At 46.2% G+C, this 67,839-nt stretch overlaps 1 long non-coding RNA gene across 1 annotated transcript; it reads right to left on the reverse strand.

Moving 5' to 3' along the window:
* Positions 1-989: 989 nt before the first annotated feature.
* 4930565D16Rik (RIKEN cDNA 4930565D16 gene) lies at positions 990-31,535 on the reverse strand. The gene is made up of 4 exons (NR_040752.1): positions 31,342-31,535; positions 30,393-30,420; positions 29,757-29,914; positions 990-1,721 (listed from the first exon to the last, which is right to left on the reverse strand). It is a non-coding gene; the product is annotated as an RIKEN cDNA 4930565D16 gene (long non-coding RNA).
* Between the last annotated feature and the right edge of the window lie 36,304 nt (positions 31,536-67,839).

A 67,839-nucleotide genomic window follows, 5' to 3' on the forward strand; every position in this document is an offset into this window, starting at 1 on the left:
AGGGAAGCTCCCCGTAATTAAAGCAAGCAGGGTCACCCACATACCCTAGTTGCAAAGCCGGAGGACAGGCACATCAGTGTTTCAGAAGGTGGAAGTCACCTAGACTCCAGTTAGCAGGGCAACTATTTTAACTAAACTAGGCAGGAAACATTCAAAGGAGAGTCACACTCACGGACACATGAAGTCTTACACCCATACTGTGGTTTGGACCTAGAACGTTCCCCCAGTTCCATGTGTTAGAGAATCTTGGTCCCAGCCTAAGGAGCTATCTATCAGAAGACAGTGGAACTCCTGGGAAATGGGACCTATTAGAAGAGAGGTAGGTCACCAAAAACATGCACTTGAGGGGAGATATTAGGGCCCTGGAGCCACTTCCTGTCTCTCCCTCTGCTTCCTGTCCACAGTATGAGCAGCCTCATGGACCATCTGCAGTTCACCAAGATACTCTGCCTTGCCACAGGCCAAAACCACAGTGCTGTAGATTGGACTGTAGGTTGGAGTCACAAGCCAAATAAATCTTCCTCCTGTAAGTTGCTGATTTGGGGGTCTTGTCACCGTAACGAAAAGCTGCTAATGCAAGCATTCTTGTGGGAGACAGTTGTCATAGCCACCGACTACTCAGAGTTGGTCTGAGGAGACCTGACAGAGGAGGAACCTCTCCATCCTGGAATGAGCTCCATCACCTTGAGGAACTCAGAACTCCGACCCCCTCAACAGCATCATGATCTTGAGAGAGAGAGGAAACCCAGGCCTTCCTCTGATGTAATGACACCTCCAAGCTCTTCCCATGAGCTGTAGATGGCAGAGTCTGTCAGATGTACTCAGCCAATGAAAAGGCTGGAAGGAAAAATGATGATGTGTTAGTACCAGAGCACTGCCTTGAGAGCAGAAACTCACCGCATGGGAGGCTGGGAAACTAGAGCATCATGGGTAGAGCTGTGCTGTAACCACACCGCCTTGATCCAGATTGGCGACCACTATGCCTCCGTACCGCGGAAAGTGAGTTTATTTGGACATCTGATCAAAGTGAGATCATCGAGACTATGCCCTAATCAGATATGATTGATATGGCAAAGGGGAAAGTTAAGACACAGAGGCATACATCAGAGAATGCCGCACGAAATGTCCATCCCTGAGCCCATAAGAGACAGCTGGGACAAATCGGGGGCTCCCAAAATATTCCTCCGAAGCACTGGTTTCTGGAGCAGCTAAGCCCAGAGGGGGAGTGAGAGCTGCCACCTGAGTCTGAAGCATTGTTTGATGCAGGGCATGGTTGCGCTTTCAAACACATCTTGAGAATAAGTTGGTACACGGATTTAAGAGATTCTACCTTCGCTTCTAACCCTTGATCTTCCTCCTGAACTGCTCAGCTTCAAGTTCAGGCTGTGTTTTTCTTTCGTGTTGTTATTGGATCGTAGCGATGAAGAAGCCCACGCCTCTGAACCCACCTTGCTAACCACAGTCTCTCTTCCTGCCTCTTTCCCACAGTTTCTGCCATCAATTTTGTTGGGTTTGCATGGGAAGGTACGTGTGGCGGGTGAACTCTGAGCGTGTTTGCCTTGCAGGTGGAGGCTTGTTGGAGGAGGAGGCGTAGGAGGGGTGTGCCCAGGGTGGAGATCATGGTTGGCTTCATGTGAGCAAGCTGGGGAGGGTCTATGGACTCTTGAAGGAACCTTGACATACGAATGCTGTGTTTTCTCCTTTTGCAGTCCCTGTGTGTTCTGAAAGAAACAGCACATTTGGAAAATAGATTCGAACTTTATAGGTCAGTTGAAAACTTTGGGCCACTGGACACCAGTGTTGGCCTGACCATCCCAAGAAAGGGCCTCATGCTCTAACAGGGTCTCAATCCTGACTGCCCACACCTGTGGAAGGAACCCAGAAAGCAGGTCTTGGAGACAGCGAAAGCACACTGGAAGTTGACCTAGTGTGACATTATACTCCTAATGGGTGTGTAAGGGGAAGGGGGAGGTAGTCTCCTTTGAGGTCCCATCTGTGCTGAGTGGCTAAAGAGAAGGTGATGTAATTAGGAATCTGCAGACTTCCAACTGCTGTAACACTGTGTGAATAATCCTGATAATGGCCCTCTACTCAGCAAGGGTGGCATTCAGATAAGCAGATTGCCACAGCGCTCCTGTCAGCTTAAGTTAACAGCACCTTCGATTGCCATCTGACATGACGTAACGCACCACCGTGACAGACATGTCCCTGTTGGACCTGCTAGGCCTAGGGAGAGATGATGAAACAGGGGCCCGTCTTGATGGAAAGCCTCCTTAGGAGAGGCTTGGCCTATTTTCATCCTCTGTGCTCCTGGGCAGCACTGTCATCAGTGCCTAGGCCAGCAGCAAGGACAGATGGACAGAGGCCTCAGTGTCCAAGGGAATGTCAGGGCTTCTTTCTTGTAAGGGGGCTTATGCAGAGGGACAAAGGGCTGTCCTGCAAAATGGCTACACCTTGGTTCATCAGCCAGTCTCACAGTCACCAAGCTCCGTGTTTCACACACAATGAACGAGACTTCCTGTCAGTTTTCCAGATTTTCCCTTCTCGTTTTTGGTAGTCAACTCCAGAGATCTTGGGTAACCCAGCCATCTCTGCACTCCCAACCTGTATGTTTTGACAGGCTTCACCCACACTCCCTGTTCTAAGGAGAGTTTCATAGGCCAGGCCTGGCTGTGAGAATCCATCCAGGCACAAGGATAGGCTCTGATCGGGGCCAGGCAGAGACATTTGCAGGAATTTTTGTCCCAGCCATGACAAAGAGGTTGTTAAAATAGCGTGGCTAATCTAGAATGGCCCAGGAAGCACTCCTGCCCCGTGGGAGATGAGGCTGACCGACAGGAGAAGAAAGCCAAGCAGATCTGGGGAGAGTCCTGGAGAGGGCTCACAAAGAATGAAAATATACAGTTGAATACATACACATACAACACACACACACACACACACACACACACACACACACATACACACACACACAGTTGAAAAATATGGAACCACTTCCATACTTTTTACACAACCAAGTTGTATCTAGATGCTTGAGTAGATGCTAAAAGTTGAAGGCCATTTTCTTCTCCACTCCCTACCCACTCCTGGGTTGTCCCTCCATCATTTGTTACTGTCAAGAATGGCCCCAGAGCACAGGTACCACCATAGTGTTCTCATATGCAGCTCTCTGGTCCTTACATCCTGAGAGACTGACAGGCCGATTCTCACAGAGGGCTCCTAGTCTGCCCCTATGCCCCCAGTCTCCTCAGCAGCCCCTCCTGCTCTCTTTCTACCGTCTCCATGGCTCTCTCTTTTCTTCCTTTCTTTGGCTAAGCATTTTGTTTTGTCATCAAGTGAGCCAGGGCTGCAGGTCAGGGAACAGAGGATGGGCTCCTTCTAGCCAGTCCCGGAACAACCCAAGCACCACACTGGAGAGAGGAGAAGTGAACTACAGTCCATTTTAAAACGTCTGAAATTGTGGTGGTGGCCGTGGCTGCTCAGGACTCAGGGCAAGTTGCTCAGGGCAGCGTGGTCTTCAGAGGCTCTGAGGTCTCTTGCCTGGACTTTGGTAGGCAGTCTGTGCAGCACACTTCTGCTGTGACAGAGGTGACGTTTAATAAGAAAATTAATCCTGAAGAGAAACTCTTCATGGACAGGAAGGGAGAATACAAATCAAGGCCACAGACATCTGGAGGGCCTGCCGCTATGGCCCCGGAGTAGCAGTCCCAAGGGCTGAGCAGAGCTTTTGAGGCTCAAATGTTTGCCAACGCAGACAAAGAATTTGCTTCCTACCTTCGAATTTGAAAACCCAAAGTTTGAGGTCATTGAAAAATTCAAGAAATAATACAAATCCTGTCTAAATTCCAATGAACATTTGCTTCACAATTTAGAAGAGAAATGTCTGAGTCCATACCAAAAAGGTAGGTGAATTAACATTGCAGCCAACAGAGGAGAAGAAAGGGTTTTACTGACAGGGATACTGGCTAGTAAATGTGTGGGAACTGTTGCTAAAAAAAACCTGGGGCCAGAAAGATGTCTTAATGGGTAAAAGCTGTGAATCCCCAGAACCTACATATAAAGGCTGGATTCGGTAGCACACATCTGTAAGGCCAGTGCTCCTGTGGTGAGACAGGGGAAGCACGCTGCCTGGAAGCTCTCTGGCCAGCTAGCCTGAAACAGACCACAAGCAAGAGATTCTGCCTCCGATAACAGTGAAGATGAGAATTGACTCCTGAAAGTTGTCCTCTGACCTTTACAGGAGCTGACACAAGCAGGGGACCCCACACATGGGCACATGAACACATATATGCCCAAAATGGTTTTAATGGAATTAAAGTTGAAAACAATGAAGGCTAGAGCCTGGAGAGTCAGCTCAGAGGTTAAAAACGTTTAACCTCAGAGCTGACTCTCAGAGGACCCAGATGTAGTTCCCAGCATCAACAGCAGGTGGCACACAACTGTCTGGAACTCCAGCTCCAGGGGACCTGAAGTCTCTGGCCTCTGAGGGTACCTGCACTCATGTTTACAGACACACACTCCCCCAACACACACACACACCTACACACAATAACACTGAGTTTTTAGATCACTTTGTGTAGTATGGAAATTTGAATAATATTACTGCCTTCCGGGGTATAAAAGTTCAACAGGAAATACCTTCCTACTATATCTTCTTTAATTTCTCTTAGCAATATGATTATAAATTGGGGGCCATCTAAATATACAGAATATCTGATGGCTTGGGATGGGGATCAGGAGAGGGAGGGAAGAGGGAGATGAACGGAGAACCTATGAGACCGGTAGGGAACGGAGTCTGCGCTGGTTGTAGCTAACGTGGCTTAGACTCTGTTTTCCTCTCCATCACCTCAGTAGGTTTGACCCCAACTTCTTGTGACTGTTTTGAAGGGCCTGTTTTCAGGTGCCAGGCAGTTTTCACGAGTCTGGACACAGTGGTTCCCACCAGCTGTGTATCTTGCAGGCCCCCTGGCCCTGCCAAGCCCCTGCTGGAGCAATAAGTAGTTCAGGAGACTTCTTTCCCCATGCACCAGTGGTTTTGTCAAACGAAATTTAATCCTTCCAAATCAGGGGGATTACTCGGGGTAAGCCATTAAAATTGTTCATTAAAATGCTGATGTCCCATTGCTGTTCTCCCGTGTGTAAGCACTCTCCCAGAGCCTGGTATGTGGTGCCACCTTGCTCTGCTCCAGTCTAACTCAGGTGACATCTAGGACATGGACATGACTTGCATTTCTTCCTGGCCCAGAGGAACCCTCCCTCCATGGTGGGCACAAAGCTTAGGAAAAGATGTGTGTTTTAAAGATACCTTCAAGTTCAGAGGACATTGGATAATTTGGAATAAATATATCAGAATATTTCTAACATGGGCAAAATAGCTTTGGCAAAGTATAAGCTATGGCCCCCCTGTATCATCCAAAATGAAAACCAGGAAACATCACAAAATTCTAGTAGGTGCGTTTTCCATTCTTCCACATGAAGAGTGCTGCCACACAGTGAAGACTGCTAGCGGCGGAACCCGCTGGAAGGACTCACCTGTCTGTACAAGAACAACACCTGGAGATGAGGAAGGGCTGAGGATGGGCCTCTGTCATGGGTAGTGCTATACACACAGCAGTGAGCTGGAGAGCCTCCCAAAGGCCCAGTCCCCACCCACAGCATTACGGGGATGTGGTGGAGAACTGGGGCCTTGTGAAAGAAGGGTTGGCCACTGGAGGTATGCACTGAAAGAGACAGTGGCCCAGGCTCTTCCTTTCCCTCTGTTTGCTTCCTACCATGAAGTACTGGGCTGCTACAGGCCCAAGGCGACAGGACTGTGCAACTGTGGATGGAACCTGGGAAGCTAAGACAAATACACCAATCTCCTTACAAGCTGGATATCGGGAGTGCTGGTGTTGGTTGGTGTCTTAGTCAGGGTTTCTAGTCCTGCACAATCATCATGATCAAGAAGCAAGTTGGGGAGGAAAGGGTTTATTCAGCTCACACTTTTCACATTGCTGTTCATCACCAAAGGAAGTCAGGACTGGAACTCAGGCAGGTCAGGAAGCAGGAGCTGATGCAGAGGCCATGGAGGGATGTTCCTTACTGGCTTGCTTCCCCTGGCTTGCTCAGCCTGCTGTATTATAGAACCAAGACTACCAACCCAGAGATGGTCCCATCCACAAGGGGACCTCCCCCCTTGATCACTAATTGAGAAAATGCCTTACAGCTGGATCTCATGGAGGCATTTCCCCAACTGAAGCTCCTTTCTCTGTGATAACTCCAGCCTGTGTCAAATTGACACAAAACTAGCCAGTACAGCTGGGATTTTTGTTTGTTTGCCGTTTTTGTTTTGTTTTGTTTTGTTCTTGTCGCCATCACAGAAAGCTGATGTGATTGATGTAGGTAAGCAGTGGGGAAACTATGAACCAGAGATGGAGCTGGGATACGCAGGCTTGCTCAAAGTGCAGCATATGGGCCACTTATCAACAACTGATAGTTTGGGAAGAAGTGCAAGTAAGTATCTGAGAAAGATGGTAACACACACTGTGCAATGAACCAGCTATAGGTATTTAGAGCCTTGTGGCAGAGAATTTCAGTGTTTAGAGCTTTCTGATCAATACAAGAAAAGCCCATGCAGCTGACTGGGTCAAGAGAGACCCTTCAGACATTGTGGTGTGTGTGTGTGTGTCTGTGTGTGTGTGTGTCTGTGTGTGTGTGTCTGTGTGTGTCTGTCTCTGTGTGTGTCTGTCTGTGTGTGTGTGTGTGTGTGTGTGTGTGTGTACTTGCTGAAGACTGAACTGGGAGCTGTGGTGTACTAAGTTTGTGTTCTTTCACTGAATTACATCCTAGAGCCCATCACTGAGCATCCACGATGATCCAGGTGCCTTATACATCTACCTGAATCTTTCCCAAAACCCAAGAAGCAGAGTCACCTTCGCTCCAGTTCCCAGGAATGAAAATCTTTTGTCGGAATAGGATAGAGAAGCAGGATGTGGAACTGAGGCCTGTGTGAAGTCAGGGGGCAGCTCTCTCTTCTCCAGGATGCCATCTCTTCTCCCGGATGGTGTAACCACCTGGAGCCACACAATGAACTGTGGAATGGCTACAGACACAGAAAGAAAAGGAAAGTCGTGGGGGGAATGCATAGGGGTACTGACCAGAGCATGAGGGTGAGGAGGTTTCCGGGGTGAAAGATTTCACTGAGTAAGATCTTGTTGGCACTATGATAGCTTTTTAGATGGAGCAAGGAAAAGATCACAATGTTGTCCCCTCGCGGTGATGTGACAATCCAGGGTGAAATGTTATAGACATGCACAAATATGTATAATTAAGGAAAGAACTCAACACATGCTACAAAGCACAGGTTCGAGGAGACAATCTAAGTTGTAGGATCCAGGCATTGCAGCAGAGGAAATGCTGGCTCTGGCCTTGAAGACATGGATACAGCTTTGGGGATAAAGAGGAGAGCTGGGCAGTGGTGGTGCACACCTTTAATTCCAGCACTTGGGAGACAGAGGCAGGCAGATTTCTGAGTTCGAGGCCAGCCTGGTGAGTGAGCTCCAGAACAGCCAGGGCTATACAGAGAAACCGAGAGAGAGAGAGAGAGAGAGAGAGAGAGAGAAGAGGAGAGTGAGCTACACACGCTGATGTTTCCTCTGAATCATTCTTGGCTGTTGGGGGGCCTGGCCTGGATATTCTAGAAGATGTAGCCACAGCCCTGGCTCCTCCCACACAGGGGGTGGAGCTCCCTACTGCGCTTGCCAGAGCGATTGCTAAATGTCCCCTGGAGGGCAGCCTTCACGGAGAAACACTGGCTTGATCTGAGAGGACTGTGTGAGAATCTGAGTGTTTGGGAATAAAGAGGTGCCTGTGTTTGCTCGGTTGAAAATGTGTTTCTTGGAACAGTGGTATCTTGTGAGATAATGGTGGCCCCTTAAATGGGATTTCATGTTCAAACAGTGTTGAGAAATAGCATATAATTTTCCTCTCAATTGAAGGCTCACAGTATCTATATGTGGCAGCATAGTCAAGGCTTTGAGAGGTTGTGCAAGAAAACAGTTCGCCTTTGGTTAAACGCAATCACCACAGAACGTTTTTTAATTAAGGGACAGTATTCCCTTCCTGAAGGTCACTATTGTGTTGCAGGACACAGCTTGGAAAATGGCAGTGTGTGTAACTGAGACACGGGGTATGCAAATGAGTTAGAGCCAGAGAGTACAGATTCTCCAGCCAGATTCAACGTACTTCAATTCAGTTAAGAGCTCTGAATTTCACAGTCAACAATCTCAAAGTAATCAGCGGGTAGTTTTACTAAAACTGGTTTTGTTCTTTATTGCTATATACTAAGCAACATTAGCCTAGTGTCAGTGAGGCGAATGAATGAAAAGATGTTGAAATAGAAACCAAGGGCCAAGAGGATGGGGAAGTGGGTGAGAGTGCCTACCAGCAAGGCTCGAGCTTAGTCCCAGGATGTACGTGGTAAAGGAGAGAACTGACTCCTAGAAGTAGTCTTCTGGTCTCCACACATACTCTATGACATGGATGTGCGTGCATGCGTGTACACACACACACACACACACACACACACGAACCAAGGCATCTCAAGGCAAAAGCAGTAACGTAACGGTGGTGATGGGAGGGAGTTTGGCAAGATGGTGCCATGTTTAAAAGCGTTAGATACTCTTGCATAGGACCCAAGTTCAGTTCCCATCACCCATAGACTCTTATAACTCCAGTTTTGGGGGATCTGGTATCCTCTTATAGCTTCTGTAGATATGCACATACATGTATGCCTGAGCATTCACACACACACACACACACACACACACACACACACACACACATACATACATGCGCATGGATAAATTGAAAAGTATAAATACATCTTTTTTTTTTTTAAGAGTGAGTCATGAGAGGAAGGATCATAGAAAACACGCGCTGGAGACTGACAAAACACGGTATGTGGTTTTATGGGAAAGGGGATGGGGAAAGGAGACGATGAGGGTTCCATGACTTCAGGCTGGAGTTACAGGGAGCTTCATAGGGAGGTAACAGGCAAGGGATGATCAGGGAAGAAGATTTGGGGTGAACTTGTCTGAGGCAGGCTATCTGGAGGCAATGGTCGGACATGCAAGGGAGCAGCAAGACGTCTGCATCAGGAATGGGAACAGAAGTGGAGATTCACCTGGGGTGTGGTTTTCCTTCGGGCGACTGCGTGAGCAGAAATGTGGCAGCCAAAGAGGGTTGGAGAAGGGAACAAAGGAAGGGAACTGCAGAAAATGGCTACCCCAAGAGAGCGGAAGAAGGGAGATCACATAGCGAGGAACCTGGACCTTGATGAACAGGGTGAAGGATGAAAGAAAAGTAATGTGCTCAAATTAGAGAGAACATTAAGAAGCGTTGGCTGCAAAGAGTTGTCTTGCTTATTATTGTCAACCTGACACCACTGGTGATGAAGGCATTGCCCAGATCACACTGGCCTGTGGCCATGTCTGTGAGAGAGTGTCTTGAATAAATCAAGGAAACAAAGAATTGATTCCTTGAAAAGATGGACAAGATCACCAACCACCTTATGTAAGCCAGCAGAAAGAAGAGAGATGAGAACAGCTACTCTTCAACAGATACAGATAAAACCCAGAGCATCATCGAGCAACACTTCAAAACCCTGGAGAAATCGCTAGCCACCTGTGGTCTACCAATACGAAACCAGCAGGATGCTAACAGCTCAAACAGGTCTATTCTGAGTGATGCTATTAGAGCAGTTATAGTCTCCCAACAGAGAGAAACCAGGAGCAGATAGAATCATAGCTAAAATCCAGACTTTCAATGAATTAACACGAATGCTCCTCAGACTACAGTAAGGGAAGGGATACTATTATCCTCACACTAAACTCATAAATACTAAACTCATTCTCAGAAGCCAACCTGATCCTGACACCAAAACCAGAGGACGCAACAGAAAAGAGAGCTCTATAGATCAAGATTTCTAATGGACATAGATGCAAATACTCTTAATTTAATACTTCCAAACCTAATCAAGATTTTAAGAAATTGTAATTATTGTTATTTTATGTAAATAGATTGGGGAAAAACATGTGTGACTGTACCCATGGAGGGCAGAAGATTCCCTGGAACTGAAATTACAGGATACCATGAGCTGCAATGTGAACGTTAGGAACTGAACCCCGGTCCTCTGGAAGAATAGCAAATGTTCTTAATTGTTGAGCCATCTCTTCAGCTCCTGAATCAAGTTTTGGCCTCTTGATTGTAATGTTAATAGAGATGGGATTCTAAAGGGTTCCTGTGTTTGGATGAGAGTGAAGTATGAATTACTCCTACTCAGGATAACAGAAAAGACAATAGAAAAGAAAAATAGAGGAATCTTGAAGTGGAGGTCTCAAGTATAGAGCCTAATAAACCAAGAACTGTAGGTCATCACCAACTGTTTAACAGCACAGCCAACAGGAGTGGAGTTAAACATTAGGGAGTATGGTACATAATTATCAGTTGTAGAGCACGTAGGTGAGGGAAGGGGTGTGGCTCATGCAAAATGCAAGGCTCCAGTTTCTATCTGTAGCACCACAAATAAGACAAAAACAAAAGAAAAAAAAAACATTTACGCAAGCATAAGTTACTATGGGCCTATCACTAACCCACTTATGATAATCTCATGACCTTTGTCAAGAGTGATCAGAAGGAAAGGTAAACAAATGTGGAGAGAGAGAGAGAGAGAGAGAGAGAGAGAGAGAGAGAGAGAGAGAGAGAGAGAAGAAATTAGCAACCAGAAATGGAAGAAGTGTTATTCGACGCGTTCTCACGACCGGCCAGGAAGAACACAACAACCAGAATCTTCTACGGCAAAGCTTTATTGCTTACATCTTATGGGGCCAGAGCGTAAGAAGCAAGAGAGAGCGAAGCAAGAGAGAGAGAAAACGAAACCCCTTTCCTCTTTAAAGAGAACAACAATTGCCTCGGACGCATCACTCCCTGATTGGCTGCAGCCCATGGCCGAGCTGACGTTCACGGGAAAAACAGAGTACAAGTAGTCGTAAATACCCTTGGCTCATGCGCAGACTATTTGTTTACCAACTTAGAACACAGGATGTCAGCGCCATCTTGTGACGGCGAATGTGGGGGCGGCTTCCCACAGTTCCCCCTTTTCTATTAATAAGAGCAAATAGGCCACCCATATTAATGAGAGTGGAGATAGAGGTCAAATCCCCAGTGTGTAGGTAAAGGAGCCATGTACAGGATTAGCTCTTAGGCTCACAGGCTTTTACCCAGAGCAACCCTGACCTGCTCCCGTGTCGTTTTTCCTGGGGGAAGGGAACTAGGACACTGAACCTTCATGAAAGATGACATGTCTCCCTAGAATAGGCTCATATATGCCGCAGAGCCTTTCCATTGCAGTGCTTAGCCTTGCAACTCTCTCGGGCTGCTGAAGCACACTCACTCTATCTCGTGCAATGAGTCTAGCCTCGTGAGATATAAGAGCTGAGTGGCCAGCGACCTATTGCCTAAGCATAGATAACCATATATCAGGGGAAGCTCCATGTTCTAGTCCTGCAAGCGCCTGGGCAATAACCACCTTGTCTCTCCTAGTTTGGGCCTTAAGCTTACAGACCAATCAAAGAAGCAACACTAATCCACAGCAAAGTGTATCTCCAAATAATATTAATCCCACCCAATTTTTTAAAGAAAGAAAATGCTGAGGAGATCCAATTGGGTAATCCTTTGGTCAGGGACAGGTCCAAGCGCGTGGAGTTGACCTGAAGTCTCAATTCTCGAAGGATCTGTTCAAATTCAGCCATCCAATTCTGTAACATATACTGAAAAAGACTTTTTGACAAATTAGCTGCCCTAGTAAATTTAACATACTGAATGGAAATAACACACAATCCCGGAAACTTTTGTTCACATCCCTGCTGAGTTATTTGTCATAATACATCCAGTTGTTTCTGGACAAGATCTATGAGTTGATTAACCAGCATGAGACCTCTCTGTATCTTGACATTAGCTGAGGCCTGTTCATCTATGACTGTAGTCACTGAGGCTGACAAAGTGTTAATGGTGTCAGTCATCTGGACCTGTCCAGACAGAGCCAAGGCTGTCTGAATTAAGGCCAAACCCAGTTCCCAGTTAGTGGTAAAAAAGCAAGAGAATACTTGAGCATTATACATCACCGTCATTGGGAGTGGAAATGTCGACATTATCCCCCAACGCTGCTCTCTCTTTATTATTGACGCCCTGGACATCACCAAGACGAGGGACATTAGTATTCCCTTGGTCAGTCTGGATTTTTCGGGTGAGTCTTTCTGGTACCCAAAATGGGTTGTCTTCATTCTGTGGGAAAACACAGATAGCTCCCCTGGATCTTATCAAGATAGGATCCGGGCCATACCATTTATTATCAAGAACATTTTTCCATTTAACCATCTCATTGGGCCTATCTGGCTCTGAACAATGACGTTCAGCCGCAGTATGGCCATGAGCATCAATATTTAAAAAATTGAGTGTAAAGAGTGCCAAAGACACCGACACTCTTGGTGCTCGGGGTACAGTCTCCTCAAAAGTTCCCCTCTTCTGTTTTATAAGATAGGCTTTGAGGGTGCGATGCGCACGCTCAACAATACCCTGTCCTTGAGGGTTGTATGGAAGTCCAGTCAGGTGGGTTACGTCCATCTGACGGCAGAACTGCTGGAATTTTTGAGACGTATAAGCTGGTCCATTATCAGTCTTAAGGAGTCTGGGTTTCCCCCAAGCACTCCATGCCTCAAGACAATGTTGAATCACATGTGAGGCTTTTTCTCCAGTTAACGGAGAAGCAAACATGATGCCAGAACATGTGTCAATGGACACATGGAGATATTGAAGTTTTCCAAAGGAAGAAACATGTGTAACATCCATTTGCCAGACCTGTAGAGGTCGAATACCGCGTGGGTTAATTCCCACATGAGGAACTGGCAAGAACTCACAGCAGCTTTGACATTGAGTAACAATGTCACGGGCTTCTTTTCTTGTCAAGGAGAAACGACTGCGTAATGTTTCAGCCGTCACATGAAAATTGTTATGAAAATTTCTTGCAGCCTCTACCGGGGATGATAGGGCAGCAGCCACCACTTTAGTGGCCTTATCTGCCAAATCATTTCCCAGAGCCATGGGGCCAGGTAGGCCTGAATGGGCTCTAACATGAGTAATATAAACAGGAGATCTTCTAGATAACAAAACTAATTGTATCTGCTGAAAAATATTGGCAACTCTACTGGAAGGCTTAATCACTCCAGCCACTTCTAAAAGATTTACTGCATTTACCACATAACAGGAATCTGACACAATATTAAGGGGTTCTAAAAAGGTTTTTAAAACTTCTAAGACCACTAAACATTCTACCACTTGAGGTGAATTTTCATTATATTGTTTGGATACCACTTTACCATTAGCCACATAGGCACCTATGCCAGTTTTTGATCCATCAGTATATACCACAATCCCATTTTTAAGTGGGTTTCTTACTGTTATTTGTGGAAACACAACAGATTGATTTTGGGCAAACTGTAAGATTGGATGTTTTGGATAATGGTTATCTATTTTTCCTGAAAAGGAGGTAACTAAAACTGCCCAATCATTAGATGCGGCTGCCAAGGTTTGAACCTGTGCAGCGGTATAAGGTACAATTAAAAGATATGGACTTTGCCCAAAGTGGGTGATTGCTGCTTTTAGGCCTTTAAGGGCAAGCTGTGCAATTGCATCAGGATACCAATCTATTATTTTAGCTGGGGATACGTTTGGATGGATCCACAACAATGGCCCATTCTGCCACAAAACTGCAGTTGGCAATTGTGCTGTCTTAAAGACACACAAACTGAAAGGCTGCGAATCCTCAATACGTTGTAATTGTGCATTCTGTAAGGCCTTTTCCACTTTTTGTAAGGCCTGGTTAGCAGCTAGAGTAAGAGTCCTAGGGGAGGAGATATGAGGATCTCCTTCTAAAATACTAAACAAAGGCCTTAACTCAGCGGAAGGAATCTTTAAAAAAGGTCTGAGCCAATTAATATCTCCCAACAGCTTTTGAAAATCATTTAAGGTATGGAGGTGATCTCTTCTTATCTCTACCTTTTGGGGCACAATCTTATCTGGGGACACCACAGAGCCCAAGAATTGTCCTGTATCAGAAATTTGGACTTTTTCTGTGGCTATCTGTAAACCCCACTGACTTAAAGTTTTAAGTAGAAAAGGATATGCCTTTTGTAGCATGGTAAGGTCTTTATGGCACAGGAGGATGTCATCCATGTAAAGGAGCAAAATTAAAGAGGGGAATTGTTCCCTCACTGGCAAAAGAGCTTCTTGTACATAAAGTTGACACATAGTAGGACTATTGGACATTCCCTGTGGTAAGACCTTCCATTGATACCTCTTATCAGGTTCCATGTGATTAATAGAGGGGATGGTAAAGGCAAATCTGGGCCTATCCCTTGGACACAAAGGTATAGAAAAGAAACAATCTTTAATATCTATAATGATTAAATTCCAGCCACGTGGTAAGGCGGAAAGTACAGGGAGACCCCTCTGTACTGGGCCAAATAAGTTCATTTGCTCATTAATGGCTCTGAGGTCATGGAGCAGTCTCCACTTTCCTGACTTTTTCTTAATTACAAAAATTGGAGTATTCCAAGGTGAGGTAGAGGGTTCAATATGGCCTAGTTTTAATTGTTCCTCTACCAGTTGAATCACAGCTTCTAGTTTTTCAGAGGATAGGTGCCATTGAGGAACCCACACTGGGTCCCCTGTTTTCCATGGTATGGGTCGTGCTGCCCCAATGGCCGCTAAGGAAAACCCAGACCCTGTCTGTCTTGGTTTCCATTAGGTGAGATGGGCTCTATCCTTCCCTGTTCTTGATGTCCTAACCCTTTTCCTTCTTTATAACCCATCTTTGCCATGATATTTTTTGCTTTAGCTGAATACCCTCCTGATGGGGCGTTTTCATTGGACAAAATAAGGCCCAAATGCTGCATAATATCCCTTCCCCAGAGGTTAACCGGGAGTGGGAGCACATAAGGTATGAATTTCCCTTGCTGCCCTTCAGAGGATTCCCACGTCAAGGCAACGGAGCTTATAGTGGGACATGATTGATATCCTAGGCCCTGTAATGAATGAGATGACTCTGTGGTGGGCCATGCTTTGGGCCACCAATGTGTAGAAATTATACTTTTATCTGCTCCGGTATCAAGGATGCCTTCAAACTCTTTTCCATTAATCTTAAGGCGGAGCTTAGGTCTATCATTTAAAGATACAACCAAATAGGCAGAATCATTTCCTGAGGAGCCCATTTTCTTTATCTCAGGTCCTGCAGATTTCTCCCTGGTATTATCAGGGAGGAGCAGCAGCTGAGCTATCCTATCTCCTTTACTAATAGAAAAAACGCCTTTAGGGCTTGAGCACAGGACCTGTATTTCAGGGGAATGTTGACAATCCATAACTCCAGGGTGGACTACTAAGCCCTGCAAGGTGAGTGAACCTCGGCCGAGAATAAGGCCCATGGTTCCCGGGGGCAAGGATGGTATAGGCTCCACCGGCACCGGCTGAATACTCATTTGAGGCATTAGTAGGAAGTCGGAGGCGGCACGCAGGTCCACCCTTGTGGGTCTTCCTGGGTCGTCTCTCTGACTGCTTCCTGGGTCCTGACAAACCGGTTCCCATATCTTTGAGGGCCCTGGGACCGAGGGCCCGATGACCCGTTTTTTGGCACATCAGTTGATTGACTATCAGGTGGGGGAAGAATTCTGCCCCTTATATCCCTCACAGAGCGACACTGGTCAGCTCTATGATAACCCTTGCCACACTTGGAGCAAAGAGTGAGAGTCCCTCCCTGTTTATCTGGAGCTCTGCAATCTTTCTTAAAATGCCCAGGCTTTCCGCAATTAAAACATGTCCTCTGATTATTTCTGCTCATGGAGCGGTTCTGAGATTGAAGGATGGCAGCCGCTAAACCTGCATTGCTGAGAGGTCCCCCAAGCTCTCGACAGACCCTGAGCCAGTCTTGTAAGCCTTTGTTCTTTCTTGGGGCTATGGCCGCTCGGCACTCCTTTGTGGCTTGCTCGTAGATTAGCTGTTCTATGAGAGGCGCAGCTTGCTCTGACTCTCCAAAAATACGCTCTGCTGCCTCTGTCATTCTGGCCACAAAATCTGAGAAAGATTCCTGAGGTCCCTGGATTATTTTTGTTAACTGACCAGTGGTTTCACCTGCTCGAGAGAGCGCCTTCCAGGCCCTAATAGCCGTGGAAGAAATCTGGGCATAAGCTCCCCAATGGTAGTTTGTCTGATCAGCAGAATAAGCTCCCTGACCCGTTAACAAGTCAAAAGTCCAATCTCTCTGCTCTGGAGTCAAAGCAGCTGCGTTTGCTCGGGCCTGCGCCTGTGCAGCTTCGTGCCAAAGCGCTTTCCATTCCATATATTTGCCCATACTAGGGAGAGCGGCTTTTACAACCGTCTGCCAATCAGCAGGCGTTAGTGCCATGCCAGCGAGCCTGTCTAACTGCGCCAAGGTAAAATTAGCATTGGTTCCGTATTTACGAACCGACTCGGCAATTTCCTTAATCTGTACGTATTCTACCGGAGCGTGGACACGCCCACCCTCGGCTCCTTCAAAGACCGGAAATGCCTGTTGTATTTTCTTTTGTTCCTCTCGGAGAATGAATGAGTCTGCGCACTGCCTCTCTGCGCACTGCCTCTCTGCGCACTGCCTCTCTGCGCATCTCTCTGCGCACTGCCTCTCTGCGCATCTCTCTGCGCACTGCCTCTCTGCGCATTGCTGACGCACTACGCAGGGCGGGGGCTCCGCATAGGGCGGACCTTGAAACCGACTGCCGGGAGGTTGAACAGTACGCTGACTTTCGCCAGCCGCTTTTGGCTTTTTTCTTGACCAATTAGCTGGCTGGTAATGGGCTGCTTCTTCCTCCCAGTCTGTTTCCTCAGAGGAGGATTCTTCACTTGCTTCAGAGCTACTAAGAGCTGGCTTCCTGAGCTCATCTAGTGACGAGTATCTCCTAGAGACCTCCGCTAATCGATCTTTTTTCCTCTCCCTTTTTCCTCTTTTTCTTCTAATCTCTCTCCAGGTATTCCTACCTAACCTTAACTTTTCCTCGGGTTCAAGACCCTTGGAAAGGCCTGTATACTTATTTTGTGTACCATACTTCCTCTTTGTTCCTACTCTCTCTTCCCGCTTTACTTCTGATAGCTTGTCCTGAATTTCCTCTAGAATTTTCAGCCCTATCTTAATCACTTGATAACATGTGAAAAAGAACAAAAGGGCTCCTAACACCAGAAAAAATTCAAGGCCAAACATACTCACTGGTACTCTCGTTCCCCAGCTGAAAAGTTCTGAATTCATACAGTTGAATCCTTCTTAACAGTCTGCTTTACGGGAACCTTTATCACCGTCGTTCCCCAGCTGATGAGTTCTGAATTCGGCAGTTGAATCCTTCTCAACAGTCTGTGTTACGGGAACCTTTATAAACGTGATCCGCAGTTCTGGTTCCGGAATGAGGGATCTTCCCTGCGCCAGTCCCGAGTTTTTTTTCTCGTCCCGGGTTTCGGCACCAATTGTTATTCGACGCGTTCTCACGACCGGCCAGGAAGAACACAACAACCAGAATCTTCTACGGCAAAGCTTTATTGCTTACATCTTATGGGGCCAGAGCGTAAGAAGCAAGAGAGAGCGAAGCAAGAGAGAGAGAAAACGAAACCCCTTTCCTCTTTAAAGAGAACAACAATTGCCTCGGACGCATCACTCCCTGATTGGCTGCAGCCCATGGCCGAGCTGACGTTCACGGGAAAAACAGAGTACAAGTAGTCGTAAATACCCTTGGCTCATGCGCAGACTATTTGTTTACCAACTTAGAACACAGGATGTCAGCGCCATCTTGTGACGGCGAATGTGGGGGCGGCTTCCCACAAAGAAGTAATGACATCATTAGAATAGAGTCTACAGAAGTGAGGACTAAGTGGGGGGATCAAGTAACAAACTCAACTTTAGAAGCTGAAGATAAAAGGGGGGTTGCGCGCGCACACACACACACACACACACACACACACACACTTTACTACCAACATTCCAGATACAGATGAGTCTCTGTGAGTTTGAGGTTAGCCAGCTAGGGCTATATTGTAAGAACTAGTTAATAAATAAATAAATAAATAAATTGCAAGAAAAAATAATGAAGAAGGAAGAGAAGGAGAAGGAGGAAGATGTAGAGGAAGAAGAGGAAGAGGAGAAGGAGGTAGAAGAGGAGAAGGAGGAGGAGGAAGAGGAGGATTCCTATTTGAAGGTATGAGAGAGTTACAATGCTATAAAACCAGGAAATGAAGAACTCAGATCATGAAGTTTGATGAGCTCAGCATTCCCCTTAGTTTCCCCCTCAGTGGGCGTTCCTCATCAGAAGGGGGACAGACTGCAGGATTTAGCTCAGGCATCTCATGGTGCTGAGAAGAACTTGGTGTTTAACATGGTGGGCAGAACTTGAAGCCACAACAGAAGCAAAAAAGGAAGAGAATTCAACCTGAAAGTCTGAGTAGCTTTTACTTGAGGCTGCTTGTGAAGTTTTAAGCAGCACAGACCTTGAAGGTGGGGAGGCTAAGCAGCAAGCAGCAGGTGAGAGGCAGGACGGGAGCCAAGTCACTTAGGGTCTCTCTGAGACCGATGTGGGAGACCAGGGCTGAAGAGGAAGGACCTGTGTGAAGTCCCTGGTGTTCACTGGCTCTCACAGAGGGTTAGACTTTGAAGTTATGACAAATGGTCAAGACTTTTCAAAGACTACAACCCAGCTAGAAACAGATCAATCCTGAATAAGATTATTCGAGCTTCTATTAGTTCCCTACAGGAAGAAAGGGTTGACTTTACCATCCTAGAAGGGTAGACGCCATCATGGCAGGGAAAAGGAAGATGAGGACAGGAGCAGGACGTTGACAGGAAGCAGAGAAAAAGAACAGGAAGTGGGGCCAGGCTATGAACTTCAAAGCCTGTCCCTTAGTAATATGCTTTTTACAGCAAGACTCCACCTCCTAAAGGTTTCCTAAACAGCACCACCATCTGGGGCCCAAGTGTTCAAATACAGGAGCCGGAGGGGGACCCTGATTCAAACCATTACAGCGCTCTTCTCACTCTAACCAGAAGAAGCTGAGCAATTCATCCTTAGAAACAACCTTACTCAGCACTTCTGCTCACCCGGGTGAGATGGCTAATCTTAGTTATAAACTTGGCCACATCTGGAGTCAACCAGAACCCAAGCAGCTGGACATGGCTCTGAGGGATTTTCTTAATTGGGTTTTTGAGGTGGGGGACCCACCCTAAATCTGGACAACATCTTCTGATGGCAGCCCACATAGAAGAATACGAAAGAAGGAAGCCTTTGCATTTTGCCTGCTTGCCTTCGCTCTGGCAAGTGCATCTATCCTGTTGCTGAGGCATCCCTCCACTGCATTAGCGTGTATACCAAGAGACAAAATTAAAAGGGAAAAGCCAGCAATAAAAATGGATACACAGGTATAGGCTGGAGAGACAGATTACAGGTTAAGAGCACTTACAGAGGCTCAAGGTTTGGTTCCCAGCCCCTACACGGTGGTTCACAACCACTGGTAACTCCAGTTCCAAGGGACCTTCTTCTGACCTCTGAGGACACCACCAGGCGTGCACACTGTGCACAGACATATGCCAGCTGTGCTATCTAAGCTTTATGTCACCTTAGCACAAGCTAGAGTCATTTGAAAAAAGGAAAATTCAATTGAGAAAATGAGAAAAGGGGTAGATATTGGAATGTAATTCAATAAGTAAATAAATTAATTAAAAAACAACCCAGCTGTAAGGAATTTTCTTAATTAGAGATTGATGAGGTAGGGCCCAGCCCATTGTGGGTGGGGCCATCCCTGGGCTGGTGGTCCTGCGGTCTATAAGAAAGCGGGCTGAGCAAGTCATGGGGAACAAGCTAGTAAGCAGCCCCCTCCATGGCCTCTTCATCAACTCCTGCCTCCAGGTTCCTTCCCTGTTTGAGTTCCTGTCCTGGCTTCTCTCTGTGATGGATTTTTAACTGGAAGTGTAAGCTTATACACAGGTTGTCCAGAGTCTCAAATACACTGACAGTTAAACAAGTGGAAGTAACAGAAGGGCACAGCCTTACACAACCAATAGAAGAAACTGTAAGGTCTGCACAGGTTATTTTGTAGGTTTTGGTTTTTGGGTTTTGGTTTTGGTTTTGCTTTTTTAAATAAAAAAAATAAAATAAACCCAAAATAAATGTTATAGATGTTCTCATGAAATTTCTTCCCTACTTAGTTTTATGCACTAAATATGGAAAATCACTCCTATTATAATATATAAGCTTTTGAAAGAATAGAAAAAGGAAGACTTCCTGCTGTGTTCCATGAAAGATGACTCTGATAATGAAATCCATAAGTTAGTAAAAAAAAATGTGAAATTATAAGGTGATTTCTCTTACAAAAATTTGAACCAAAATATTAGGAAACTAAGTTCTATGACGTTCAAACAAGGAAATGCAGTGAAATTGATTTTACCCCAGAAACTCAAGATTTACATAATACTTCAAATCAAGTTTGATAAAACTCTATATTAATACAATAAAAGAGAAGTTTATTACAATTACTTTTTTTAGATTCATTTATTTTATGTATGTAAGTACACTATCACTCTCTTCAGACATACCAGAAAAGGGCATCAGATCCCATTACCGATGGTTGTGAGCCACCATGTGGTTGCTGGGAATTGAACTCAGGACCTCTGGAAGAGCAGTCAGTGCTCTTACCTGCTCAGCTATCTCTCCAGCCCTGTTGCAATCATCTTAATGGGAGTGGAAAAGCCTTTAATGAGATTCAGGATGCAAAGATGATAAACACAAAGAGAATTTCTTCAATCTGATAAAGGCTAGATAAACAAAACAAAACAAAACTAACAAAACAACATAGTAAGATCACACTTAATCAAGAAAGCCGGGGGGAAATGAGGAGGACCCAGGGAAGAAGAAGTATAAGGGCCGCTTTTGTTTTCAGAAGTCAGGTAGAGTGGTCTAGGCTGTATTCAGACGGAGCATATATCCTGCATGTGGGAGGTCCTGGGGTTCAGTCGCCAGCAACACCCCAAAGATCAGAATCTATAAGCTGCTAAAACTCATCAACAGACTCAGTGAGTTCCTTGCTACCAAGTCAGCCCACAAAACACAGAGAGCAACACCCTCTATTTAGAAATAGTAGGGAGAATTTAAAATCCAAGGATTATCTGCATAATTGGAGAATATAAAGCGGGAGAAACATCTATAGATTCCATGCAAATCTAAAAAGCCATCTCCTAGTGGGTGCCCTGGACTTTGTTTGCACCCAGAGAAGACAAGCTGGCCCTCAGAAAGGTGTCTGTAGGAACAGCCCGAGGCTGGAACCATCCTGAGGAAGAGAACTGTAACAGAATGGAGACAGCGGAAACCAGCAGGACCCTTGGCTGATGACAAACAGGGCTGTGTAGAAAAACTCTGTGGTAAAAAAAAAAAAATCTCCTCATCCATGCCGTCTCCAAAATCATTAAAGACAAAGAAAGAACAAAACCAAACTGATCGTGCTGCACACCTACGGTATGAACTACAGGGGAGACTGAGGCAGAAGGATGGCGAGAATCTAGAAGTTAGAGACCAGCCTGGGTAACATAGCAAGAACTTGTTTCAACAACAACTCTCTTTTGTTTTTTTGTTTTTTTAAATTAATCTAGGGCCAGAAAGATGTCCCAGTGGATAAAGGCTCTTACAGCCAGGTTGGGACCTGTGTGGGGTCACCAGGCCCCACGTGGTGGAAGGAGAGAACTGACCCCTGCACACTGTCCTCTGACCTTCACGAGCACACAAACTAAATAAACGTCCAATAAAAATCCACGTTGGTTATAGACCGAAAACACAAGAAGGAAGGCGATTATACTTTCTTTTTTTATTTATGTTTTATTTTTTATTAGGTATTTTCCTCGTTTACATTTCCAATGCTATCCCAAAAGTCCCCCATACCCACCCCCCCCAATCCCCTACCCACCCACTCCCCCTTTTTGGCCCTGGCGTTCCCCTGTACTGGGGCATATAAAGTTTGCAAGTCCAAAGGGCCTCTCTTTCCAGTGATGGCTGACTAGGCCATCTTTTGATACATATGCAGCTAGAGACAAGAGCTCCGGGGTACTGGTTAGTTTATATTGTTGTTCCACATATAGGGTTGCAGTTCCCTTTAGCTCCCTGGGTACTTTCTCTAGCTCCTCCATTGGAGGCCGTGTGACCCATCTAATAGTTGACTGTGAGCATCCACTTCTGTGTTTGCTAGGCCCTGGCATAGGCGATTATACTTTCTAACAGCAACGTGGGAAAGTGGCTTAGCAGTAGTGAGAGATGCAAGATTCTTAAATGTACATGAGAACCATAAGAAAGCATTCATAAATTAGAATCCATTAAGAGGAAGAATGCCTGCTCTTTGGAAAACCCAGAGCAGCCATGATGACAGAAGAGACTGTCAGCTTGAAGCCCTGATAAAGGACTCATTCACGGTGAGGAGGGGTTCTTTAAGTGGACAGGGGAAAAAAAACGGGGAGAGCGATTACAAACAGCCAACATGTATCTGAACCAGTGGTCGACTTCATCAGGAGTCAGAAGCATGCAAATTTCAACCACACTCCAGTGCAAAACGCCCAAGTGTAGACCATTTAATTGTGGATGAAGGGGAGGAGCCATGCAAATCCCATAATTTCAGAAAACTACATATGCATATCTACAACTCAGTAATTACCGTCCAAGATATACTCAATAGAAATGCTCACCTGAAGACTTAAAAGCTGTGTGGGCTGGTGAGATGGCTCAGTGGGTAAAGGTGTTTGCTGCCAGGATGCACATGATGGAAGGAGAGAACACACTCAAGAGGGTTGGGCTCACCTCCATATGGGCACAGCGTCATGCATGCACGTGAGTATACACACACACACATATTCACACATGAACACACAGGTACACACACATACTGTAATATTATTTACCCTTTAAAAAAGAGGGCAGAACTTCTGATACTACAACAGGGATTAACCTGAGGACGTTGTGCGAAGTGAAAAGATTTAACCTCCAAATCCACAAATACTGCCTGGGTCTGCTTAGATACAATACCAGAGGAGTCAAGTTCAGAGCTGGAAGGGAGAACGGTGCTTGCCAGGATGCAGGAAAGGACCTGGGCTGTTACTGCTCAGTGGGTTATAGTTTTAGTTTGACAAGATGGAACGAGTCCTTGTGATTGGTTTCACAGTAATGTGAGTGTGTCCCCCGTGGCTGAACTGTGCATTATGGAAGGGTAAGGTTTGAGGATACAGCTCAGCAACACTGAAATTGCCTAACAAGACCTTGCTTGGGTCACTCCCAATACTGCCTCCCAAAAGTAAAAATAAAAATAAAAATACATGGCTTACTTTAAAAAAAAAAAAAAAAAGACTTAAAGTCCTTTGACAAGTGAGAAATGAAATAGAAAAAAAATCCAAATCTGACACAAGATGAGAGGCGGCCAATGAATGTAAAAACCCTGCCCAGTTTCTCAAATCATCCAAACCACAGATAAAGGCTCCTATAGATACACCGGCTCCTATAGATACACCGGCTCATCAGATTGGCAAAGTTTAAGAATAATCTCCCAGCCCAGTGTTGGCAAGCATTTGGGGAAGTAGACTCTCCCATGTGCTGAGGCTGAGGTTAAAACCCTCAGGACAGAATAAAACACAATCTTCATCTAAGTTAAAAATAAAATTTCCCTCTAAGCCAACAGTCCAAGCTCCGGGAACCTATCTGCAAGTGAATAACCAGCCACATGCCCAAAAGATATTGTTCCGGTTGGAATATGAACTGTCCCCGGGGTCATGTGTCTCAGGCTTGGTTTGCAGCTGGTGGCACTGTGGAGATGGTGGAAAGGTCACTGGGGGTACACCTTTGCTCTCTGCCACAACATGGCCCTAGAACTGACAAAGCCATGCTTATGGGCTGAAGTCTCTGAGACCAAGAGCCAAATGACTGCATTTTTCCTTGTGTTGTTCTCAGGCAGTTTGGTCACAGCTCTGAGCCAGCACAGATGTCCATTGCAGCAGAATTTAGAATAGTGAAACAGCAGAAAAGGAGCCTAATGTATATCAAATTGGAACTAGCTGAGAAATTACAGCATGCAAGGATGAGCACATAATTCAGGGCAAGAACACTCGCCTAGTGTGCTCAAGGCCCAGGGTTTCACCCCAGGATGGAGATAGATAGATAGATAGATAGATAGATAGATAGATAGATAGATAGATAGATAGATGGATGGATGGATGGATGGATGGATGGATGGATGGATAGATAGATAGATAGATAGATAGATAGATAGATAGATAGTCAAACAGACCTAAAAGGTGGTTAACATGAAGTCATTAAGTTGCTGCTGATTCATTATGTGAGATAGATAGATAGATAGATAGATAGATAGATAGATAGATAGATAGATAGATAGATAGATATTGCTGTTCTCCAACATGGGCACACTATTTTTTCATTCCTACCATAGAACACCAAGGGTAACACAGTCTTTGATAAAACTATTTTCTGAGGCTGTGAGAGTAGAAGTTTTATTTGTTTGGTTTTTTTAGTTAGTTTGGTTTTTTTTTTTTTTTTTTTTTTTTTTTTTTTATGGTGTTGTTTTACATTGTTTTGTCTTGTTTGAGACAGGGTCTCATATAGCCCAGGCTGGCTGCCATAAAAATATGGATTTTAAAAGAGTCCCTCAGTGCTAACCTATTTACAATCACACAGATGCATTTCTTTGGGCTGAAGTGTGTGTCCCAGAGTTCAGCCATTGGAGTCCTAAATCCCACTGTCTCAGAGCATGAGTCCAGGAGACAGGGTCTTTAGAGGTGGTTAACATGAAGTCATTAGGCTGCTGTTGACTCGTATGGCTGCTGTCTTTGCCAGATGAGGACACTGGAAGAAACAAGTACCAAGGCCCTGCCATGTGGAGGATGCCCTTTGCAAGCTGCAGAGACCTCAGGAGAAATCAACTCTGCCCACACTTTGATCTTAGAAGTCAAGCATCTCACACACTCTTAGAGTCATTTCATAGTTTATGGTCTTAGCCGTGCCTGCCACCGTGCTCTGTGGCCGAGCAAGCAAACACACAGGTCTCAATAGCAGCTATCTCAGGGTGGTAGGGTTCAAATTTCTCTTTAATGCTTTTCCCAATGTTTACACTCTTCCAAGTAACAACACATCATTTTTATGACAGAAAACCCAGTGTTGGTCTCTTTTGAAAAGTAAATGGCCCAGGAACAATAACCTGCCCTGCCTTCCTCGCAGGCTGTCTTTGCACAGGGCTTTCTCCCAACCTCCCAATTCAAACAGCAAAGCAAAGGACTGAAGGGGAGCAGATTCCCTGGGGTTCACAGTGACTTTGCTGCTGCATTTCAAGTGAGTGGCATTTTTAATGGGACACTATGGGCCTGGGTATTGGCTCAGTGGCTCAACTCTTTCCTGAGAGTATGTGAGGCTCCAGACTGAGTCCTTAGTGTGAATAAGGAGAAGAGCGGAGGTGTCTGTTCTCTCCAGGTGCTAGGCTGTGTCTTTCCCTGCACACTAGGAAGGCAGAGAGGCAGGAATGCCTGTAGGGCCTCCCTGCTCAGAGGACTGGGGCCTGCCCGGTGTTTTGCATTTCTATAGGCCTTTTTCTGGGAGTTTTAAAGAAAGGAGTCCTAGAAAGTTTATTCTTCACCTGTCAGTTGTGATCCCTTTGGGGTAAAATGACCCTTTCACAGGGGTCATATATCAGATATCCTGCATCTCGGATATCTACACTCTGATTCATAACAGTAGCAAAGTTACAGTTAGGAAACAGCAGTGAAAACAGTTCTATGGTTGGGGGTCACCACAACATGAGGAACTGTATTAAAGGGTCACAGCATTAGGAATGTTGAGAACCACTGCCCTAGAAACTCATGGGAGGCTGGAGAGGACAAGCTGACCTGGGTTTTGGAGGAGATGTGGAAGTTCACCAAGGACAAATAGAAACTGCATTCATCAGACTACTCTTACACATTAGAGAAATGTGTGTGTAAGTATGTACGTTGGATTGGATGTGTATAGATACAGACACATATATGTAATAAAAATGAACATTAATAAATATATATCTCCATGTATACATTAGATAATATATTAACATTGGTAAAATATGAATATTCATGTGTGCTTACATATCTACACATGGACCTTGGATCATATAGAGTATATACGTGTGTGTGTGTGTGTGTGTGTGTGTGTGTGTTTGAGTGCACTTGGACACATGCATGTACTCACACATGCAGGACATGTGAGAATTCAGAAATAGCTGAGATGATAAAGAAGACTGAAGACCAAAGTGTGGACTGGACCTCCTGGGAAGAGTTGCACTCAAAGTCCTGCTATGTAGTAATTTTCTTCCAATTGAAACCTTCCATTCGGAAGGGGAGCTCCTTGAGACTCAGGAAGTTAACAAAACTTATAAGGTGAGGAAGTGAACAGCTCACAAGTCTCAAAAAGTGTCTGAAACTTAAAAGATTCACAAGGTTATATACTCAGTAAGGATTACTGGGGAGTGTGAGCCAATGCTGGGGAGAAGCTGGGCAGGGAGCTCTAGGGCTGTGCCTTGTGTTGGGTGAACTTTTCAGTGATGGAGTTGCTTTTGAGTCATCCATGCTCTAGGTAGCCCCTTACCCATACTCCTGTAAGAAACTCTAACAAACTCATTGGCTCTCCAAGCTGGACTTCAGTGAAGTCATTATTTTGGTCTGTCTACAGTGCCCTATATAGGGCAAATGGACATTTGTTCCCATCCCCCCAGGAAAGGTCACATAACTCTAAAGCAGTCTGCAGGCAGACGCCCTCTTTAGATCTTTTTTCTCCTAAGGCCTTCAACTGAATGGATGAAGCCCACCCACATTATAAACAGTAAACAGCTTTTAACGTCAAAATGAAATACGACAGCCCAGATTCACACATCCAGAATAAGCTTAGACCAAACATGTGAACACTTTGGCCGAGATGACGTGTGAAATGAATCACCACACACACACTAAGGTTTGGATGTTTGGTGGGTTCATCATCTTCTCACCATGCTGCCTCCACCTGATCCTAAGCTCTACGTGAAGAGCCAGAGTATTGATGTTCATCAGTGGCTGGAAGAACATAGACAGGAGGAGAAAGGAGACGTTCGAACCTGAGCTTCACTACAAACTGCTTCCGGGAACCAGAGAGCCCCCCGCTCACCCCTGCCCCCGTCCAAACAGTGTTGAAGCCGCATTCACATGAGACATCAAATAGCTGGAATATTTGACTTTCTTTTAAGTAGTTCCCAGTTAAAATTGTAGTCATCTCAATTAATGCATAGAACATTTTTTTTTTTAAAGAAAAAGATCAATGAAGTTCCTAACTTTATATGGCTCTGGCTTGAGAACTGGCAATGAACATTGGTCTGAAGTCTTCTGGGTCAGAAATCAAGCTCTGCCTGCAGGCTGTTCTCTTCTGACCCACACACAGGCCCTTCCTTAGAGAGTGGCCCCTCCAGACCCAGGAAGCACCGTGGTCACATGGCTCAGCCCATGCCAACTCCTAACTTGCACAGGGAACTTCTAGCTAATCTGGAAGTCTGGTTGCTAGCCAAGGGGAAGGGTTATATAACTCTGAAAGTTTAAGCTTGAGAAAACGCGTGCACACATACAAACAAGAGCCAAGGCGAAGATGAAAGTCACTGAGAAGGTTCTGTCTCCCCAACTCATTGCCCTGGAAAGCAATAAGATGCATTAATGAAGAGAGTCTGATCTAAACAGCCATGTAGCCAGTACCTACTGCCTTGCAGGACTTTTAGTGTTACCTCCTGCATGCATGCAAACGTTAACAAGGTCTTCTGTGTTCATTTTTGTGGGTCTTCCTTATGCCCAGGTCTGGACTAGACATATGTTTGTTTTAGAGTGGATCAGGTCAGGGGTTATGCTGGTTATCAGCAATACTTTCCTCTGGCTGGATGGAGGTGGGGGTGGGGAAAGAGGCTGCATTGTCGGGGGAGCAGAGGGACACAACAAGGCTCCAGTTCCAGGACCCAGCCTCCAGAGGTCAGTCCTGGAGCCACTCCCTCAGTTTCCCTCCCTTCGCCTCCAAAAAGCTTTGTGGAGCACTATAGGTTGGGTGGGCCAGGGACAGGTAGTGTTTTCCCAGGAGTGTGCAGAGGACAGGCAAGCCATATCTCTCCCCACTAAAGAATGGAGAGAGCAGCCTGGCCCTAATCCCTGTGGGAACCTGCTTCAGGGAGAGCAGGGCAGGAGGCCAGCTGCCGAAGCAGGCTACCCACAGGAGAGCTGATGCCACTGCAGGCCTTGGGGCAGAGGGTCATGAGACAGCTGGGAACAGGGTGGGGAACTTTTCTTGGGACCATTTTCATAGACTCCCCTTACCCACAACACACACACACACACACACACACACACACACACACACACTCACACACACACACAAATCTGGGCAGTTCTGCTTGGCCGACTTCTGGGAGGAGGGGCAGCTAGCTGGTTTAGCTCCGTGCTGACCAGTGCATTTAGCTTTGAAAGGACATAAAGGACAAGACCACACTGTAAGACTTTTCTTTTACTTTTACACAGTAGTCCTCTTTGTTCTCAGAGGCATGGTCCCAGTAGAGGCCTAGAACTACAGAGGGTACCAACCCTGTATCTGATTTTTCCCCCTGCAAGTCCATATTGTGTTAAACAACAAAACTTAAGCATAAAGTGAAAGGGTGATGACAATTGTCATGTTGGATGATGACAATTGTCATGTTTAGTTAACTGTCAACTTGATGCATCCTAGAATTACCTCAGACGCTCAGGGAGGGATCGGCTCCATTGGGTCAGCTATGGGCTTGTCTCCACAGTGTTGTCTTAATTACTTTAACTGAAGTGGGAAGGCCAAGCTCAGTGTGGGTGGTACCATTCCCTAGGCAGGGGTCTAGAACTATGCAAGAGTAGAGAAGCTGAGCTGAGCACAAGCATACACGTCTTTTCCTCCCTCTCCTCTTGACTGCAGATGTGATGTGAATAGCTGTTCCAATATTTCCCTTGACCTTCCCACACTGATGGGCTGTAACCTAGAATTGTAAGCTAAAAGAAACTGTTTTCTCCCCTGAGTGGTTGTTGCTTTGTGTCAGGTTATTTTATTACAAAAGAAACTAAGAAAATAATATAAATAGTTGTATAGATTCTCTCTCTCTCTCTTTCTCAAAATATCTTATTGTTGTGATGCTAGACATGAAAGCACAGGCTATGCAACAAAACTGTCTAGAATGTTTCTAGTTTTTTGTTTGTTTATTTAAAATATTATTGTACCTTAGCATTTTCACCTCGAAGTCTTTTTTGGCAGATCTAAATCACTGGTTTCATTAGTTGTGCACTTTGTATCATGAGGTAAATTAAAGGTAAACTGAACACAAGTACCTAGATACCAGGCCATCTGGCTGATGGTAGAATCTAAGTGGCTCTCAGGCAGGCAGGTCCTGCAGCATGGGTACACAGACTAGGGGCCATTCACATCCTGAGTCTTACAGTAAGCTAGTATAAGACCTCATCCTACTATTCAGCTTCCATAAGTGCACCACGGCACGCATGCGCTCAACCAGTAAATAAATATATAGATGCAGTTTTGAATCACCCAGGGTTTAAGGGAGGACACCACAGCCCCACTCACCTCCCTTCCCATTGGTTGTCTGGATTGTCACTCTCCCTTGTGCCTGAGTGAGGCACAAGCTAGGGACTGAGTCTCCACAGCTGGCTCACTGCTACGGAGACGGTGATCATCCTAACTCAGCCAACTTCTCATTACAGCGAGGATCTGAGGTCACCTGCCTGTAGAGAGACAAGGTTAACTTAGGTTCACGATTCTGGAGGTTCAGCCATGACCTACCCTGTTGCTTGGTCCTGCAGAAGTGTGGCACATCTGGTCAGCCCTGTGGACCTGGGTGCCCAGGACACCCTTGGAGGTAATTCCCAAGGGCCTAGATCTCCCATTACCTAGAGATGGTAATTCCTACCATCTCCTGATAGTGCCAAGTGTATGGCACCTAAGATCCAAAGGACAGCAGCTTTAATCCCCTCTGGGTGCTCACCAGGCACTAACATCTGGACTGTTGCTTCTGAAATGTAATTTGAAGCGTCTAAGCCTCTCTCTGTGTTTCTCTGTCTCTGTCTGCTCTCTGTCTTTGTCTTTCTGTCTCTGTCTATCTTTCTGTTTCTCTGTCTTTGTCTTTGTCTCTGTTTCTCTCCCTTCCCCTCTCTCTTTCTCTGTGTGTGTGTTTATCTTTCTAGATGAAGTCATTTTTCTCACCTGGTGAGGCTTCCTCCTCAGCTCTTGTCTTGAAGGGAAGAATTCATTCAAGAGACAAACACACAGTTTAGGCAGAAGTGTATTAGTGTATTTAGCAAAGAGAAGCAGGCTCTGCAAGGGATGGATGGAGTCACAGTGCAGTGAGTTCCACACTGTGGACTTTAAAGGTGTTTTAATGCATGTTTATAAGGTGGGTGACTTGGGATAACGTGATTTTCCCCCCCTCAAGCCATCATGCAGAGCTGGCTCTTCCTTTGCAATGGTTCTCAACCAACCTAGTGCTGCAGTGTTGTAGTGAAGCCCTCCCCCCAATGGCAAAACTATTTTCATTGCTACTTCATAACTGTAACTTTGTTCCTGTTATGAATTGTAATGTAAATACTTTGTAGATAGAGGGCTGCCAAAGGGGTGGAGACCCATGTGTTGAGAACCACTGCCTTAGGGTATTTCTTCACATGATTCTTTAGAAAAGCCCACAAGAGCAAGGAGTCAAAGTCATAATGTAAACGGTACAGTCATGAACCTGGGGTCCTCTTGAAGAGGTAGTGTGCTTTGAGATAGTGACCAGGTGCCTTGGTCTCTGATATAATGGGAACAACTTATCAGCAACCTCAAAAGCACTTAATTGCAACGGCAGTGTTATTGGGAGCCGCACCACCACCAAAATAACTGCAGTTTTTCTGAGCATGATGGCACATGCCTTTAAAGTTAGAATGAGAGAGGCAGAGGCAGGTGGGTCTCTGTGAGTTCAAGGTCACCCTGATCTATCAAGTTAAAGGCTACCCAGAGTTCCATAATGACACCTTAAATGAAACTACAAACCAAACTAAAGTTTCCTGGTTGCCCTGTGTCTAACCCCTTGCCTCCTGTGTTAACTAGTATTTTAAATTGTGTATTGCCAGTCCAACTTTACTCTTTTAAAATGGAATACTTCCTGAGGTTCTAATACCTTCTTTGTGGTTCTTGTCGATGACTCTGTCTACAGTCAATATGTACTTGGCCTGGTGTTACTATCTCTGGGTCTTGCTCTGGGCTGAGCAGAGGCCATTTGCCTGGGAATCGGGAGCCCAGGCTTCTAGCGACGTTCTGTGATGCTGAGCCTGGCTGTATAACCTCTGGCCTTCCCAAGCTCCCCTGTTCTTTATCCAATGTGAGGGTCCTAGCTCCTGGTAAATACGTAATATACTTTGTGTAACCCACTGGGCATAGCACCTACCACATAGGAGTAACTCACTAGGCATTGTGTGACAGTGAGATTCCTGTTACTCTGACAAAATGCCAGAGGTAAACCAACCCATTGTTGTGTCAGTGGATAGTAGAGGTAGATGCCTGCCTCATAATGGCCAGGACACGCAAGAGACTAAGAAGGGGCTGGAATCCCATTACAGTCTTCAAGGACACTCCACCCCTTAACTTGACTTCTTCCCACAATGGTTCACCTCTCTGAGTTTCCTAAACCTTCAGTAGTGTATACCTGGGGAGGAGGGGCAAACCTTTAATATATGGATTTTGGGGGACATTCAGGCGCCAAACCATTATTATCATATATATTAATAACAAGGTATAAACAATGAATAGCTTAAACAACCGTAATTTATCTTCTTATAGTTCTAAAAGTTCTGTCTGACATGAAGGCAATGGCAAGGTTGGTTTCTTTTGAGACCTAGGAGGGAGACTGTCTGGGCCTCCTCCCTGGTTTCTGGTAGTTTAATGGCGTTCTCCCCGAGTGTCTGTCTCCACATGGTCAACTTCTCCCACAGTTGTGGGTCAGACCCTGGCACACACCACAGTGTGACTTCTCCTACAGGCCGAGTCACATTCTGAGGTGCTGGGCTCATGACTGAAATCTTTTGAAGAAACACAATGGAAGATAGAATTTTGCCTGTTGTTGATGTTATTATCCTTATCATTATTTTTTAATTGTTATTTTCTACTGCCAACTAGTTAGGCACAATGGGCCAGGCAAAGCATCATTAAGTGCTGGCTAACTGGCAGCTTCGTGAAGACTCACTTCCACTAACCAGTGCCCAGTGCACCTGTAACCGGAGCAGATTGCTTCCCTGTACCACTCCATGCAGAGAGCTCCCTGGCCTGACCCTATCTCCTCTTCACCATTTCTCCAAATTCTGTCCACAGCTGGGGTAAAGAGAAGCAGAAGAAATGGTAGCTGTATCAATCTGTTTTGTGTTGCTGTAATAAAATGCCCAAAGGTGAGGCTTTATGAAGGAAATATGTTCTAAGAGGGCATAGTGGTTCATATCTTTAATCTCAGCATTTGCGAAGCTGAGGCAGAAGGACAGCTGTGAATCTCAGGCCAGCTTGGGATCCAGAGTGAGACACATGTTGGGGGATAAAGAATAACAGGGAAAGGGAGTAAAGAGGGGGAGGAGGAGCAGGAGGAGGAGGAGGAGGAGGAGGAGGAGGAGGAGGAGCAGGAGGAGCAGGAGGAGCAGGAGGAGGAGGAGAAAGAGCAGGAGGAGCAGGAGGAGCAGGAGGAAGAGGAGGATGAAGAGCAGGAGGAGGAAGAGAAGGAGCAGGAGGAAGAGGAGGAGAAAGAGCAGGAGGAGGAGAAGGAGGAGGAGGAGCAGGAGGAGGAGGAGGTGGAGGAAGAGGGGCAGGAGGAAGAGGAGGAGCAGGAGTAGGAGGAGATCCAAACAACATGGCACCAGTGCTTTGGCAAAGGCGCACAGGATGTGTCACAACATGATATAGAAGCCTAAAGGAAACTCTGGCAGAAGGGACTGAGCAATATGAGGTGGCTGTGCTTGATAGTGTACACTCAGGAGGACCAACCTTACCCTGTGAGGCTCATCCATTCATGACGTGATGATGTAGCCCATGGCCTGACTGCCATTTCCTACAGCCATTTGTATCTTGGAGTTCCCACCACATCACTGCCTTACACAGGGACCAGGCTTCCAGTGCACAGGCAGGTCTTGCCCAAACATGAAGCTCGCAGCAGCCTTACATCACACTCGCAATGTGACTGTGGGTTACTGTGGCATAGTGACTGGTTCTGAAGACCCAGGAAGGAGTGTGGTGCCACCCTCCCCCCCACCCCTGCCCCACACCTGCCTTCCCAGCTCCCTGCAGATGTCCCCAGCCCTTTCCCTCACAGAAGACAAACTTGCTTTTCGCATCCCTGCCCTTCCTCCGGGTGCTGTGACAATCCTTCTGTTTATTTTCTCCTTTCTAAATAGCATCCTGTTGTAAATGCACGAGGGGAGTTTGCTCATTAAAGAAAGCCTATGGTCTCTCCTAGAGTCAACAGCATAACATAATCACTCGCACTGGTATTTTGGCTAAGCACAGATTTTTCCAAGTGACTGAGGTTTGCTTCAGTTTCAAGGGCACCGAAGCACGGCTTTGCAGCCTAAAGACGGGTGTGACTGTCAGGAACCAAGGAGGTGATGACAGCTGTATCCAGGCCATTGGTTCCTGACTTCTCCAGGGCCTACCCTGCAAGGGCTTTCAGCACCTGGGATTTGATCTCTCTGCTCTCCCTGGAGGGCAGCCTCTGTGGGCCCAGACAGCACCCCAGTAGGCTCCCTCCTCAGGTCTGTGGCTTCTTAGGCTCTGAACTAGGAATATCTTCTTCCTCCTATACTGTCTGGGCCTCATCCTCTCTCAGGAGGGGCCTGATTCAATTTCCCAAACCAAAAGACTTCTTCTGACTACATGTATTCTCCTGGCATGGAGGGAAAAGGGTTAGAAGGGACATTCTGCCTTCCCTTTGTCAGATTTAGCACACAGAAAGGCAGGGCACCCCGTTACTTATATCTCATATGTCATATACAGCTTTTAAAAGCCATCTGAACTAATTTTAATTAGAATTCCCTATTTATTCATGTATTGTGTGTGCACATGCATGTGTGTGTGTGTGTGTGTGTTACAGCACTCATGCACAGGTCAGAGGATGTGTACGTGTGTGTGTGTGTGTGTGTGTGTGTGTGTGTGTGTGTGTGTGTTTCACAGCACCTATCCAGAGGTCAGAAGACAAGTTACAGCAGTTGATTCTCCACTATGTGGGTTCCAGGGATCAAACTCAAGTTGACAGTCTTAGTGACAAGTGCCTTTACCTGCTGAGCCATCTCACTGACCCAACTTAACCATTTTATGTACATTTATATAACAATAATTACTATTTAACATTAAGTATATTGTCTTAGTCAGGGTTTCTATTCCTGCACAAACATCATGACCAAGAAGCAAGTTGGGGAGGAAAGGGTTTATTCAGCTTACACGTCCATACTGCTGTTCATCACCAAGGAAGTCAGGATTGGAACTCAAGCAGGTCAGGAAGCAGGAGCTGATGCAGAGGCCATGGAGGGATGTTCCTTACTGGCTTGCTTCCCCTGGCTTGCTCAGCCTGCTCTCTTATAGAACCAAGATTACCAGCCCAGAGATGGTCCCACCCACAAGGAGCCCTTCCCCCTTGATCACTAAATGAGAAAATGCCCCACAGCTGGATCTCATGGAGGCACTTCCCCAACTGAAGCTCCTTTCTCTGTGATAACTCCAGCCTGTGTCAAGTTGACACAAAAGTAGCCAGTACATATATCTTAGACAATAGTTGAGACCTGTATATGATAAAAACCCATTTGTTTATCTGAAATTCAGATTTAACTGAGTGTGTGTGTTTTATTTAGCAACATACACCATTTTTCCTGGCTTACTATATTGATTTCTTTATTCATTTATGTTACCAGCTCCTTATTTTCTTCAAAGAGAACAAAAAGCCCTTGGAAACTGAGGCTCTTCTGCCCCATGCCCTTCCAGGAGGGCACTGGCAGCCAGGACACACAAACCAGAAGCTTTGAAGGCAACTCTAAACAATCAAGATGCTGGGTAAAAATCACAAAGTGGGGGGCAGTGCGGCCCTGGCATTGACCTTCCCTCTGTGGTGTCTATTCTCTGGGCTGGTTGCCCTCTTAATGCCTTGCCTAGCCTAGCCCAGCCTAACCCAGTCCTTACCCCCAAGTTCAAGGTGTTAACTACTGATAAGCTGAACATGTAAGCTCTCCCTCTCCCGCCCCCCTAACCCCCTGCAAATTCTAAAATGGTAAGAAAGAGGGTTAGGCTGGAGTGAGTAGCAGCCATCACTTGTGAGGGAACGTCTTGCCTCAGTGTGGGGATCAAAGAGCCCACAGTAGGCACCTCAGCTTTGCAGCTCTGAGAGGAAGAAGGCATTAGTTAAAATGTCTCAAGCTCTTCTGTTTAATGGTAAATGCAACCCCCTTGATAGTGTAGACAAGTGGTTCTCAGCCCTGCACCCCCCACCCCCCGTGCTGTAACCCTTCAATACAGACAGCTCCTATATTTTGGTGACCCTTAGCCATAAAATTATTTTTGTTGTGACTTCAGAACTGTAATTTTTCCTGCTGTTTTAAAGTATCTAAGACGCAGGGCATCTGATATGCAACCCCTGTGAAAGAATCTTTCAACCCCCAAGGGTGTCACCACTCACAGTTGGAGAACTGCTTTTCTAGATGCAGAGGGGAGCTATTCAGGAGAAGAAAATTCCCAGTGAGAACCATTTCAAGAATGGAGAGCTCCTGTTCTAGTTGTTTTTTCTTGCTGGGATGCACACCATAGCCAAAAGCAACCAGGGACGGGGTTCGGGGGGGGGGTGGTGCAGATTATAGTCCGCCATGAAGGAAGGTCATGACATGACCTCAAGACAGGGACCTGGAGCAGGAACGGAAGCAGAAGCCATGGAGGATGCTGGTTCCTGGCAGCTTCCACAGCCCACTCAGCTCACTTTCTCACACCACCCAGGACCACTTGCCCAGCGGTGGCACAGTATACAGTGGGCAGGGCCCTTCCACATCGATCATCAACCAAGAAATTGCTGGGCAGACTTGCTTACAGGCTACTTCGGTGGAGACAATTTCTTAGATCCTCTCTCCCCAAATATGGCTAGGTTTGTGTCAAATTGACTTTAAAAAACAGACTAGCATATCCTGTGTCTAGTTTAGTGGGAGATATCTGAAATTCTGGTGCGTGGGCAGAGGCTGGGCAAGTGTCTTTCTCACTGATGTCCTCAGGTTCCTGGCTAGCTTTAGGAATGCCTGCCCAGCTTGTGGGATTCCAGCAATGATGGATAGGGTATCAGGCACATTCAATTATACACATGATCCATCCATACAAACAGTTCCTACCTGTAGAGACGTTTACAACAATCAGCTTTCATAATATCAAACTAAACCATCTCAACATGTCATCCCAACATGTTTCTAAGAACAATTGAGTTCAGTGCATTTTGGCCACACCCACATGCTGGACCACTCAATAGAAGCTGGAGCATAAGGCCAACCACTCAGACCTGCCAAGGCATACTGATGATCATCTGGCAAAGAATAGCATCAGAACTGCCAATCACAGCGCAGAGTGGTTTGCGTGGTCATAGATATTGTGCATAGGATGCAGGAATGCGGAGGAGGGCATCATGGGATGGGAGGGAAGATCAGAAGTGTAGTAGACCAATGAAACTGCCTGGAGGAATGGCTCCTTGGAAGGCCTGAAAGAAGAGATGGCAATTTAATGTTTTTAATCATTTTATTGTGTGTATGCATGTTTTGCCTGTATATATTTCTGTGGACCATATATGTGTCTGATGCTCCTGCAGGCCAGGAGACAACAATCCTTGGATTGCCTGGATCTGGGGTTAAGATAGTTGTGACTCACAATATGGATGGTAGGGAATCAAACCCAGGTCCTCTAGAAGAGGAGCCAGTGCTCTTAACCACTGAAATATCTCTAGGCTCACAAGTGGCAATTTAAGCAGATGCATCCCTCCTTTGGTGGGGAAGAATCACTCAAAGCCCTTTCACCCCTACTATTCTGTACCCTCAGTTTCTGTTGAGAATCCTGTAGAGTCCACCCCGGGAAGGAGGCAGAGAGGTGCGGTGCCCTTTCTAGAGCTTTCTATGGATTCATTCTGCCAAACACTTAATTACTTGGGGGAGACTCTTGGATCGATTCCAACACTTCCATCCAAACTCCAGTGAATGCAAATCTTCTCGGAGCGTGTTCAGAGTGCTCACACTCAGGCCAGTCTCCTTGTGAACCCTGAATGATGAATGCCTTTGAGGCTGGTGGCCCAGGCAGGCTGCTCAGCTGTCCCTTGTTCTCTGTTGTTTTTGCAGCTCAGCTGTAGCTAAGGATTCTGACCACCAGCTGGGCTTTCAACACTGCCTCTGCTCAAGGACAGAGCCACAAAAGCTGTTGTTGCCTCAAAGAGACCTTTTCCCACCTTCACCCCAATGGCCACTCTCTCTGACAGCTAAGTCAGCACTCATTCCTTTCACCTACTTCCCTCGCCATGGATGGTGCTACAACACAGCTAAAAATCTGAAATGAGTCAACAGTATGATTTCTGGGGGAGGACTGCCACTTGTGTCCTCTGCATGTCCTTTAGAAGGGGCCCTACCAAAGGCCAACTTCAGGGAGGAGATATGAACCCAAGGGAACAGTCCAAGAAGCTCACAATAATTAGATACCCCTAAAGTGATAGAGAATGGCCTAGACCGACAGAGAGTATCTATAGACTGCAGAGATCTGCTGCAAAGTGGGCTATGACCAGTGTCATTCTGAGGCCCAAGTGTCATGGGTTCTGTAGAGCCACTCTTAATTAATACGTCTCTCCTGACACAAACCTCTACGTCTTTCATCTCCCCATCTTCTCTGCGTTCCTGTTTGGCTGTTTCCCCTCCCCCCACCTTCCCCTGTTTTTCATTGCTCACATTTTACCACATACTCTAGTCTGCTTTTCTGATTCTGTGGTAAAATAACCAAGACCCCTGGCAGGGGAGGAAAGGGATAATTTCATCTTATACTCCCAAGTGACACTCCATCCCTGAAGGGGGTTCAGGGCAGGAACTGAAACAGAAGCTGTGGAGGAATGGCTGCTTAGCGGTTTCTTCTCAGGCTGTCTTTCAGCTACCTTGCTTACACAGCCCAGACCCACCTGCCCAGGAAGGGCACTGCTTACAATGGGTGGGAACTCCTATATTAACAATTGAGAAAATGCCTCATGGACACGCCCATGATTTTTCAGCTAAGGCTCCCTCTTCCCAGGTGTGTCAAGTTGTGAGCCATCACAACGCTGCTCTCTCTCTCTCTCTCTCTCTCTCTCTCTCTCTCTCTCTCTCTCTCTCTCTCTCTTATACACACACACACACACGGACAGACGGACAGACGGATAGATAGATAGATAGATAGATAGATAGATAGATAGATAGATAGATAGATAGATAGATAGATAGATAGAAAGAACTAGATTTTCCTTCATCTTTCCTGGTCCACCTCATCTAGAAGCTAAGCCCCAGACTCAAAATCAGCTCTCAGGTTAATGAAATCGAGTTAAATCAAAAGGACAAGGGCAGGCTCTAGAAGTGGGAGGGAGGTTAGTGAAAACTATCCTGTAGTAAAGGTGCTTATCAAGCAAGCATGTAACTGCTTTATAAACACCAGAATGATGGGATTGAGCAGGCAGAGAGATGAGGTGTTGGCTCCAGGCTGAGGTCCCTTGGCTTGGAAAGCAGATCTTTATGTACCCCAGTGTCTTCCCTGTGATTGGTGTCATTCTGTCCCTGTCAGGTTTTCAGTCAGGAAGCAGAGCCCTCTGCTTTGTTTCACAGCACTGCTGCCTCCTGCTCTTGAAAGCTGAGGCATCTGTCCATCCTATCAGGGGAACTCACCACGGGAGCCCACATTCCTACCTGGGCACCTATCACGCCCATCTTCTTCTCTCTCCCAGGCAGTGATTAGTGGTCACTGGTGCTCCCCCAGGGTACTTCTCTTGGTTCCTGTGTCTAAATCACTCTCTGTGTCTATGACTACTTCACAGCACACACACACACAAACATACACACACACACACTTAAAAATACAAAATTAATAAATGTGAGAAAAACATCCAACATATAGTCTATAGAGGAGGGCTAAGATGAAAATGCAAGAAAATGCAAGATCCCAGGACTCTATAATAAAGGCCTCCAGGAAGCGCCAAGAAGAGAGACTAGAAGAGAGATAACGACCAAGTAGCCGAGCATCCTCAGAGCTAAAACAAAACTATGTTCAGCTTGAAAGAATCAACAATAAAAAAAATTGGATTAACAACAATAAAAAAAAAATCTCTCATGCAAGCATATCTTGAAACCTTTGGGCAGATGCAAATAAAAATTATAAAACGTTACAAGAGAGTTAAGACAGAGAATTTAATAGAGGCAATTATGGAGGTGGGTAGAGCTCAGGGGTAGAGCACATGCCTAGCAGACAGAGGCCCCTGGCTTCAATGCTACCACTGGGGGAAAAAATGATCAACTAGACCATATTTAAATGAAAAACCTTCTTCTTTACCAAGAGCTTTGGGGGGGGGGGAGGTGTGTCACAGAGGAGGACTGTCACAGAGGAGGACTGTCACAGAGGAGGACTGTCACAGAGGAGGACTGTGTCACAGAGGAGGACTGTCACAGAGGAGGACTGTCACAGAGGAGGACTGTGTCACAGAGGAGGACTGTGTCACAGAGGAGGATTGTCACAGAGGAGGACACTCACAGAGGAGGACTGTCACAGAGGAGGACTGTCACAGAGGAGGACTGTCACAGAGGAGGACGCTCACAGCACCTGGCAATATGTTAGTGCTCCAGGTATGAAGTAAAAGCAGAGGCTAGTAACATCTGTCCTCCCTCTGTGAGTGAAACATCCAAGCAGGCACCTTGCTAAACAAGATCTCCAAATGGCCAATGGCACATAAAAGTCACTTAGCACACTATTCATCAGGAGGTACAAATTAAAATAACAATGAAATACGATTATACGCCCACCCAAATGACTAAAATTAAGAGTAACAAGAGGAAGTGTTGACAACCACATTGAGTAATAGTCCACTCATACCTTACTGGTGGGAGTGTAAGTTAGTACAGCCTTTTGGAACACTGTTTCGCAATATCTACTAAGGCTAACCGGTGTGCCCTGGGAGCTGTCAATTTGTGTTGCTGGGTATACAGTTTCCTGCTCGGTACACAGCTCAGAGAAGTGAGTGTACAAAAACCATGTACACCAATGTCTGGAAAAAGTTACTTCCAAGCAGCGCCAAGCTGTAAACTGCCCAAATGCCTATCAGTAGTGAAATTGAAAATGGAAAATTCATGCACTTGACTAACATACAGCAATTGAAACTCACTGCTACCCACAACTCAAAGGCCTGCAGAGACATGTACTAAGTCACAACATATGACTAACAAGTGTGTATTACATGGTTCTACTCTTGTGGTTTTAAAAGCAGGAAAAAAAAAAACCTAACCCATGTTGATTAAGTTATTAAAGTTGTGTGTGAGGTGACCTTGATGTTAACAGAGAAGGAACCGCGGGGAGCTTGTGGAATGCTGGAAATGGTTTGTATCTCAACCCGAGCTGTAAGATGGTGTACATAGCTCATGTGTGTGAATGGAGATATGTGTGCATGTGTGTAGCATGTGTGTGCATGTGAGTGAGGAGTACAAAATCTCACTGGGCTATGTTATTGAAATCTGTGTATCTCATAAAACATCTTACACAGAACTATGATAAACATTTTAGACAAATCTTTGAGACAGGAAATTTAAAAACAAAAGTATTCTTTTGGTTTCTGTTTATTTGTGTGCTGGTTAGGTTTTTTTTCTTTGTTTTGTTTTGTTTTGTCAACTTGACACAAGTTAGACTCGTGTGGGAAGAGTGAACTTCAGTTGAGAAAATGCTTCCATTGGCTTGGCCCGTGGGTAAGACGTCTTGGTTAGCAGTTGCTATGGGGTACTCAGCAGGGCCTAGCCACAGTAAGCGGTGCTGTCTGGGGAGGTGGTCCTGGGTTGTACAGGAGACTGAGTGAGCTGCCAGTGAGCAGCTTTCTCCACAGCCCTGGCTTCAGTTCCACCTCCAGGTTCCTGCCTTGAGTTTCTGGCCTCCTTTGTCCGAGTCATGGAGTGTGCTGTGCAAGTGTAAGGCAAATAACCCTTTCCTTCCCAAGTTGCTTTTAGTTAGAAGGTTTATCACAATAAAAAGCAAACTAGAACTGTTTGGTTTTTAGATGTGGTCTCACTGTAGCTCTGGCTGGCCTGGAACTTGTTGCATAGACCAGGGTGTCCTGGAACTCACAGAGGTTGCCTGCTTCTGCTTCTTGAGTGCTTAGATTAAAGGAATGCACTACCACACCTGGAAAAAAACAAAACAAAACAAAACAAAAAAAAAAAACAAAAACAGAAACAAAACAAAACAAAACAAAAAAATCAAGAACCAACCAAAACTCCACAATTCTTTGAGCTAGGAATCTGTCTCAGTTCTGTCAATACACAGGAACTTATAGGAGAAAGAATGGAGAAATTTTTCTAGGGAAATGTATATGTGTGGGGAGGGATGGGGTGGGGCTTAAAAATGCAGCTATATGCATGTAACTTTCAGTTTCATGCATGTAACTTTTAGCTTTATCTATGTAATTTTAGCTTTATGTATGTAACTTTCAGCTTCGTGTGTGTGTGTGTGTGTGTGTGTGTGTGTGTGTGTGTGTGTGTGTACACATCATCTTGGGCAATTGTCTTCACAGGCACAGAGCCACAGTTTGCAGAGGCCATGTCCGAGGTGCTCTGCAGCAACAGTAGCAGTGTTTACAAGGTAAAATGCCACCCAGCACAGTGAGGGTTGGGCCAAAGACATGACCAAATTCCACGGAGTTTCCAAGTGGGGTGGGAGCCTGTGGGGATCAGGAGGCGGCGAGCATCTTGTCTAAGATTGATGCTCACTACTTCACTCATTATTGGAGCCAAGCTGGTGGTCAGGGGCATCAGTGGGCAGACTGAGGGAGTCTGGTGAGAGAGCCATGCAACTTGGAACAACATACATTTAAGCTACAGATTAAGGAAAAGAAATACAGTAAGACAGTGCCATGGAAGGCATTGAACTTTTCAGATCAGCTGGAGAAACATACATACATCAGCAAGGATGCTAATTACATATGATGGCCTGGGCTGCCAGTGGGCATTGTAAGGATCCACACTGGACCCATGGCTGGGATCTCCCCTGGCTACTACCACAGGGAGTCCTCACAGCATCCTAAGGGGCGGGGCTGTGAGTCATCACCACGCTCACCATAACCATAATTATCAATAGCTAACTGAGCACAGTTTGACACACATTCCCTATCGAACGTGCAATAGTTCTCCATGCAGGAAGTAGTACTATTATTATCCTCATTACACAGAAGAGGAAGTGCAGACTTAAAGAAGTGAAGTAATTTGTTCTAGGTCAAGGCATCTAGGAACACCAGTGCTGCCAACTGATTGTAGGTCTCTGATTTGTCATCCCAATCCATTCCCCGGAGTTGGTCCAGAACTTGGGAGGTGTGGCTACTGGGGTGGCTGCAGGGTCAGGATTGGGGACTGGAAGAGGGCAAGGACAAGTTCCTGGGCTTTATTATAAGCACTGTGTGAGTCAGCTTTCTGTTACTGTAACAAAGTGCCTGAGGCAATCAGAGAGAAAAAGGTTTATTTTGGCTCACAGTTCTCCACATTTCAGTCCCTGGTCATTTCCCTGACTGCATTTGGGTCTCTGCAGTGAGGCAGTAAATCATAGTGGGAGCCCAGGGTAGAGGAAGCAGAGAAACTACAAGGACTACAGTTCTAACACCCAGTGTGCCCCTGGACACACACTCACCAAAAAAAGTAAAAATAACCAAGAATTGAAATTACAGTACAATTTTCAAAAAATTCATTATTTTTTAAAATCCATTATTTTTGTTTGAGGTTCACAGCAAAACTGGGAGAAGGTATATCCCCCACATTTCTCCTGTTCCCACAAACGCACACCTTCCCCATCAACATCTCCTGTGGGACTGTATATCTGTTACAATTAAGGGACCCAGGTTGAGATGTTGTTACCACTCAGTTGAAATGTTGTTACCACTTTTTAAGGCTTACTTTTGGTGTTGAGGTTTGGACATTGTGATATCTGTCGTGCATGGTGGCTTTGCTGTCTGCACTCCCTGTGATCTGCTCATGCTCCCTCTTTCCTGTCCAGCCCTAACACCCACAGGTTCACTGACATCCTCATGATTTTGTCACGTGCAAAATGTCAGCTCACTGAAGTCACGGGCGATTGCAGCATGTAAATCCTGTGATGGCTGCTTTCCCTGAGTGTGCTCGGAAGTCTCTGTGTCCTTTCATGTTATAAAAACCTCATATCTTGTGACATTTGAAGAGCCATCCATCATCTGGGCGTACCAAAGTTTCTTTCACCATCTACCTATCAGAGAACGTCATGGCTGCTGCCACATTTTGACAACTGCAAATAGAGCCCTGTAAATGTCACATGCAGGTTTCGGTGTAAACTTAAGTCTTCAGTTACTTTGGGTGAAAACTAAGGTGTGTGATTTCCAGATCATTCGATGAGAATATGTTTACTTATTTATTTTTCTTTTTAAAGAATCTGTCAGACTGCCTTCCGAAGCAGTTCTACCATTTCACATTCCTGCTTATTCTGTGGCCCCTTTGGCTTGCTTGCTGGGGCCTGCACATGTTTATTGAAATAATGGTGCTTAGCTGGGCATGGTGGTACATGCCTGCAATCACGGCGCTTGGGTGAGGACTAAGAGTGGAAGCAAGAGGATCAGTTAAAGGACAGCCTCAGCTACATAGCAAGTTTGAGGCCAGCCTGGGCTACATGAGAACAAACAACAGCAGCAAACCCGTTTTCACAACCCTACAGTAATGAATGATAAAGATGTCGCTCAGTATCCTTGTCAATGTCCAATGTTGTCAGCGTTCTAACAGGCATGCAGTGGCATCTTGCTGATTTAATTTTTCTTTCCCTGATGACATATGACTATGAAGTCTCTTTTCATCTGCTCACTCGCCCTCGGAATATCTTCTCTGGGGAGGCCTCTGTTCAAGTCCTTTTTTCATTGTGTTGTTTGTTTTCTTACTGCTCAGTTTCAAGATGTCCTCATGTACTTTGGATGTTCGTCCTTTGTCACGTTTGTCTTTTGCCAACGTTTCTCCCAGCTGAGCTCTGACCTTCCACCCTCCTCCAGTGCAGCTGGAGAATGTGTGCCTCTAACAGCAGATACGTACCCTTAGCCTTCTGTTAAAGTGAAGGCAGGAGACGGCAAAACTCGGTGATTTAACTTGTTGGGTTTGTTTCTTTGCATTTTCTTGTCATTGGTGCAACCCATTCTAAGGTACTTCAGAGCTGTGAAGGTGCTCCAGTCCAAAGACTCTCCTGGATGAGCAAGAACCCAAGAAGGGAAGCAAGTAGACCCCAAAGGTCCCGTCTTCTTCTCCAAACCCCTTCTCTCTCATCTAAGTCTCACTCGTCCTGGACACAGTGCCATCGCCATCATGAACGGAAATGCAAGACAAGAGAAGGTTGAACGCGAGGTCCTTGTGGGCTGCTGTTGTGCTTCTAATCAAAAGGCAAGTGCAATGATAAGCACACCAGCAGAGGAGTCGACGCCTCAGACCTGAGGTAGTCCCTTCCCCTCCGAGCCTTTGTTTCTGTATCACTAGTCCAAGGTTGACCACTGTGAGCCAGTGTGCTCAGAGCTCAGCATCCCGCCTGGTCCCACAGCAGGCTTCAGACAATGGTACCAGGGCCGGAAACAGCAGACAGTTCCTTGACAGCCGAGCTGGTCAGCTTGGGTAGTTTCTGAGCTTTGGCCTCCTGGTTAGAATCACCTAGAAAGCTTTGAAGAGCCTGATGCCCAGGCCATGCCACCTGGCAGCCACCTTTTAGATGTTTTCTTTCTGATTTTGGATCTGGGGCCAAGAGAGGAAGCTGCCAATGAAACTGCAGAAGTTATTGCTCAGAGTGCTTTTCTATCCAGAGACCCCCAGAGACCCCCAGAAACTAACTTTAGAGGCCACAGGGAGATACAACATTTAGCCCAGAGGTACCAGGCCCAAACGCCAATCGTCTCTGGCCTCTGAGGCTCAGCAGGTCCATTCAGTCTGTGCATCCCTCCTGGACCCTTTTTTGAAGTTTTGTTTGTTTGTTTTTTGTAGTGGTCCAGGACTTAGGAGCTCTGATCTGCTCTTTCTACGGCAGCCACAACAGCTGTTTATGCAGGGAGTGGCAAGCAGGCCTAAGGCCTGGTCAGGGACACCTTCCGGTGCCAGGATTTCTATTTAAAAATTATTCTTTGGATTCCATTAATAACCCCCAGGGAAACACTGACTATGTCCAGGTACAATCTGCCTTCCCTCAGGAAACAGATAGAGAGATCAACAGAGTCAGTATCCGCTGGTCCCCAAAGGCTAACCCTACAGTTGACACTATTACAAAGAAAAAGAATCCAGACTGCAGAGAAGTTCAAGGGATTTTCCAGAGGTCTCCAGCAGCATGCCCTCCCACCCAGTCGAGGCCAGACATCTCTGGGAAATTCCTGGGCTTGGGATTCGGGTGGCAGTCTCCCAGCAGTGTAGCAGAGTGTTGGGGGATATTAGCCACTGGAAAAATGGGTAAGAATAGAAAAAGATAACATCCTAAAAAGTATAAAGAAGAGCATTTTGGCCACGAGGATAAATCTGTGAAAGGAAAATGGGAAATTAATTAAAGGGGGAAATACTGTGGCATGACCAAGTAAGACCGCAAACGGGAGCCGCTGAAACAGTCCTCTTTTTTATTGTAGGATATTAGTTAACAATAGGAGGTATTTTTCTGTTCAACATTTAACGAAAATAGATATTCATAATAGATTAAAATTTATTTATTTATTTATTTATTTATTTACTTACTTACTTTCTAATTAGTGGAGTGTAAAGGATGCCACAGCCCACGTGTGAGCAATTTTGTGGAGCCAATTGTCCTCCACCCACCTTCATGTCCGTTCTGGGTAACTGAATGTGGTTTTCCAGGGCCTTTGATAAGCCCCTTTGCCCTCTGAGCCATCTTCCCTAATACCAACAATGCAGATGTCTTTAAACCAACAACAATGTTGTTTTAAAGTCACATATGTATGACACAGAGAAGGAGAGTCTAAGTTTTACAGTTGCTTGTTATAGTACTATAGAGCCTAAGGGTGAGAGATGATATGGTTGCAAAGAAGGACCGAGAGAAGGAAGGGAAGCCATGGGGAAGAGAGTGCCACTGGACTGAAGGCAGGAAGCAAGCTGTGCTCAGAGTTGACATCTTCCAGGAGTGTGGTTGCCACAGCCTGAGAGCCATTGCAGTAGTAGCTGTGACCCCTGGGTCCTGTCCTTGGCTTTTTGCTTCTTGCTAGCTAATAGTCTCTTTGGGTGACTAACCATCTTTCATGGCCAGAGCTTTGCCTCTGAGCCCTGGATCCTCCTCTCTCATTGCTATCTGTCTGGACAGCTCTGCCTGGCAGTCCACCCAGACACCGGAAGCCAAAAAAACCCAGCAGCAAGCATCTCTTCCTCTCCCTTGCTTTCCTGTGTGATCTCCCATCCTGGTGGCCCTACACCCTCAGGGACTAGAACCGTGGGTGTACTCTTCATTTCCTTCCACCTCCTGTCATGTGCATCGGCTTTGTCAACAACCCTTTGTCCCTCCCAAGCGCGTTGTATTTTTCTTTCCATGCGCACTGTCACTACCAGAGTTCAAACACCCCCTCAGATAATCATAACAGATCTTTTGTTAGACATCCCGCCTGCAAGCTGGTTGCTCTTGCCTGGTATAGAAATTTGGCCACATGGTTCACCCACTTAAAACATGAGTGCATGTTAACCACCTATATAATGAGCCCCTGATCCTTGCCCTTAAGTGCAAAGCCTGACAAAGTCTGACCTATTTTGACCCCTCCAATCAAATCTTTACTCTTTTTGACTCAAAATTTACACTCCTGCCTCATGGAACTAGCACACACATACACACACATACTCATATGTGCCCCCTTCACCCCATCCCCACTCATACAGATACACACACACATATGTGTGTATATATATATATATATATATATATATATATATGTGTGTGTATATATATATGTATATATGTATATATATGTATGTATATGTATGTATATATATATATCCCTCACACTCATAAACACACACATGCACTCTTGTAAACACATACACACACAGTCATATATGCACCACACACTCATACACACATGCACTCTCATACATGCACACACACTCATACACACATGCATTCTTACACACACACATTCCTCTTAAACTGTCCACTTCATTTCTCATGTCCTCTCCTTGGTTACCATCCCCTGCTCCATCCACCATCCATCAGTCAGTACACCCTAAAGAGGCAGCTGCTCTATATCTCAACAGATCTTGGCTGTCATCACCAGAAATTCCACTTTCCTAAGGGAAGCCAGAAATTTCAGTTTCATAAGAATCTACCCTGCTTTTTATTTGCTTTAGGGTGTTTACTAGTCATCATTTTTTGCTTTTGACAGGCTCTCACCAACCCTGGCTGGCCAGAACTTACTTTGTAGATGAGCCTGGCTTCAATCTCACAGAGACCCAGCCTCTGTTTCCCAAGTGCTGAAATTAAAGATGTATACCACCATGCCTGGAAAGTCTACCTGTTTAAGTGATGCTTTCCCACTTTTTGCACATTGCTTGGAGTGTGCAAAAAGCACTGTCAAGTCAGTGAAACACATGTGGGGTCTGAATCCTAACTGTGAGCCATGTTGCAAGCTTCAGCTGGAATGTGTGCCCTGACACCAGGGTTTGTGTTATGGTCAGCCAGTGTCACGAGTTTCTATTTCTCCAAGAGGAACGTTCACAGTTCCACACAGATTTTTTTTTAATCAGGTATTTTCTTCATTTACATTTCCAATGCTATCCCAAAAGTCCCCCATACCCTCCCCCCCACTCCCTTACACACCCACTCCCACTTCTTGGCCCTGGCGTTCCCCTGTACTGAGGCATATAAAGTTTGCAAGACCAAGGGGCCTCTCTTTCAAATGATGGCCGACTAGACCATCTTCAAATATATATGTAGCTAGAGACATGAGCTCGGGCGATACTGGTTAGTTCATATTGTTGTTCCACCTATAGAGTTGCAGACCCCTGTAGCTCCTTGGGTACTTTCTCTAGCTCCTCCATTGGGGGCCCTGTGATCCATCCAATAGCTGTGAGCATCCACTTCTGTGTTTGCTAGGCTCCGGCATAGCCTCACAAGACACAGCTATATCAGGGTCCTTTCAGCAAAATTTTGCTAGTGTATGCAATGATGTCAGCGTTTGGAGGCTGACTATGGGATGGATCCCCAGGTATGGCAGTCTGTAGATGGTCCATCTTTCGTCTCAGCTCCAAACTTTGTCTCTGTAACTCCTTCCATGGGTGTTTTGTTCCCAATTCTAAGAAGGGGCAACGAGTTCCACACAGATTTACATAACACATATGGCAGGAACCAGACACCTCCCCTTTTCAGAAGAAAATAAATATATCTGAAAGCTTAATGTAATATTCTGCTATTTAGAAATATGCCGAACTCAGTTGTACATACTGGGTGATCCATTATCTGTTAAAATTCTCAAGAATATTTTCAATCCATAGAAATTTTAGTGATTATAAAGAGAAGCAATGACTTGATTCAAATATTCCTTAACACACCCTTAACCCTAGAACTGGGAAATCAAATCATGAATGTATTTCTTGTGCTCTCCTAATTCTCTTGGTTCTATTCCACCATGAGTTTACCACACCATTCTGAATTAGTTATTTACTGTGTGTGTGTGTGTGTGTGTGTGTGTGTGTGTGTGTGTAGATATCAGGATGACTTGTAGATGACAGCTCTACTTCCACAAATGCCTTCTGGGAGTCCAACTCAGGTCATCATCCTTTTACCTCCTGGCCAATTTACTGGACCTTAACATTGCTTTTTAAAAAAAAGATGTGATTTTATTATTTAACCCAGGCTTGCCTGTGTGGAATTCTTGAGCCTTTTACCTCGGTCTCCCAAGTGCCAAAATTGTAAATATGTGCCACTGCACCTGGCTACATTTCTCTTTTCAAGTATCTGCTTTCTTTGAAAGATTATAAACTCTTGGCAGGGACTAATCAATACCACAATATAAGGAATTTAGTAGGTGTGATATATGGGAAACTATAGAAAGCAGTGCCTGGCATTTAATAAGGAATACAGAAATTTATGTTAAAGCACTATTTTCTACAGAACCATGGGTAAATAAATAACTTTTCTGTAGCCTAGCATAGTATAGTTGTTATAGTAGTTGAAATTCTGTGTGGGGAAGAAAAAAAAATCAATGAATGAAGTTAACCTGGGCTGGAATCTACTTGTTGACATTTATATCCCTCTTGCTAACAGTCATGAACCACGGGAGCAGTAAAGTCCTCTCTTCATGTATTGCTCAGGGATTCTCAAATACAAATCAATCCACAAAGCTCATTACAGCAACCCCAGCAGCGTGTAATCTGCTGCTGAAGATGCCACCAGCTGAGGCATAGCACTGTTTGTTATGCAGGAGTTGTTATTGTTCCTGGTGCTGTGAATTTAGATGTATGTAATCTGACTAATGACTCTCTAAAGCATGCACACGCTCCCAAAACCTACGAGAAGAGAGAAAATGAGTTGCAACAATCACATGCCCATAGCTTTCTGCTTCTAGAACAGTTCATGCGGCAATTTCTACGATGTCTCAAGGGACTGGAAGGTTTGGCGTCTAGCCTGACACAACATCCAAAAGACAATTTCTGGATTTTAGAACTGGCTTTTCAGATGGTTTTGGACTCTGTGGCTCACCTCAGCTGCTTGGGCTTTATAGTGGACAATCTGCATCGCCATCCTGATGGCTTTAGAGCCATGTAGGAGACACACCTCTGAGTGGCTCTGTGAGCTTACCAGCAGAGATGACATACCCTACGTGTGGACAGCTCAATCCCTGGGTTGGGATCCCAGACTGAACAGAAAGCGTGAAGTATTTATTGAACACCTGCATTCATCTGTTTTCCTTCCTGACTTAGGAAGTGATGTGACCAGATAGATACCTCATACCCTAGCGACCATGACTTCCCCACCACAGTGGACTGTATCCCTCGAACTGAGAGCCAAACTAAGCATGCTTCCTGCCATTAGGTACCTTTGTCAGGTGTTTCATTGCAAGCAACAAAGAGAAAAGCAGCTAATACAGGCCTAACGTCAGACCCCAGGGAAAGAGAAAAGAGGTCTTATAGAATTCGCTTTCACCCCAGAAACCCCTGCTTTGACAAATGAAACGGAGATTAATGTAGAAGATCCAGGAAAGGCAGCACGGTGCATGGCTGAATTTTCCCCTATGGAATCCTAGACACGTTCCGTCGAATTCTACAACAGCCTGGACCGGCATGTTCTTACCTAACTGCAAAACAATGTTCACTAGCTGAATGTTACCTAGCAAGGGACCAATCAAATCCTGGGTGTTAGCAGGGGAGCCAGCACAGTGATGAAGGCCCAGCTGGTACCTCCAAGGGGCTCAAGGCAAACACACTGTACGGTGTGTACCTAGCCTCCCTCGGGCCAAACTCAAGCAAAACACAGTCACACCTACTGGCTATAATTATAAGTGAAAACCTACTGTGATCTCCACAGGAGTTTTGGGCAAATCAGATTTATCCAGAATGTTTCAGGGTGATACATAGTCTACTCTGCCTCTCTTACCACCAGAACTTGTGTGTGTGTGTGTGTGTGTGTGTGTGTGTGTGTGTGTGTGTGTGTGTGATATCACCACTTGAGTGACTTAAGCAGGACAATCATGACGTTAAGGCAGCCTGGAGTACACAGGGAAACATGGTTGAAAAAGAACCAAAGCTCCTAGTCTTCCTCACCACAATGTCCTCCAGATTTGAGCTGCTGACCACTGACTGCACCGAAGCAAACGGCTCTCGAAACCTGCCATGGTCTCTCACACTTGGGCTAGTGTCTGGTCTTGTTTTCCCCTTGGCTCAGTTATCGCCTGTGATAATGACTTGTGGCAGTGAGTTCTCCTGGGATACTATTCACTGAGAAAGGGAAAGAGATCCCTATTTCACTGGTGTGGGTTTGCAGGGAGCCATTGTGCCTCTTTAAGAGAAAAGCCGAGTAGCCGGAGCTGAAGCGGGCCATTCATTCCTCTGTGGGGGATATGGACGGGAAGAGCATTGGGATTTCTGGCACCCAGTCCCTGATCCTGCACAACCATTTCAACCATTCAACACTGTCGTGTGACAGGAGATAAAAAAGTTTCTTTTCAGAGCACTTGACCTACCACCTGGTGGGCCTGTGTGCTGGTGAAACAGGGCCTGGCCTCTTTGAAGACACCCTTCAACATTCCCGCAGGACAGCGTGGGCCTCAGTGGCGATGTCAGAGAGCCAATGGCATGTTAGTACTCTTCCGAAGGGGGCCGTTCCTCTATTTCCAATCATCTCATTGGCTCAGGCTCAGGATGTGTTTTGAAAAGGTTTTGGCAATATATTAGCACATCAGTGAGTTGACCCAGCTCCTGAAGGTCTTCAACTGAAACTCTAGAGCAATGGTTCTTAAGGAACCCTGAGCAGTCACACACTGCTACAGTGCTTCCACCAGACTGAGAGTCAAGCAAAGGGATTTTGATATAGCAGACGTGGAAGTTTCCCTAGAAATTTCAGATTGCAAGTTGTGACTCATCTTGGAAGAGTGCTGTCCCTTTAATAAAGTTGTCCCTCTTAAGATGTGTGTGTGTGTCTCTATGTGTCTCTGTGTGTATGCATCTGAAAAGGACAATAAACATTCTTCTATTTTCTAAACTGCATGTACATGCAATGTTGTTATCTTGGCTCCATAAACTTCAACAAACCAATGTATTGCAAAAGAAAGAAGGCAGAGGCTTGCAAGAGAATTCTACTCACCTCAACGAAGAAGTCAAGCATTAGATCTGAAAGCCATGAAAACACTTTCCCTGTCTGGGAACAGAGTTAATTTTACATGCATGCTATTTGTGTTATATAGACGTGGAGTGTTACTTTCAGATGAATTAAGCAACTACTTTTGCCTTTTAGTGTTTGATAGACTAAATGTCATCAGACAAATGACAAATGTAAGCATGGTCTTTGTTGTCTTCAATAACAAGCAGTGATTGTTGTAGGTCAGATGCAGTGTAAGAAACAACCCACGAGGCTGTCCAGTACCCTCTCTTCTCTTTCCTCTGCAGTAGGGGTACTAGCCAACAAAGCTACCATGAAGTACCCCAAGCAGAATTCGGTACCTTCCCATCATCATGTAGATCCATCATGTGACCCTTACAGCTACAGCATAGCTGTCTGTCCTTCCTCAGACCGTTCCCTGGCTCTCTAGTGCTATGATTTCATCATTCCAGTCTATGGAAATAAGAAACTAAATCATGTTACATGAATAAAACCTTCTGGAGTGGGTGTTTCTCACTCAGCAGAACTGCCTGAGATTCATCCAGGATTTTGCAGATGTCAATAGCTCACCCTCTCCCTCTGCTCTATAGTCCCCATGCTAAGGATAGACCACTGCTTCTTTAGTCACTTATTGAAGGACACATGCTTTGTTGCCACGTTTTGGCTAATAAAAATTAAGCTTCCATACACATTTCCTTCCTTCCTTCCTTCCTTCCTTCCTTTCTTTCTTCCTTCCTTCCTTCCTTCCTTCCTTCCTTCCTTCCTTCCTTCCTTCCTTCCTTCCTTCCTTCCTTCCTTCCTTCCTGACAACAGAAACTTATTTTCTCACATGTCTAGAGCCTGGCAGTCCTGTTCACTGATGGTGACTTCTAGAAGGAACTCAATTCCCAGCTTGTGCTTTGTCACCTTGTCTCTGCATCTCCCATAGCAAAAATAGAAAGAGAACTCACTTGTACCTCTTCTAGAACATGAGTCCCACACAAGGCTTCTGTCCTCACCTAAACCAGATTATGTCCCAATGGCCTTCATTTCAACAACTGAATTGGGATGGAGGGACACCTACAATTCACTCCATAGCAACCCACACTTGCTCCTCCTTGCTCGTATCATTACAGGTGAAATACATTCATTCTATCTTAAGTCCAGAGACTTAACTCAGTCCAGTGTTGATTCCAAAGCTTGTGGTTCAAAATCTTATGGGAGTATCATCAGACATAGATGAGGCCCAAGGTATAATTTATCCTGAGGCAAAATTCCTTACTGGCTGTGAGCCTTTGGAACACATAATTGAGTATGATGGGATGGCCATAGGGCAGACATTGCTCATTTCAAAGGAAAAAACCTAGGAGGAAAGAGATGACCAAACCCAGCAAGGTGATTTGTATTAGATTTAAAGACTGGGAGTCTCAAAAAAAAAAAAAAAAAAAAAGGGTGGGACCTCAGTCCTCAGTGGTCTGTTGAAACCAACACGGTCATCCTATCTGTCACATATTGCTTTCAGGATTATTATTTTCTCTTTTGGGAGAATAATATGTTTTTGGAGACTAGTACATGTTTGTCACTAAGTCATCTCATCCTGGCAAACATCTAATGCCCTTCCTTCACTCTGTCCCTGTCCCATCCATGTCATACAGGTGTCAGTTCTGCTTGCACAGTCCTGTATGGTCAAGTATTTCCCTCAGAGCAAGTATGCCCAGGTATTCAACACACGTCTGCTTCAAGCTCTGCCTCCTTTTGCTTCTTTCATTCACTCCCCTTTTGCTTTTCCCTGTGAGCCGAGCCACACCCTCAACACTGTACTCAGAAATCCCTCTGGCAAAAATTCCAATTTTTACCACCTGTGACTCTATCCTCCACAAGACCCTACACATAGTTTACCCCCGCACCACAGTTTCTGGAGTATTTGTATACGTTTAATAAGACATCCTGAGGATAGGACCCATGTTGCATATGAACCATCCACAGTGTTTTTCAGTAATTTTGTGCACGGAACAGTGTTTGTGGTGTAGAATTTCCTGCTTGAGGCTTTGTATCAGTACTCAAACAGTTCTGGTTTTGGAGTTTTCAGATTAGGGACGACCAACCTGGTCTACAGCCTGTGCCCTGCAGCTTTGCCAGGTGAACTCCCAAGTTTTTGGTAAAGTTCTTGGGAATTTTTATGTAGACAACTGTGTCGTCCACAGTTACAGACAGTTGTACCTTTGCCCATAGAGTCATGCACAGTTCATTTCTCTCTTTTGTCCTGACACTGCCTAGCAACTCCAGCACAGCGCTAAACAGAGTGGGCAGAGGGGGGGCTAAGCCCCTGGATACCACAGCAGAGCACTGCAGGGCTGTACCTCAGCCTGTCCTCCCTTCCCTCATCTCCATCTCTCTCAGCTCTTCTCCTTTTTCTTTTACTCCTCTTTTGCCTCCCCTCCCCTCCCCTCCCCTCCCCTCCCCTCCCCTCCCCTCCCCTCCACTCCCTTCTCCTCCATCCCCTATTCATGTCTCACCTCCTCTTCCCGCCCTTCCCTCCTTTAGCCCTCTGTCTCCTTCTCATTTTGTCCCGCTCCCTTGCTAGGCTAAGTAGCCTACAGATTCTGTAGTCCAGCCCTCCTTTCATTCTTGATATTGGCCTCTCCACCTCCTCTACCTTTATCTTGCCAGCCCTTTGTCCCTATTCAAAGACCCACCTCTTCTTTTCATCTTGAATTATCTTTATCTGAACTCAGACATTTCTGTTTCCACTCTCAGATTTTTTTATTTTACTTTAGTTCTTGTGTTGTTGGGGGGGGGGGGGCGGTATTTTGGTCTTTCTTTCTTTTTTTTTTTTTTTTTTTTTTCTTTTCCTAAGTTTTCAGAGAAGGCTCTTTAACCATTGCTTCGAAACTTAGTCATTTCTCTAAGGAATGCACTCAGCGCTGTGAAGTAAGTCCCTCTCAGCCCCACAGGCTGCGTTTCCATGCCCGCTGGGAATTCATCTTTGACTCACAGACTATCTGGAAGTCTGCTGCTTATTTTAGAACAGACTCATTGTCATCTCTCCATTCTTGGCTTCTACTTGCCTGCTGGTCAGAGCTTACATGCTCTATGATACAAATTCCTTCACATTTGTTGAGGGTTTTTTATTTTTTTGTTTTTGTTTTTTAGGGTTTGTTTTTTTTTTTTTTTGTCTAGAAAGTGATGAGTGTTGGTGTGTGTTCTGTGGTGTCTGGAAAAGCAGGTACATTTTGTTGTTTGGGGTGGGGTGTTCTATGCAGAGACCTTCTGCATTGATGGTGCTGAGTTCTACAGTCCCCATGGTATTGTATCAGGTGTTTTGTCAATGTCGGAGGAATGCTGTGAAGGATGCTGTGAGGGATGCTGTGAGGGATGCTGTGAGGGATGCTGTGAAGGATGCTGTGAGGGATGCTCACACATTTGCACCCCTGCCTCCGAGCTCCCCTGCCTCCGAGCGAGCTCCCCTGCCTCTGTTCCATGCACCCCTGCCTCCACGCTCCCCCGCCCTGATATTCTGCATCTATTCTGCATACCTTGAGCCAATTTAACCCTTCCTCCCTCGTTTGTTTTTTGTCAAGCATTTCATCACAGCAGTGAGAAAAGTAAGTAAGTACCACACTGTTAATGGAGCATGAGAAACACAGCCAGAGGCAGAAGAGGCTGCGACCCAGAGGAGAGAGACACACAAATCCAGGACTGCACAAAGTGCAGCTCATTGGCGACTTAATGGGCCCTTGCACCTTAACACAGGAGAGTGGGTGGTATGTCAAACTGCACAAAAGCCAGCATGTTCCTGGGCGTTGTAAAAAGCCAGTTATGTGTCTAACATCCAGAATAAAACAAAACAAACAAACAGCTCCTCTGTCCATGGCCAGCAAAATACACTTGGCTGGCTAAATGCCCTTTTTTTCTTTTGTCTGTCTTGCTTGGGATGCGTGTTGGGTCCCTAGCAGGTAAAGTGATAGTTATAGCCAAGGTGTAGCAAGACCAACGTGAATCCTCTCCCATTGAGCCTGGACATTTCTTCATCGCTCTGAGACTCTGGGTTTTGTGCTTTTGACTGGATTTCTCTGGCAGGGAATAAGGGAGAATCTCACCTCATCACTCTTGAGTGGAAATAAAAAAAAAAAAAATCAAGCCTCCGGGAGAGCTTCAGTGAAGGCCACGTTGAGGAGACGGTCCTCATTCCTGCCAGGTGGAACCGGGGTCTGTTTCCATGGATACTGAGCTAAGAGTAGTGCTCCCTGGGCAGCAGTGGATGCCCCACAAAGAGGAAAGGCAGTTCTGGCCTCTTCACTGCCAGGTATATGGGTAGAAGTTTACATGCCACAGGTGATCTCCACTTCTGCGTGGGTGTGTTTGTGTGCGACACTGTGGGTGTTGGGGATACCTCACTGCAGCTGTGTGAGGGTAGGAATCTTGACTACTGACTCAGCCTGTGCTGGGGTGGGTTTTCCATGGTTTAGGATTAGAGTAGAGTTGTTGCTATTTAAACATTTTCCTGTCTGGTTAAGATATCCCTTTCTTGGTCTTTGGCTAGAGAGAGGGGCTTCGGTAGGGTTTTTTTTTTTCCTTGTCTGTGGCCACTGGTATTTCTGAGTCATTTCTTCAAAGTTGAGACACAATCCAAAACATTTGCCTTGCTAAACCTTGGGTCTTGAATTGTGCTCTTTTAACTGCAATGGAGCCCAGGCAGGGCAGAACTGGAGCTAGCGCCTCTCTACGGTTGAGCTGTATTCCCCACGGTTGTGTCCTGTAGGGTGTCCAGAGTTGCTAGCTGGGCTCAGCAGAAGCATATGGCCAGGCTCCCCAATCTAATCCCTCCTCCGAATACAAACGATTTCTCAAGATTTAGTTCCGAGTTTGAGGGCTGTCTGCCCCAGAGAAAACAAAACACCTTAGGGTATGAGCCCTTGCTCTTGGCCTTACAATCTTGCTGTGAATGTGACATGGAAAATACTTTTTAAACATTTTCCTCTAGTTAAACTATGTGTTATATTTTTTTTAAAAAAATGAGTTTTCTCCAGTGGTTGAAAAGAATCTCTGTGCTTCCGCTGCTGTTTGGAAGTTTTCCACCTCAGCAGATCTCCTGCTGCCTCAGAACCCTGGGATGACAGAGAGGGAAACAATTTGTGTTAGCATATCCCATAATATTTACACAGCCTTCTTATGTGTATTATGACATCTGATCTTCATTACGTGGCCCACAGGGAACGTACTCACATGACCCGGACTGACACTGGTCTGGAACACTGGGACTCAGGTGCACAGTCTACCAAGATAACAGAATACTTCTATAAAAGCAGCTACCTGGAACTGCATCCCTGGTTAGGGATCCTGGACGACCCTGTGGAGCACTAAGGCTCCAGAGTGAGTTACCTGCTCACATGGAAACAAAGACCTTGATCTCTTCTGATCTGAAGAGTGGACACGGGCTGAGGGATTGTAGGCCTGTCTGGTGCTGGCTGGGGGAAACCTCAGTCAAGCCACTGTCCCCTCTCAACTTTCAGAGCACCTGGGAACAGGATACTCACTAGCATTTGGAGAGTGAAGCGGGCAGTTTTATAATGGACCGCACATGAAACTACTAAGTTATTCTCCGCTGGTGAACCGAGCCGATGCAAACCAAATTAAACTAGAAAGCCCGGTTTACTGGGAAGCTCTTTTGGGCAGGTTTACTGGTCCCAAGGAACCATGGGAAGGAAGACAGAGGAGAGCGGGAAGAGAAAGAGAGAAAAAGCCTGAGCATGCAGGGAGGGAGGGAGGAACGTGGGTGGGGTGGGGTGGTCAGGGGAGAGAGAGAGAGAGAGAGAGAGAGAGAGAGAGAGAGAGAGAGAGAGAGAGAAGGCCAAAATGTCTGAATTATATTTAAGAGTCTCTGGGGGAGCGGAAGCCTAGCCCCTGGGCTGGAAAGTTCATGGAGGAGGGCAGGGTATGCCAGCCATTCCCTGTAACAGGGAGAGACTGAGGGATGCTGGGAGAACCTGGAGGCCAGGACCGCTTTGGTATGCAAAATATACCTGTTTGTACCCAGTCTGAATCTCAACAGAAACTTCTGGATTTTCCCCAGCTATCACAAGGAAAACAATGTAAAAGACCAGGTCATCTGGCAGTGTGGTGCAGTACATGTGCTCTGTGCATCCCACTGAAGAAGCTGAGCAGACACAGGAAGGCAGGAAAGCACACACGTGGCTTCCTGCGTCTGTTCTCTGCTCCCGCCCACAGAGCCAGGTGCATGCGCAAGCCAGTGGCCCGGGCTCCAGGCAATCTGACTACACGTGGTACCAAAGTCCTTAAGCATTTTCTTGTTTGGTTAGTTGGTTGGATTTTGTTGTTATTGTTGTTTGTTTGTTTGTTTGTTTGAGGCAGGTTTCTCTGGTTGTCCTAGAACTCACCTTGTAGACCAGACTGGCCTCAAACTCAGAGAGCCACCTGTCTCTGCCTCCCTCTGAATGCTGGGATTGAAGGTGTTCGTCACTACTGCCCTGCAAGAAAAGGTTTTCTTCTAATAGGTCTGTGACTGGTCTCTGCCCATCCCCCATACAATGTTTTCAGCATAATCTATTGTTAAAAGTTAAATGAGGAAAAAAAAGAAGACGAACTAGGACTCAGGTGGGCTCATGGGAAGGAGTTTTTTCTCCTGACTAAGGATTAACCCAAGTGGGCAAGTTGCTGGGCAGACAAACAGACAGCGAAGGCTGTGACCCATGCTACCCTTGAGGGTCCCTCCAGATCTGCGCAAAAGTTTTCTGAAAAACCAGGTGAAGTCCTCCCAACTCAGAGCCAAGCACAGGGTGTGAAGTGGCTCCTAAAAGGCCAGATGATTCCTAGCATGGGGTCACACTGCAATGGAGACCCGTGTGTGCTGGAAGACCTGGGCACTGGGCCCCACACTCCAAGGTCCATTCAGTGTCTGACTCTTCCCTCAGCCTCTTCTCCCTCTACCAGAGGCCATATTTAAGAAATATCTTTAGCCTACTTGGGATTCAGAAACCACCCGTGAATATATCTAAGGATACATTTTCCCCTCCACACCAAGAGAAGCTGGGCAGCCAGCAGGTTATACATGACAAGATGAGGATGGGGTGGGGGGCAACCAGAAAAGGAAGTGGAGAAGAAAGGTTTCAGGCCTGAGCCAGAGATAGACCATACCAGCCTGCCCCATGTCAGTACAGAGGGTCTGGCAGGGCTCCACAGACAACACTGGGGACATGCATACCCAGGGTGGCTCAGTGGCTCATCATGGGCCTGTTCTTTAGCCTCTGAGGAAAGAAACATGAGACTAGAAACTTCTGTCTCTCGCTGCTGTGGGGCAGGGCGGGGGGGGGGGGTGCGAAATAACCTCTGTTCTTGGGTGAGGCAGCTTAAGGTTATGGGTGCCTGGTCCCCCAACTCCTTCTCAGACAACCAGAGACCAGAAGAAAGGCTAAGGGAAACATCTAAGGAAGCCAGTGTGCAAAGAAATGGTAGTTCACCTTGCAAGAAGGGAGAAAGAGACTCGGGGTGGAGCCATCGACGGTTTCTGTTGAGTTTTTCATTGGAGCAGACCTGAAGGCTGTGTTTTGCCTAGGATGGTGTGAGCCTTGTGTGTAAAAAACCACACTTCACTTCCTTGGGCCACTGGTGGGTGTCTGAGACAGACAATAGCTAACTGGATTATCTCAAGCTTACCTTTTAGCTCTTGTTAGCTTTGGGCCAGTGGCTGGTTATATTTACTCCAGCCGTTAGCTCTGTGGCCAGTTGAGGGCCGCAGGAGGCTCTTCTGGTTCATCTTTAACTACGGGGGGTGGGGGGGGGGTGGGTGGGAGCAGGCAGTTTCGGGATTGTTTGCTAAAATGTTAGTGCTTGAAAGCTTGAAGCTGCTTCTTCTAATTTCCTAGCTCCTCGCCCAACTTGTGAAGAACATTTCGGTTCTATGGCAGGGCTAGGGCAGCAAGAAGCATTGATGAACTGCAAGGTGGTTTTGAGCAGCCAGGAATTCCCAGGTACCCAAGGGCCCAACTCCTATTAACTGCCCTGCCGTATCTTGGTCTCCTCCCTCACCACACATACAGGCACACACACACACACACACACACACACACACTCATGTGCACACATGCATGCACACACATGCATATACAAATACATATACCAGCTCTCTCTCTCTCTCCCTCTCTCTCTCTCTGACCCACCTTTCCTCTGGGCTTTTATGCTCCCATGAAGGTTAGACACTTGACTGAATTTGGAAGCTCATCTTAGTGCTCTGCCCAGCCGAGCTGTCTTCACTCTCTTTCTAAAGCCAGGCCTTGCCCCAGCAGCCCAGCCCAGTGCAGAGAGTGCAGAAAGCTGCTAGCTTCCTGTCCCTCATCCCACTGACAGGCCTGGGCCTCGCCCTTCCCTGCTCAGGACTCTCTCGCTTTAGTCCTTTGTCCTGTGGGCTCTCACTATTCACATGTTGTTTTCCATAACTGACATTGTGGGTGGCTCCAGTGCCCTAAGAAAAACAAACAAGCCGAAATCTTCCACATTTTTTCCCATTGTGGACATGTTGTCCCCCAAGGGATGGACGAACTCCGAGAATCGTTTTCTTTAAGATAATTACCTCTTTAAGAAATTGTGCCTGACTTCGCAATGCCCAGGGAGTTGTTTACTTTGTGCTAGGGGCCACACCCACTGCTTCATTAGCCAGTCACCCCAATTTCTGGAGTCCAGGGGCCCCTGGTCTCCCTGCACAGGGCAAGTATGTCACTGCTCCGAGTGTGAGGCATGAGGCTGGGTGGGAGAGTCCCCGGATGTGAAACCCACCACTCCACCCACCCAGGTGTGGGAGGCTCGGGTGGGAAACAATGTCCTCTTTCAGGCCCGCAGGTGTTCATTGCGACAGTCAGGAGAGGCAAGCCAAGCTGCTAGAGGCCCTTCTAGAAAAGAAGGAAATGCATTTCCAGAGGGAAGGAGTGTGGTACACTGGCCCAGCTCTCTCTCCACCTCAGGGCCGAGGGCCCATGGGCATACTCCGACTTAACAGGCCTGCTCATAAAACATGAAAATCCTTTGTTCCTGAGTGGCAGAGAGCAGCTGTCTTGAGCCATCCCACCATGCCAGCCATCTGAGTTGCTCTGCCAGGTCCCTGGAGCATCTCATAGCTTCATACACATATTTGCTCTTCCTGGAGGGTGGAGCAGCCAGTTCTAACTATTAAATTGTTTTAATGCCACCTGCTTCATAAAACTTTCCCATCCACCATCCAAATAGGAATTAATTGCCCCGCTGGAGAAGCCAGATCACCTGGGCTTGCATTCACCAGCCCTTCCGGAGTATTTCCATACAATGTGGCTATTATACATAGGACAGTCTCACCCTTCATAGAGCGACTGTCCATCCCCAGGGCTTGCGTACCATTCACCCAGGGTTCTCCAGTGCCTCACATAGATGAAATAGCATGCAAGTGTCAGCAGCAGAGCTGTGTGTGAGGTGTTGGCCTGGAGGCAGGAAGACCCACTGAGAACCAAGCAAGGAGAAGGGCATGTCTGTGTGCCCGAGGAGGAGGCAGTCAGGCATTTGGCCTCTCTGCTGCTCTGAATTCTGGGAATGAAGACAGCCTGGGTGAAGGAGGGAAGCCACAGAAGAGGACTGTCCAGAATTGGAGCAGGCAGAGGGGAGCCACAGCCTCTACACACACCATGGCTGCACATTTTAGCTTGTAGCTTGTACTCAATGAAACTCTGAAGTGACTCTGCGGAGTTAGTTGTCTGTGAGGTGATGGGCAGGAGAGACTCCAAGAGGGCCTGCCTCTTGCTTAGTTTCTGCACCTCAAATGAATAAAGAGCACCGGCCTGGTTCCTGCACCGTGGAACCAAGGGACCAGGAACACCAAGCATCATGCAAGAAGCAGATGGAAACCAGCCTGCAGGGCTGCCTGGGTCCTGCCAAGGTGGATGTGGGCCTGGGTGGAGCACTGAGGGGATGCTGGAGACAAGCAAGGAATCTAGGTGGAGACCTACCTTCTTCTGCTCGGGAAGCAAACACAAATTGAAAGGCCTTGGAAGAGGCCCGCATGAAAGACTAAACAGTTTCTGCCATGAGCTTCACACTGGCTGAGCCTTTGAAGCCACTACTCAGAGGCAGGAGTATGTGGCTCCCTGAAGCTGCACTAACAAAGTCCATCCCCTCACTGTTATGGGTCAGCTAGGAAATGTCCACTGCAGGCTAGCGTCTGGGACACTCGGTCCTAGCTAGTGCAACTTAGAAGGACAGGGGCCCTGGCTGAGAGAAGCCAGTCAGTGGGTAATATGGGTGCTTTCTCTGCTTACACACACACTCACATGCACACACACTTATACACATACACACACTCACATGCTTACACACTTACACACACTCACATGCACACATAGTCACATACACACTTATACACATGCACACATACACACACTCACACGTACTCACATGTTTACACACTTACACACACTCACACACACACTTATACACATGCACACACTCACACACACTCACATACACACACACTTATACACATGTACACACTCACTCACATACACAAACTTATACACATGCACACACTCACACACACTCACACACACTTATACACATGCACACACTCACACACACATACACACACTTATACACATGCACACACTCACACACACTCACATGCACACACTTATACACATGCGCACACACACACACTTATACACATGCACACACTCACACACACATTCACACATAAACACACACACACACACACACGCTACTGCTTCAGGTTTTCCATGAAAACCTTTACACCACAAACTCACTTTGCTAGACATAAAGAATCCATTGGGCTCACAGTGAGGGTCTACTGTCTTAGTCATTGCTGTGAAGAGACATCATGACCACGGCAGCTCTTACAAAGGAAAGCATTTAATTGGGGCTGGCTTACATTTCAGAGGGTTAGTCCATTATCCGTGGCAGAAGTATGGCAGCATGCAGGCAGACACGGTATTAGAGAGGAGCTGAGAGTCCTGCATCTAGATGGGCAGGCAGCAAGAAGACAGAGAGAGCCACCGGGCCTGGCTTGAGTTGCTGAAACCTCAAAACCCACCCTCAGTGACAGATTTCCTCCAACAAGATTGTGGCTCCTAGCAGTGCCACTCCCTACTGGGGCCATCTTCATTCAAACCAACACATCCATCATGGTGGGAAGTCCTGGGGGTGGGAATTCGAGGCAACTGGTCACATCACATCTACATTAGGAGGCAGGGAGAAGGGTGAAGGCTAGTGCTAATGAGCACTCTTCTTTTTTGTTCAGCCTGGGACCCCAGCCCCAAGAATGGACCTTCTCACTTCCACTAACCAGATCTAAGACAGAGCTAACTCATGGCCTCGTCTCCTAGGTGATGCAGACCCTGTCAGGTTGAAAATCATTACTAACCATTAGCAAACACAGATTTGCCTACAAAGCCACACGCAGAGGCATCCTGAGCCCTAAAATCAAAAAGTCAGTTCCCCACATCACTGAGCTGGGGTGTGTGTGGGTCCCTCGTGGCTGAAACTGCCGTTTATCTGGGCTGGACTGCATCTTTGTGTGTGGTCTCCCCCAGGCCCCCAGAGCTGTTCCCTTAGTGGTGTTATGCTAACCCTCCAGAGTAAATTGCATTTCCTAAGCACACAGCCATACACGCAGTAGGAGCAGGGCAAAGCCTTCTGGGGGGCACTGTGAGCTGAGCTGGGATTTAAAACAAATATATCATCACAAAACCAGCAGCATGCTCTCAGGTCAGCCTCAGGCTGGCCAGGCTGCTCCAAGGCTTTGTTTAAGTGAATGCCAGAGATGTCAGGTCCCTCTCAGAGCATTGTGTTCCAATGACATACACTGCCACCCAGCACCGATGTCCATGCTGACTCAGCACACCCCCTCATGCTGAGGGTCAGCCTCTTGCTTGTGAGTTACCCATAGGCTAACTACATTTGCCCATATCTGGCAGGCCCTGGCTCCAGAGCAGATTCGGACAAGCGGGTCTTCGTGGTTGTTTGGATTGTGGGGTAAAAAGCAACGTCAAATGGAGATCTGATTGCACATTTGTCTGTGGGCACAAGTGCAGCCTGCTGCTTGATCCGCATTAAGGTTGGGTCTGAGTTCGTAGATGAACGTGAGTACTGTGCTGCTGATCTACCCACAGGAAGGAAGAGAGGGGGTATCCCTGGCTCCACCAATGGCCACACACAACGTCTGTGACTCTTTGGCTAATATCACCACAGTTCAAATGTCCATTCATCTCCAGTCACTCAGAGCTCAGTCTCACCTTCCTGGCACGTAAGAATTTCTCTGCCCCACAGCCTCTGGCCATCAGCCCCTGGGGCCAGCGGGATATCTGCAGCAGCAGGCCACAGGAGTACTGACCCACTGCAGGGCTAGTGGGCTGCACCCATTGCAAGTCCCTGCTCGGTGGCTGTCATGTGCTGATTGGAGATAATTCCTCACAGCGTGGTGGCAGAAAGCACCTTTGTGTGTGTCATTATGATGATGCTTGCTCGGCAATCATTGAAGCTCTGGAAACATCTGCCTGGTCGTTAATATGTAACCCATGTCTTTCCTGTGAGTCAGTGGTTAAAACAGTGATCTTCACAAAGAGACCTGTCACAGGCTGAGTAAACAGGAGATAAATCAAAGACAGTGGCACAAGACTTAGGGTAGCACAAAGAAAAGGCTCTCAAGTGACCAGAGCCATATAGAAGGGTCCGTGGAAGGAGGTCCGGCTGGCAGTTCAAACTGTGGGATGAGAGAGAAGACCAAAGCAAGGGCTGTCAGCCAACAGGGAGGAACGGTGTGAGCTAGGAAAGTGGGGCTCAGCTGCCCGGTCCACCTATATCTGGCCAAGCCAGGTTATGATCCCCCGAGTTTGAGGAGCCTGAGGTCACATAGCACTGGGTGGCAGGTGTGCAGCTAATGGTGTGCAGCCCTCTGGAGTTCCCTCGGCCCAGGCATGGACACCAGTAGGGCATCCTACACTCTGAAGGGAAAGGAGACAGGAGAATCCACACCTTCATCCCCCTTGGGACCAATGACAGCAGTCAGGATTTGCACTTGGGCTTCCTGGGTTCCTCCCCCCACCCAAAGAACATTTCAACAGCACCACCTCCTTCCAGGTGCCGAACCTGAGTCCTCACAAGCTCACCCTCGCAGCCATTACTTAGCGCCCATCACAGACAAAGGATTCCCCTAACAACAGCAGTCAGCTAGGCAGCCTGAGGCCCTCTCATGGGCTCATGTCCTTTTCTCCAGCAAGGACTCTAGACAGCATCAAGGAAGCCATGAAGAAAGAAGACAATGTGTATTGTCAGAGGCACAGCATGGGCTTAGGAGAAGCCAGGCAGCAGAAAGAGGTATGCCAAGAACTGGGAGGCAACTTCAGATATGATGTCAGCCAGGGAAGGCAGCTCAGAAGATGAGATATTGGAGCCAAAAACTACTGATTAAAGAACTGAAGAGGAGGCTGAAAACGAGATAAGGAACAGACAACCAACACCCACTAGCACATCCATCTTGAACAGGAAAAAAGAAAGGAGAGGAAGGGCCAGCCGGCCAGGCTGCTGAGTTATCTGTGTCTCACTGAGGGGCTTTTCCTAGAAATCATGCCCTGGCTTCTCATTTATTTACACATCTGTGGAACTTCATCTCTCGGCCACGGCCAGGGAGTCAGAAAAACGTGGAAACTAGTCATTTCTGCAACCACAGGCAAGTAGAAGGCTCCCTGCGCCTGGCCCTGTGCTGATTGTGTGGACCAGAAGCCTCCCCTCAGTGGTTCTGAGGGTCCAAGTCACCTCAGATTGCGTCTCACCCCAGGGAACCCACCATCCATGCCTCCATGTGTTGGCTCCTTGTGTGACTGTCAGATGGACACACATTGTTTTCTGCCCTGAAGGGTAAGATCTGGGATGCTCCTGTTTTCCAAGTGTCCACAGTGCATCCAAACATGGCTGCCCAAGGAGGTCCAGTTCTCCTGTTACCTCACTTGGAAAATAGATCTTTGCCCACGATGGGGTGGCATTAGAGATCTGAAGACGGGGTTAACCTGGAGAATTCAAACAGACCCTAAGTGCCACCACAAGTACCCTTGTAAAAGAAGCAAAGGGACTTTTGAGAGGCACAGAGAAAAGGATGTAACACGACCACAGGCAGAGATCAGGGTGATAGGGCCACAAGCCAAGGACACCTAGAGCCACCAGAAGTTGGAAGAGGCTATGAACGAGGGCCTTGCCAAAGACTGCAGTTCAGATTTCTGCCCTCTACAGACTCCCGAGAATAGGTTTCTCTTGTTTGAGTCAACTAGTTTGCCCTGCTTTGTTTCAGCCTCTGTAGCAGAGTCACACAACTGTAGAACTCACTGAGTTCAAGGCATACCTTCTTATGCTTGTGGGCTAAAGAATGATTTGTGGTGTGTGCAGTGGTAGGGACAGAACCCAGGTCCTTGTGCACATTAGCCAAAGTCTCTGCCACTAAGCCACACTCCCAAGCTCAAGAATTAATTAAATAAACTAATTAAGTCATGGTAAAATTAGCAGATACTTGACAAGATGTCAAAATGGCTGCTTCGGCACCAGCCATCTGAAAAACATCCCAGAACATTGATGATGGAATAAAAATGCAAGATATGTATGTATGTGTGTGTATACATATATATACATATATATAATATCATATATATTGCATGTATATATTGCATATATATGAAGGCCAAGACTGTGATGACGCTTTAGTTTAGATAAATTTTAAAGGAAAAAATGTCTACAATTTTAGACATAAAAATTTCACAATTTCTTATAAAAATGATAAACCTAAAATCTCTTCAACTAGGGCACTGGGGTTAAGAACACTTGCTACGCTGGCAGAGGACCCAGGGTCTATCCCAGCACCCTCATAGTGGCTCACAACTAACTGTAACTCTGCTCACCTCAGCAGCCACTGCACACGTGTGGTGCACAGACATACATGTAAGCAAAACGCTCGTGTAAATAAATCCTTTAAAAGTATTTAAAGCCATATTGTGTGATGAAAGACTGACTATACAACTGAAGCATGTGCAGAAAGCATTCAAGTTTATGAGAAAGAAATGATCAGACTCTAACTTACACAGCAAGGAATGATGGAGGCTCTTCACCATAGGAAACACAGTGGCTGAACAAGTTACAACCACAAAGAAAAAAAAAAACAGCTTCTACTTATTACAGTTCTATTAGACTCTTCAAAAACCAGTCTCAGTCCCTATACAAATTCTGCAAAAGGAAGTCTGATTATCCCCATTTTTTTTGGATGGGTAAACGGAGGCCAATGTTTACTAGGTGGCCCGCCCACAGATATGAAGTCCTCATCGCCATAATTTGTCAATGTTCCATGATTTGGAGAAATAGGGCTTCACTGAAGCAATTTGGGGTGTGGAGATGAGGTAGAACCAAAGCGTGGGAAGATGGTATTTGAACCCATGTCCCAGAAAGAATTCTTCTTGCAGGAACGCCAACCATGCGTTAAATTAGTATGTTTTCTTTTCTGTTTTCCATTTAGGATGGAGCCATGTTAAAGATGGACAGGCTGCTTCTTGTTTTCTTGTTGACCTAGAGACCGAAGAAGCAGGTCAAACAGTCCTGTCAA

This window comes from Mus musculus, chromosome 3 (genome assembly GCF_000001635.26).
Source record: "Mus musculus strain C57BL/6J chromosome 3, GRCm38.p6 C57BL/6J".
Taxonomy (NCBI): Eukaryota; Metazoa; Chordata; class Mammalia; order Rodentia; family Muridae; genus Mus; species Mus musculus.